We start from the raw sequence: 72,089 nt of genomic DNA on the forward strand, positions 1-72,089 counted from the left end.
ATTCCAAAAATATTGCAGCCACAGAAACTCAAAATATTTCCTTATGACGGTATGACTGTATGGCATTGATATTCTATCATCAAATATCCACTTGGCGATAACTAATTAATTGAAAAGGCTATTGACATTCATTTTAAGTTTAAAAGAATATCACATTGAAATGTTTAGAAATACAACTTTTAAAATAAGTAAGTTTTTTTAAACATTTTTTTTGTCATTGAACATATTACTTTCGATGAAAAAGTCATTAAACATTGTGCAGAAATAAGTCAAGCAAGTGAATTGCCCATATTTTCTCAGCTGACAATATTTACAGGCTTATGACAAAAAACAAAATACAATACAAATTAGTGAAATTGATGTATGCATTAAAATGAACGATCAATTCGATTGATTGACAAATATTACAATAAAATTTAAAAAATGACATGGTATTGCACACATAAGCCTAACAAACTTCAGTGACAAAATTATTTTAAATTTATTTAAAATTTTATAAATATTTTTTAGCATTGAAAATATTACTTTTGATGAAAAAGTCAACAAACATTGGGCAGAAATAAGTCATGCAAGTGAATTGCCCATACTCCCTCAGTTGACAATATTTACAGGCTTGATATATTAAAACAAATATAATACAAATGATTGAAATTAATGAATGAATTAAAATGAACGACCAATTCGATTGATTGACACATCTACTATGCGTTCATAGGCAAATGTAGAATGCCAGAAGACAATAAAATGACAAGGTATTGCACACATAAGCCTAACAAACTTCAGTGACAATCTTATTAAAATCAAAATGTTTGCAATAAAAATTAATTTTCTGAAATTTTCTGAATTTGTCAAATAAGGAACTTTTTCACGATAAATTAAAATTTGTCATTTGTGCATGCATGACAAATTTGTCAACTAAGACAGTATGTATGGCCATATTTTGTTTGTTAAATGATGAATTAATTATACTTCATGTGCTTGGTGTACAAATAAAGTAAACTAACAAATTTATATCAGTCAAAACAAGAAATTTAACAGAGAATGTAATTAAATATTAAAATGTAAATTTTAGACATTTTATAAATGCTTGATATGACTAAACATTGATAAAATTACCTATAGGGCAAAATAATTATTTATTGTTGTTGGGTTTTATTAAGTGGGAGCATGATAACAGAACAGAACAAGTTTTTGAAGAATCATTTTCTGAACGAGACATTTGTCTTACAAATAAGCAAATGAATAAAGAGTAAACTGACGAATCAAACGGAAAACATTACAAGAGCATAATTTATAACTGTTAGTATACATTTTAAATGAGAATCAAAATAAACCTTGAATGAATAAATTAACAATGTGAACTGCAAAAAGTTTATTCTTAATTAATATATCATTTTCTTTCTTTTGAAATGAGTGGTCACATATGCAATATCAATGGTACATTTTGGCACTGCTGGTTTAATTACATTGCAATTATGGTTGATTTCACACAAATGCAGAGATGTTTTTTGTTTGTTCAACATCATAGCTATTAAATGTGATCAAAATATCAAATAAAAATCAAATGATTAGGCCTAAATATTTTGCAATTCTCAATCATTTTGGATGTGGGCAGGAAACGGTAAACTCAAAATCTAGAAGGGCCCGAGGCTTTCCCCCTTCAAAACAGACCAGGGGAAAAATATTAGTTCCTATGATATGACAAAGTGGAGGGTGATAGTCATAGCAGGATACTGTCATGCTCTAATAGACTATAATGAAATATGCGGGGGCATGGTTGATGGTTCAAATAGCCTGTATAAACAGCTAGGGGTACTCAGTACAAAAGACCATTTGCCCATCTAATATATCAATGAATTTTCAGAAAAGGTAAGTTTCATGTCCATCTGCTTTGATAAGGCCCTTCACAATGGACTCTTTAGTTTCCTGCTTCATGGCTGAAAACAAGGGATGAGGCGACTTTTAATTATTAATTATCTATTATATTCTTTATTTTAAAATAAGCGGTCGCACTAATTATACATTAGTAATGGTACAGTTATGTTCTTTGTTTATTCATCATTATAGTTGATATGATCAAAGTCAGATAGTAGCAAATGGAAGTCATTAAAAGTTATTTTAAAAGAGAAAATCCAAAATAAAAATAAAATAATTAAATATTTTGCAATTCTCTACTTTGGACGTGGGTGGGAAACAGGAAACTAAGAATTAATTGTAAAGGGCCTAACGATCAAAGCTGAAAAAAAATCCCCTCATTTCAATATCTCCAATATCTTGAAATAATTAATTAAGAATGAGTTTTTTAATTCTCATCTTTCTGATATCAGAAAATGAGCATGTTGTGTGGAATTTTTAAGTGTTTATTTTTTCATATGGGCAAGTTCTTTGACATTTGAATTTGAGACATTGGCACGATACATATAGGAATCAGCCTAGAAATCAATTCAAAATAAGGGCCTATATTGTAGCCAAATTTAATTTGGCCATCAAAGTATGTTGTCCAACCTGCTTGGAATTTCACCTTTAGACACCAAAATGACACCTTAAAATTAATATGCCCTGGGTATAAAAATGCAGGCAATTTTGTTTGAAAATGTTTACGATTTTGAACTCTAGAAAGCGGAGAATAGAAATAAGCAACCAGGGCAATTATATTAATTAAATTATATTGTTATCTGTATGAAAATATCAATACAAAAAGTGAAGTGGTAATCAGTTTTGAGGTTATATAAAGACGCATTATACTTCAGTAAAAAAAGAAGACTTGTTATACTTGAACTTCAGTAAAAAGGGTTAATTCACATGTCAATATAAAACTTGAATTTGTTACGTGAAAATCTGTAACCAGGTAGAAAAAAACATGAAGCAAGGCCTATCCTGAGAAAAGCCCAGACTAAAGATCATAATCAAATTATGCTCCATACACTGCAGTCCACTGTGGTCCACAGCTTCTGTTCACAAACTTGTACTTGTAGTGGTTTTATAAAACTATTCCACTGGGCCAAGGACACCCATCCTAAAAATAGGTTTTAGAATGTTAATGGTTTAATTTATGTGGCATTATATTTTTGCAATTATCTGTTCTTAAAACAAAAACTTCACAATGCAGACAAAATAGATTTCTTGTCACTTGAGGTCTATTAAAGTTGGCTATATAGTCTATCTGGTATTTGAATGAATGAATGTATAGCAAAATAAAAATCTGAAGAAACTGTCAAGAATTCTATCTATAAAAAATCCTTTTTTACAACAACCAAAAATTCGTAAATTTGGACAACAAAATAAAATTCAGGCAAAAATTCTCATTAGGGGCTGTGCAATAATTATGAGCCAATGGGTTGGGGGGGATTTCCCCATGATGGTCCAACTCAAAATGTGTCGGTTATTGTTGGAAATTACAGCATGATAATATTTTAAGCAAACATGTTTTTTGCGTCTTAGAACAGTTTTTATTATTTCTAAATTTCCACCATACTCAGAAAACAAGCAAATCTTCCACAGGGAATTTCTCCCGGGGGGTCACTCCCATTGTGGCCTGTAAACCATCCGCGATAATGAAAATGCGTGAAAAGGGTAGTTTTTCGTGGGTATTTAGCACGATACGCGCGTAACGCGTTTAGGGTCAAAAACCCCGGTCAAAAACATGAAATATTGGAAAAAAGGGTAGCAAAATTGCAATTGCTAATACGTGGAAATGAAATTTAGGGTATGAAATTTGATGCAAGAAATAAAATCCCTGTTTGGGGTGTAAAAACACCTGTTTAGGATATTGTTTTAGCCAAGGGTTAAATCCTTGTTTAGGGTGCTTTTCAAAAGTTGATTATCGTGAATTGGTGTACAGGCCACAATGGGAGTGACCCCCCGGAATTTCTACCCTGTTTTAGACCTTCTCTGCTGGAATTCTAACAAAATGTAAATGTTTCCAACTGGAATTGAGGTAGAAGTGCAAATCTTCCACAGGGTATCCGACTGAAAGTTAAATTTTCCACCGATAATGTTTCCAACTGGAATTGAAGTCGACATGAAAATCTTCCACAGGGTATCTGACTGGAATGAAGTTTTTAGCTAGAATTCCACACAAAACATGTAAATGTTTCCAACTGGAATTGAGGTCAAAATGCAAATCTTCCATAGGGTATCCAGCTGGAATTGCGTTAAATTTGTAAATCTTCTATATGATTCAGCTGGAATTACAATGAAACGTGGGACTATTTCCAACCGGATTGTACATTTGGCCCAACTGGAATTTAGGTAGCATTGTAAATCTTCCACATGGGGGGTGTGGATTTCAAATGGAATAGCCCAATTCATTCGCACGGCTTCGGTTTTTAGTAAATAGTCGCCCTATCATTGTAACTTTCAGCTTCGAGGGCGCACTGCCATTTTAATGTGTTTACGGTTCAGTGCGTTAAGGGGCGCAACACTAAATAAGCGTCCCATAGGATAACGTGTGATTTTGGCCTACTTCGAGCGCCATTCCTGTCGTCCCTGCAATACTTGGAAAAATAAATTTGGTATCAAATTAAAGCTCTGTTTCTGTAGATTCTAAAACATTTGTCGGCATATATCGATGACCGTTGACTTTTTTCGCTATTTCGCGGTGCAAAAAATATGGCCTAAAATATACTAAATTCACCACTCACATTTCAAAATCGGAAGTTGTCTTCATCCGCCACAGAGAATTGCTTTTGAGATAAAAATGTCCGGTTTTTTCTGCATGTTATCATTGAAGACACTTGTCGAATTCATATGAGCTGATATTGAGTGATTTACAGTGAACATGTCGGTAGATATGGTCGCTACAATCTCATACTCACTATGGACTATATTAGCCGACTTTCGTTCTTACATAAAATGCGTAGTGATTTAGTGTTGCGCCCCTTATAAGGATTTAAAAGTTTTCAAAATCCACATTTGTCACTTATAAATTAAATTAGAGAAAATTTGTTGCTCAACACCGAAAATTTCATGTCTCTGCGACATTTCGTTCAAGAGAAATGTTGTTTTAAAGATCAGTGCCGAAACACGGAAAATCGCATATTTCGACTTTTCCTCCAATATGCGAGAGTTTGCACAAAACTCACTAAACTAGTGACAGACAACAATTTAAGCACGTCTTTGAACCAAGTTTAATTTCATTTCTAGATTATCTGTCTTGCCATTTTGTTTTGGAAAGCACTTGTTAATGAGTGTGAAGTATAAACACCCCCCTGTTTCAGTAGTAACAATTATGGTCTTTTTGTATAGGCCTACTGAATATGCAGCAAAACGGCTTCATGCAGATTAACAATGCCTATTAACTTTAAAACCCATTTTTGAGCCTTTTTGAAGATTTTTGGATACAATTTCTAGACTTTGCAGGCGCCTGCTCGGCCAATAAAGCATTTTTCCCAATAATAATTCATCAGGGTGACTTTTCGTAATCCTTGTTTATCATCATGATTGAAATAGAACACATTTCATGACGCGCATTTCTTATTTTACGCGAAGAATGTAAAAAGAACGCGTTCATAACGACGGCCGTTACAAGGGGGCGCAACACTAAATAAGCGTCCCATAGGATAACGTGTGATTTTGGCCTACTTCGAGCGCCATTCCTGGCGTCCCTGCAATACTTGGAAAAATAAATTTGGTATCAAATTAAAGCTCTGTTTCTGTAGATTCCAAAACATTTGTCGGCATATATCGATGACCGTTGACTTTTTTCGCTATTTCGCGGTGCAAAAATATGGCCTAAAAATATACTAAATTCACCACTCACATTTCAAAATCGGAAGTTGTCTTCATCCGCCACAGAGAATTGCTTTTGAGATAAAATGTCCGGTTTTTTCTGCATGTTATCATTGAAGACACTTGTCGAATTCATATGAGCTGATATTGAGTGATTTACAGTGAACATGTCGGTAGATATGGTCGCTACAATCTCATATTCACTATGGACTATATTAGCCGAATTTCGTTCTTACATAAAATGCGTAGTGATTTAGTGTTGCGCCCCTTAAAACAAGAAAAGTCTCAGGTCAACCTATGTTGAATTTTTGATCATTTGGCATCTAAATCATATAGTTTCACCTGATATTGGTGGCATTGAACTGTGAGAGTTCTGAATATGAGAAAATTCCACCCGAAATTATGCATTTTCCCATTGAAACACGTGTAATACATAATTAGTGGTATTTAACCTATAGTCCCAAATTAAACCAAAAGAAAATGTCGCAACATTTGAAATTTTAATTTGATTCTCAGTAGATATTACACCAGTAGGCCTAATTCGATTCGAAAATATATATCTCCCGCAGGGGACAATGAAAACATAGGCCTGCATTTTAGTATTTAGTAGGTAGAACAGTAGAAAAAACAACAACATGCAATTAAAATTATAAATCAAAACAAAATGTAGCAACATTTGAAATTTTAATTTGATCTTCAGAAGATAGCACACCAGTAACATGATTCTATAAAATATCGCTTTTAGGGTTCATATACCACTAAATCCGCCTGTGAAGCGGTTTCCGGTAAAAGTTTATTACGCCTATAGTCCCAAAAATTCTAGAAAATCGGTACACTATTAACAATTTTAGTGTTAAAAATCGTGTTTTACTAGAACTTGTGAATGTGATCTCTACAAATTTGAAAAGAAAATGCGAAAATTTGAGTGATATTTACGATTATGTGCTCATGAACAAACGAGGTCAGAACGCGGTTAGCAGTCGGATGTAAACACGGGAAAATGTGGCCTTTTTATATAGCACTAATTTTCTCAAAATTTAGTCCTAAAATGTGTAGTCATTTTCAGAAATGTTATGCAGAATTTTGTTCTAGTTAAGATGATATCAAATATATATTTCTAAGTTAGACGTAACTCGACTTATGGCCAAAACGCGACCCCTATTTAGCACGTAAAGTCTATGGAAAGCTTTTTGTGTTATGTACCCTTTTTCTCGTTCAGCAGACAAAAACGACAACCAACAGGCATTTAAATCTGAGCTATCTGCATTTGGTAGCAAAATCACACGAATCCGACAAACACAGAAATGACATAAAACAGATAGAGATGTGTAAAAGCTTTATTTCAAAGTTTGTTTCAGCGTCATACGGTATTCGGTTCTTGAGATATTTCAATTTTAATATTGCCCATGTAAATCAATGCAGGAGCTCTATAGACACCGGCACCAGAATCGAGCAAATTACGGCATGTCTCGCCACATTTTCTTTTAGTATAAAAATCGGCACTAGGCCGAATGCAAAGCTATAAAGAAATGTTAAAATGACAAAGCTGACCAAAATTGCTATATTCAGAAAATAGAAAGCAAAAAAAAAAATAATAGGCCCTAATAATATTTAAAACAAATAAAAAAAAAAAAAAACATTGCCTAGCACGAGTTGTAGATGATGATTCAGTACGGCGCGAAGCGGCAAAACTGCATTGAACGGGGTTTGCGCGCTCAGAGAAAAAAATGAGCATCAAGCCGAGCTGCAGAGCTATAAAAATATTTAAAAATGACGAAGCTGACCAAAATTTAAAACGGGACTTATAAAGCAGATATTATCATCTGTGTTTCTATATTTTTACCTCTCCCCGCTTTTTTTTAAATAGCGCGGCATAAAGGCCGAATGCCGATTTTTTAATTCGGGCAGAGTAACCGTGCGCGTTTTAGGATTTTTCGCTATATCTACTGAAGATAGCATTTAGAATCTCATCCCGATTCATTGCATCTTTCTACTCTAGAAGTAATGTTTTACATTATTTTCTCTAAATTTTACTTCATCATGTAGCGGCGAGATTTTTCCTTCTCATACATCAGTCCCGATCAGAAAGTTTAAAGCGATATTACAGACTCATCACTTTCCGCATCTGCCTGTTTCTCTATTTCTACCTCTAATAATACATCAGTCCCGATCAGAAAGTTTAAAGCGATATTACAGACTCATCACTTTCCGCATCTGCCTGTTTCTCTATTTCTACCTCTAATCATACATCAGTCCCGATCAGAAAGTTTAAAGCGATATTACAGACTCATCACTTTCCGCATCTGCCTGTTTCTCTATTTCTACCTCTAATAATACATCAGTCCCGATCAGAAAGTTTAAAGCGATATTACAGACTCATCACTTTCCGCATCTGCCTGTTTCTCTATTTTAACCTCTCCCCCTTTTTTTTTTTTTTTTTAATGCGCGGCATATAGGCCGAATGCCGATTTTATTTTATTCGCGCAGTGTAACCGTGGGCGTTTTAGGATTTTTTTCGCTATATCTACTGATAATAGGCCTAGCATTTAGAATCTCATATAGTCCCAAATTAACGCCTATAGTACCAAATTAAACCAAAACAAAATGTCGCAACATTTGACATTTTTTAAAATTCTCAGTACTCAGTAGATATTGCACCAGTAGGCCTAATTCGATTCGAAAATAGGGCCTATAGGCCTATATCTCCCGCAGGGGACAATGAAAACATAGGCCTGCATTGAGCTATATACTAGTATTCAGTAGGTAGAACAGTAGAACAAAAAAAACCACATGTAATTAAAATTATAAATCAAAACAAAATGTAGCCACATTTGAAATTTTAATTTGATCTTCAGAAGATAGCACACCAGTAACATGATTCTATGAAATATCGCTTTTAGGATTCATATACCACTAAATCCGCCTGCTGTGAAGCGGTTTCCGGTAAAAGTTTATCACGCCTATAGTCCCAAACTTTGCATAAAAATTCTAGAAAATCGGTACAATATTAACAATTTTAGTGTTGAAAATCGTGTTTTACTAGAACTTGTGAATGTGATCTCTACAAATTTGAAAAGAAAATGCGAAAATTTGAGTGATATTTACGATTATGTGCGCATGAACAAACGAGGTCAGAACGCGGTTAGCAGTCGGATGTAAACACGGGAAAATGTGGCCTTTTTTATATAGCACTAATTTTTTCAAAATTTAGTCCTAAAAAAATGTGTAGTCATTTTCAGAAATGTTATGCAGAATTTTGTTCTAGTTAAGATGATATCAAATATATATTTCAAAGTTGGACGTAACTCGACTTATGGCCAAAACGCGACCCCTATTTAGCACGTAAAGTCTATGGAAAGCTTTTTCGTGTTATGTAGTACCCTTTTTTGGGCAGGTGCGGCAGTGTTGAGAAAATATTCGTGCCGGTTATATCCCAAACACCCACAGAGGTGATAGTTTACGGCGAGTTTTGTAATTATTACTTGATTTTGATATGTAAGTAATACGATAAAGTCATCATAGGCAGTAATGTGTTTGTATTAAAAGAAATAACAAAAATAATTATTTTAGTAATAGAAATACTATTTGGAAATTGCAGCAAGATTTGTAGATGTTTTTATTTGAACAGTACCAGTTCACCAGTTTTGCTAGTTTTCCTAATCTTTGGGCTAAATTAATAGCATCGTGAAGGTCATATATATCATTTTATACTGATAGCTTCGGCATGTACTTAAATACAGCTTGTATGTGCATTGTGTTCAGTGTGTACATAGGCTATTTACTTTTCAAATATTGTGACAAATAGTGCTTGGTGATGCTTGTATAAGGTATTATAGACAAATTATTAGAATGCATGTGCACCAGTAGAAATGGCCCAGGTTGAATAAAATAAATAAACATATGAATGAATATTTTATTCCCTGGATTATTTTTGTTGGGACAAAATAATGATATAGTTTAACGCTTTGAAATACAGTTATGTTAATCATAATAAAGTTACAAAGTTAAAAAATAATATCGAAATATTGTAAAATCAAACTTTTCCCCTCATAAGTTGTATCAAAACAACATATTGAGGAAATTGATATGACAGATTTTTAAACTTTGATATGGAAAGATACCCCAGCCCTGTTGTCTCACCAGAGAAGATGAGCAGAAGTCTTTCTATCTGATGATAAAAAAAACTCTAGGTATGATTACGAAAATGTTTTAAATAACTATTATCTACAAAAGTTTTATAACAATGTTTTATATAAAATGTTAACGTAAAACGTCTTCTGTTATGATGTGAGGGTTAATATAAAAACAGGGAAAATCTGTTCCAACTGACCAGCAGAGAACAAAGGATAAGCAATAGATAAGATTAAAATCAAGGAAAATATGACAACCTCCAATGGGGGAATAACAAACGTATAAAGTTAAAAACTCTTTTAACTTTGTTTATACGTTTTGTGTTATTCCCCATTGGAAATCGATGTTGTGTCATATTTTCCCTGTTTTTAATTGTGAACTTGACTTACTCATTCTTTCATTTCTCTTGACAATTTTTCATTTGCCCGCCCTATTCCTTTTAAAGGAATTTTTATCTCATTCAGCAGACAAAAACGGCAAGTTCGGCAACCAACAGGCATTTAAATTTGAGCTATCTGCAGTTGATAGCAAAATCACACGAATCCGACAAACACAAAAATGACATAAAACAGATAGAGAAATGTAAAAGCTTTATTTCAAAGTTTGTTTCAGCGTCATACGGTATTCGGTTCTTGAGATATTTCAATTTTAATATTACCCATGTAAATCAGCCCCCATGTCACAAGGGAAAACGCGGTAAAATGAGCAAATCCGCCCAAAAAAGCTAAAATCGCCAAAGATCACCACAGTATCTGCTAAGTAAGCTTAAAATCTGCAAAATAGTGGAAAAAGAGGAGAGATTCTGCAAATAATGTGCAAATAATGTGCGGTTTACCGCGTTTTCCCTTGTGACATGGCGATAATGTGCGATGCGCGTTTTCCCTTGCGACATGGGGGCTCTTACTTGCCGATGATTTTACACGAAGAAACTCACACAGGTGATTAAACCATTGGGCTATTCCAGTTGAAATCCATACACCCCCTATGGAAGACATGCCCTTAATCTGCCACACAGTGAGTGTGAATTTCAAATGAAGTTACCTGAATAGGCGATTCCATTTGATATCCACACCCCTGTGTGCTCGATTGAGGTCACAAAAGCTACAAAAGAAGAAATGTTGGGCTATTCCATTTGAATTCCATGCTCCCCACCCGGCAAAGACATATTCCACACAGGGAGTGTGAATATCAAATGGAGTTGCCTGAATTTGATATCCACACTCCTCCGTGCAAGATTGACGTCATGAACTCCATCTAGAGGGTGTAAGGATTTTGCAAGCACATTGTGTACTTTGGAACTGTGGAGCAAATTTGATTTAAATTTCCGCTTTTTTTTTTTTAAGTCAATGTCCGCAAGTAATATGTGCGTTCTCGAATAGAAACTTTAATGTGCGATCAATTCTATTTTTTCGACGACAGATGAAAAAAGCGCTTGAAATTCCGGAAAAAAATCATTTAAAGTTTGAATTCTCCCATTGAACCCTGTGGTAAAGCCACATTTTGGAACTCAAATTGGGCAATATCCTATATATTGACTGCCTTCAAATGGCAGGGGTTGAAAGTATGGGCAATTTCAAACATTTTATTTTTTGGTCCCCCCCCCCCCCACCCCCCCCCACCCACCCACAATGCATTTGTTTGCCCTTCAAAAAATTTGGTGTAAGGCGGGTGATATAGCCCCCATGTCACAAGGGAAAACGCGGTAAAATGAGCAAATCCGCCCAAAAAAGCTAAAATCGCCAAAGATCACCACAGTATCTGCTAAGTAAGCTTAAAATCTGCAAAATAGTGGAAAAAGAGGAGAGATTCTGCAAATAATGTGCAAATAATGTGCGGTTTACCGCGTTTTCCCTTGTGACATGGCGATAATGTGCGATTTACCGCGTTTTCCCTTGCGACATGGGGGCTTAAATCAATGCAGGAGCTCTATAGACACCGGCACCAGAATCGAGCAAATTACGGCATGTCTCGGCACATTTTCTTTTAGGCCGAATGCAAAGCTATAAAGAAATGTTAAAATGACAAAGCTGACCAAAATTGCTATAGCAAGCAAAAGAAATAAAAAAATAATAGGCCTAATATTAAAAAAAACATTAAAAAAAACATTGCCTAGCACGCGTTGTAGATGACTAGCGGGACACCCGCGCTACGCGCGGGTCCCCGCTAGATGAGTAAATGGGAGCGTTCACTAAAACAGGAGGAATTACTGAACAGGTAGAATCATTGAAAAGGTAAATTTTATTTATCTCGACCATCTTTAAGCCTACGTTTCCATTTTAACTTCTTTCTTTCTTTTTAGTTTTTTCTACATGGGCCAATTTTGTTCCATTTAAAAAAAAAATCTGCTGCTAAGCTAATTCCGATTTTCCGTTACCATGTTTTTTTATTTATTCAACCCCGTTCCCGTTATTTTCTAAATCTGTCCTTTCTTACATTTCCATTTTAGCTTCTATTTTATTTGCTGCATAGCTTGTGATTTCCCAGCCTGCGCGTCACTGCAGCTGGCAGGCAGCGCGTCGGCGCGCGGGCGTAATGCGCACTACGCCAATGCACGCGTAAACGGCGCAGAGCCACGCGACTTGCGAGCCAGAGACCAGTGGACATGATAATACAGAAAGAAGGAAAAATAAATAAAAATTAAAGGACAAAAAGGTACATGGACGGGTCACGGGATTATGATAAAGATGAACACGTCCGCATACACGCTCTGAGAGGACGTATACGGGAAAAATATGTGTGTTGTATAAACAAAATGAAGCGGTAGACCTATACTATAAAGAAAAATGAAATTAAAATGACAAAAGAGGTACCGGTACGAGTAATTAGGCCAACCAACGGGAACGAAACAAAGAAGGAAAGAAACTAATCAGGAAATGTAAAAAAAAAAAGAAGCTATAATAATGATAACAGAATTAAATAAAAAACATGGAAACGGGAAATCACAAGCAGCAAATAAAAATGAAGCTAAAAGGAAATGTAACAAATAACAGATTTAGAAAAAAATGGGAACGGGTTTAAATAAATAAATAACATGGAAACGGAAAATCAAAATGTATCTTTTCGATGATTCTACCTGTTCAGTAATTCTTCCTGTTATAGTGAACGCTCCCATTTACTCATCTAGCGGGGACCCGCGCGAAGCGCGGGTATCCCGCTAGTCTTACTATAAATAGGGGAATGTTGTATGTATGTGTGTATGTGGTTTATGTAAAAGGCTCCGTCAGTTTCGATCCACATGTCGCCAAATTCATACGGGAGATCGAGGAATATACGGGAAATTGCCTCGACTTTATTTGGTTGAAATCGGTCAAGTTATTTAGTTAATTTAACCCGTTGGCCTAATTACTCGTACCTCTTTTGTCATTGGCCAAATTACTCGTACCTCTTTTGTCATATTAATTTCATTTTTCTTTATAGTAGGTCTACCGCTTCATTTTGTTTATACAACACACATATTTTTCCCCGTATACGTCCTCTCATAGCGTGTATGCGGACGTGTTCATCTTTATCATAATCCCGTGACCCGTCCATGTACCTTTTTGTCCTTTAATTTTTATTTATTTTTCCTTCTTTCTGTATTATCATGTCCACTGGTGTCTGGCTCGCAAGTCGCGTGGCTCTGCGCCGTTTACGCGCGCATTGGCGTAGTGCGCATTACGCTCGCGCGCCGACGCGCTGCCTGCCAGCTGCAGTGACGCGCAACTGATTTTCATAACAAAAACCCTGTTTTTACCCATATTTTCACTGTTTTTGCAGCCAATTCTTGACCGATTTCAACCAATTAAAGTCGAGGCAATTTCCCGTATATTCTTCGATCTCCCGTATGAATTTGGCGACATTTTGATCGAAACTGACGGAGCCTTTTACATAAACCACATAGATACATACACACATACAACATTTCCCTATTTATAGTAAGAGACTAGCGGGACACCCGCGCTACGCGCGGGTCCCCGCTAGGTGAGTAAATGGGAGCGTTCACTAAAACAGGAGGAATTACTGAACAGGTAGAATCATTGAAAAGGTCAATTTTATTCATCTGAGTCTGACCCTCGTTAAGCCTAAGTTTCCATTTTAGCTTCTTTCTTTCTTTTTAGTTTCTTCTACATGGGCCAATTTTGTTCCATTTTTTAAAAACTTTTTGCTGCTAAGCTTGCGAATTTCCGTTACCATGTTTTCTATTTACTCAATCCCGTTCCCGTTATTTTCTAAATCTGTCCTTTCTTACATTTCCCTGTTGGCTTCTTTTTTATTTACTGCTTAGCTTGTGATTTCCCGTTTTCATGTTATTTATTTAGTTCTGTCCTCAGTTTAATAGCTTTTTTATTTAAATTATCTAATTTTATTATAGCTTTTTTTTTCTTAGATTTCCTGATTAGTTTCTTTCTTTCCTTCTTTAGCCTATATTATTTCCGTTTTCATTTTCTTACTGTGACTAACTATAACCCACATACTCGTACCTGTTTGTCCTCATTTTGTTTTCTTTTTTAATTACATTAGGCCTACCTCTTCATGTTGTAACTTGTTTGTACTTTTTAACACACATCTTTTCCCCGTATTTATTACGCCTACGGTCGTTCACCCGTATTATCATTCATTACGTGACTCTGCGTCGTTTACGCGCGGCATGGCGTAGTGCTGCGTTACCCGCGCGGTATCGCTGCGCTACGCGAGCGGCTTGGCATTAGATACGCCCGTACGACTCGCATGGCTAGCTTAACAACTGACTCGTTTTTTTGTTTACCCAGCATAGCAACGGACCACATTTTCACTGATTTTGAGGCCAATTCTTGACCGATTTCAACCAAATAAAGTCGAGGCAATTTCCCGTATATTCCTCGATCTCCCGTATGAATTTGGCGACATTTGGATCGAAACTGACGGAGCCTTTTACATAAACCACATAGATACATACAACATTCCCCTATTTATAGTAAGACTAGCGGGACACCCGCGAGTCGCGTGGCTCTGCGCCGTTTACGCGCGCATTGGCGTAGTGCGCATTACGCTCGCGCGCCGACGCGCTGCCTGCCAGCTGCAGTGACGCGCAACTGATTTTCATAACAAAAACCCTGTTTTTACCCATATTTTCACTGTTTTTGCAGCCAATTCTTGACCGATTCTTGAGGCAATTTCCCGTATATTCCTCGATCTCCCGTATGAATTTGGCGACATGTGGATCGAAACTGACGGAGCCTTTTACATAAACCACATACATACATATACACACACACACACACAACATTAGCCTATTTATAGTAAGACTAGCGAGATACCCGCGCTTCGCGCGGGTCCCCGCTAGATGAGTAAATGGGAGCGTTCACTATAACAGGAAGAATTACTGGACAGGTAGAATCATCGAAAAGATACATTTTGATTTTTCGTTTCCATGTTATTTATTTATTTAAACCCGTTCCCATTTTTTTTTCTAAATCTGTTATTTGTTACATTTCCCTTTTGGCTTCATTTTTTATTTGCTGCTTGTGATTTCCCGTTTCCATGTTTTTTATTTAATTCTGTTATCATTATTATAGCTTCTTTTTTTTCTTACATTTCCTGATTAGTTTCTTTCCTTCTTTGTTTCGTTCCCGTTTCATTTAGTTAATTTAACCCGTTGGCCTAATTACTCGTACCTCTTTTGTCATTTTAATTTCATTTTTCTTTATAGTATAGGTCTACCGCTTCATTTTGTTTATACAACACACATATTTTTTCCCGTATACGTCCTCTCAGAGCGTGTATGCGGACGTGTTCATCTTTATCATAATCCCGTGACCCGTACTTTAATTTTTATTTATTTTTCCTTCTTTCTGTATTATCATGTCCACTGGTCTCTGGCTCGCAAGTCGCGTGGCTCTGCGCCGTTTACGCGCGCATTGGCGTAGTGCGCATTACGCTCGCGCGCCGACGCGCTGCCTGCCAGCTGCAGTGACGCGCAGGCTGGTAACTGATTTCCATAACAAAAACCCGTTTTTACCCATATTTTCACTGTTTTTGCAGCCAATTCTTGACCGATTTCAACCAAATAAAGTGCAGGCAATTTCCCGTATATTCCTCGATCTCCCGTATGAATTTGGCGACATTTGGATCGAAACTGACGGAGCCTTTTACATAAACCACATACATACATACACACACACACACAACATTAGCCTATTTATAGTAAGACTGGCGGGATACCCGCGCTTCGCGGGTCCCCGCTAGATGAGTAAATGGGAGCGTTCACTATAACAGGAAGAATTACTGGACAGGTAGAATCATCGAAAATATAGATACATTTTGATTTTTCGTTTCCATGTTATTTATTTATTTAAACCCGTTCCCATTTTTTTCTAAATCTGTTATTTGTTATTTCCCTTTTAGCTTCATTTTTTATTTGCTGCTTGTGATTTCCCGTTTCCATGTTTTTTATTTAATTCTGTTATCATTATTATAGCTTCATTTTTTTTTCTTACATTTCCTGATTAGCTTCTTTCCTTCGTTCCCGTTTCATTTAGTTAATTTAACCCGTTGGCCTAATTACTCGTACCTCTTTTGTCATTTTAATTTCATTTTTCTTTATAGTATAGGTCTACCGCTTCATTTTGTTTATACAACACACATATTTTTCCCGTATATACGTCCTCTCAGAGCGTGTATGCGGACGTGTTCATCTTTATCATAATCCCGTGACCCGTCCATGTACCTTTTTGTCCTTTAAATTTTTATTAATTTTTCCTTCTTTCTGTATTATCATGTCCACTGGTCTCTGGCTCGCAAGTCGCGTGGCTCTGCGCCGTTTACGCGCGCATTGGCGTAGTGCGAATTACGCTCGCGCGCCGACGCGCTGCCTGCCAGCTGCAGTGACGCGCAGGCTGGTAACTGATTTTCATAACAAAAACCCCGTTTTACCCATATTTTCACTGTTTTTGCAGCCAATTCTTGACCGATTTCAACCAAATAAAGTCGAGGCAATTTCCCGTATATTCCTCGATCTCCCGTATGAATTTGGCGACATGTGGATCGAAACTGACGGAGCCTTTTACATAAACCACATACATACATACACACACACAACATTAGCCTATTTATAGTAAGACTAGCGGGATACCCGCGCTTCGCGCGGCTCCCCGCTAGATGAGTAAATGGGAGCATTCACTATAACAGGAAGAATTACTGAACAGGAAGAATCATCTAAAAGATACATTTTCTTTATATAAATCTGTCTCTTCTTACATTTCCTTTCTTTTCAGTTTCTTCTACATGGGGTTATTTTTTTCCCAAAAAATATTTGCTGCTTAGCTTGTGATTTTCCGTTTTCATGTTATTTATTTATTTAAACCCGTTCCCATTTTTTTTCTAAATCTTTTATTTGTTACATTTCCCTTTTAGCTTCATTTTTTATTTGCTGCTTGTGATTTCCGTTTCCATGTTTTTTTTTATTTAATTCTGTTATCATTATTATAGCTTCTTTTTTTTCTTACATTTCCTGATTAGTTTCTTTCCTTTGTTTCGTTCCCGTTTCATTTAGTTAATTTAACCCGTTGGCCTAATTACTCGTACCTCTTTTGTCATTTTAATTTCATTTTTCTTTATAGTATAGGTCTACCGCTTCATTTTGTTTATACAACACACATATTTTTCCGTATACGTCCTCTCAGAGCGTGTATGCGGACGTGTTCATCTTTATCATAATCCCGTGACCCGTCCATGTACCTTTTTGTCCTTTAATTTTAATTTATTTTTCCTTCTTTCTGTATTATCATGTCCACTGGTCTCTGGCTCGCAAGTCGCGTGGCTCTGCGCCGTTTACGCGAGCATTGGCGTAGTTCGCATTACGCTCGCGCGCCGACGCGCTGCCTGCCAGCTGCAGTGACGCGCAGGCTGGTAACTGATTTTCATAACAAAAACCCCGTTTTTACCCATATTTTCACTGTTTTCTTGACCGATTTCAACCAAATAAAGTCGAGGCAATTTCCCGTGTATTCCTCGATCTCCCGTAGGAATTTGGCGACATTTGGATCGAAACTGACGGAGCCTTTTACATAAACCACATACATACATAGATACACACACACACAACATTAGCCTATTTATAGTAAGATGATTCAGTACGGCGCGAAAAGGCAAAACTGCATTAAGGGGTTGTTTGGAATGACAGGTGAGTCAGGGGTCAAAAACAAAATTTTTACCTTTTTGACCTCAGCACATGTGTATGTATGATCTGCCATACAAAAATTAAAAAACAATACCTCAAAGTATCATTTTTTAATGTTTTTGTCATAATCACGCTTTTCTACAAATTTCATCTGTTTGTACCGGGGCGTGTCTGTTGCCAGGTAGGCCTACATGACAGCATAGACACACGTTACAACCTTGAATAATAATACAGAATGACGTTATATTCTTCTTAACCTATCTTAGAACTGCCTATTATTTCAATTGTTATACTGTTCTGGTTGGTTTATTGCATATACTGTATAGAAATTATGCAATATGACGTCGAGCATGACAGAGTCATCTTCATTCAAATAAAATTCAGGTACCCGTAAGTTGTAAGGTACCACGGAGCAATTCGCACGATAATACAATAAAACAGATGAAAGGTATGAATGGTTGTGGAATCGAATTGCAGCCCTGTCCCTCTGTCACCTTAGAACTGCATCTCGTAGGCAATGGTAGGTAATAAACCAACCGGAACGATATAACAGCATGTCTTGGTCTCAATTCAAGATGTGCAATTTGGACACACCTACTCGTTGGCTGATTTATACTTCAACAGTTCCTCAAAGTGATATCATTGAAGTATGCGCACGCCGCGGGGCACTCGACTTTAGAATTGATGGGTATATGTGCCTACATTTTGTACAAGCGTCGCGAAGTAGGCGCATATCAGTACAAAACGTTGGGTTTTTTTTTTTTTATAAAAAAAGGGTCAATTATGTACAATCAAAATGAAAAAGGGGTCATTGGGTATAATATTTTGAAAACTGAAGGTGCCTGGTCATCGGGTATAGTCGGCTTCAAAAGAGGGGCATATATTGACAGGCACATACCGTCACCTCTAAAGTTGATGCCCCCAGGTGCTCGCATTATATTTTGTTCATGGCTCGGCTTTTAAAACTCCCACACATCACAATAAGGCTATTGAAAAGTGTATAGAATAGCTAATGATAGACTGGTCCCTGCGATTAGTCGCGGACCCGAGCGACAATATAGTAAACACATCGAGTTTATAACACAAGTGACAGTAGTCGTGAATTATGGAGGGGCATTGAACTTCTACCAGCAAAATATGAAATAATAATAACACAAGACACCAATCGAGATGATGATACCAGCCATAATGGAAGGCTTGTATTTGACCTTCTTATGAATCCAATTTCGTGGCGAGAAGTTAAAAAGGTAATGTATATTTCAAGAAATTTGGGTTCAAACATTCCGTATCAGCTCGTATCATCAATTCCGTAAATATGGCGTATAGAGGCACAACTTGACAATAAACTGAACTATTTAAACGTAAAGGACGCACTGGATACACATAAATTTGTGTTTCCTTGCTGGCGGAATAGTTGCAAAACTGTTTTTTGTCAAAAAAGTTGGACAATTTATGAATTATGATTGGCAAAATAGCGAAAGGAAATAGACTTTTCCAACCATGTAAAACTACACTGGGTTGTTGACATGGTCGACATACATTAAGACATACGCATGTTCCTAAAGTAGTAGGTAAGTACTATAATTAATTGTTTAAAGTGCTCAACATACCAGCAAAAAGTCATAGGGTCATCAGAGTACAGGGACTTTGTGAAATACTGGGTACAAAAATAAAGTGCGTGAGCCGATATGCAACATCAAATATAAAAGCCGATTTACATAATTTCCCATGACCTTACAGAAGTGATCGTGCTCAAATATAAAACTATAGAGTTTGGTCCTTGATATGCACCATCAATTGTGTACTTGTGATCAATATTGCTAGGCAAACAATCACAGCAAACATGCCAAAATCCTCCCATTTCTCCTCCATTTACACACATATAAACCCATCCCTTAACGGGGTTGCGCGCTCAGGGAAAAAAAATCGGCATTTAATAGGCCGACTGCAGAGCTATAAAGATATGTAAAAATGACGAAGCTGCCCTAAATTTCAAACTGATGCCACGGGAAAACGAAATGGAGTATGAAGCTCAAATTTTCAGGATTTTACATTCTCATCAATATCTACCACCACACAGAAAAAGAAAAAAATTTGAAGAGGTGCTGTGGTACACATCCCTGGAGTTGACATGGAATGCCTCAGCTGAACTTTCAGGTTTAATTTGTCTGCAGAGTGGCTAGCTCGAGATACTCTAGCTAAAATACAGGTTTACATTTACTATCTTACATTATCTTGCTGTATTTCAGCTAGAGCTCCAAACGACAAGCTTCCGGGTTTTTTGGAGAACAATACTGTTACGTAAGATGAAGAAGAAACCCGCCTCGGAGCCCGCCCTACTCATTATTTCATTGTACTTATTGCAATTTGCCTCCACACATTACGTAATCAACACAAAGCTTTTGTGAGAATTAGTGAGTTGATAAGAAATTGACAGCGGAGGATACGAAGGACACGCCGATTGCTAGTTGTCAATCATGAATTGCCGCAACGTTTTAATATTTTACTGCATGGCATTCCGCAAGCACCAAGACCAATTATGCCGTATTTTTCCAAAGATCATCTCATATGAAGTAAGCTGAATGCGACCTGTACTTTTGTAACATTCCGATCGCTTTTGATCACCTATTATCGGCGAATTTGCTTGAAAAGACGTGAGTTCATGTTGTGTAAACATAATTAGCATAGACACAAATGAAATTACGATGCAATACAATGCAATTTGAATGCGCAGCAGATCTATAGAAATAAGGCTGCCCGGTTTTATGCAGAATTAGACCCCGTCTGAGAGTGGCCGAATAAAATAGTATATTTGGTTAATTTATTATAATTACTAGCGGGTACCCGCGCTTCGCGCGGGCCCCCGCTAGATGAGTAAATGGGAGCGGTTAGTAAACGGGAGCGGTTAGTATAAACGATGGAAGTGGTAATCATGGCAATTGGTATCGCTTTTAACAGCCCAATTATTACGCGGTTAGTGATGTGGTAGGCCTACCATTTGTTGCCTCTACTTTGCAAACGACTTCCTTAACATAAAATCTTTTGCGTAATTTTTGTACCAAACACCCTGTTGACTTATTTTTTCTTTGTCTTTCCCTTTTTTCTTTCAGTTTCTTCTCTCTCTCTCTCTTTCCTGCGTTCCATTTCTCTTTCTTTTTTCTTGCTTGTTCACTCTCTCTCTTCTTTCTTTCTTTTTTTCTATTTTTTCTTTTTCTTTCCCTGTCTTTCTTTTCGTTTATCTCTCCTTTCTCTCTCTTGCTTTCCATCCGTTGTTTTCTTTCTTTCTTTCTTTCTTTCTTTCTTTCTTTCTTTCTTTCTTTCTTTCTTTCTTTCTTTCTTTCTTTCTTTCTTTCTTTCTTTCTTTCTTTCTTTCTTTCTTTCTTTCTTTCTTTCTTTCTTTCTTTCTTTCTTTCTTTCTTTCTTTCTTTCCCTCTTTCTTTCCCTCTTTCCTTCCCTTTTTACTTATTTTTCTGTCTTTCCCTTTTTTTTTCTTTCAGTTTCTCTCTCTCTCTTTCCTGCGTTCCATTTCTCTCTTTCTTTTTCTTGCTTGTTCACTTTCTTTCTTTCTCTCTCTCTTCTTTCTTTTTTTCTGTCTGTCAATTTTTTTCTATGTTTTTCCCTTTCTTTCTTTTCGTTTCTCTCTCCCTTTCTCTTTCTTGCTTTCCCATTGTTTTTCTTTCTTTCTTTCTTTCTTTCTTTCTTTCTTTCTTTCGTTCTTTTCCTCTTTCTGTCCCTCTTTCTTTCCCTCTTTCCTCCCCTCTTTCCTTCCCTCCTTCCTTCCTTCCCACTTCCTTCCTTTTTTCCTTCCTTCCTTCTTCTTTCTTTACATGGGCATAAATCTCGGGGTGAGTACCAATAATAAATTCCTCAATATTTTGATAAGGGGCATGGTCTACTGAATCACCTCCATGTTGACGCATGTACATGTGCCAGGGTTTCTTTCTTTCTTTGGTTCGTTCTTTCTTATAAATTTGTTTCTGTTTCATCAAGTAGGCCTATAGCAACATTGGGTTTCAAGAAGGTTGAGTTACATGCCGGTGGTATGGGGTGGGGATACCCTCCCCCATATAAGGTCAATGGTCCATACAATCACCCCCGTTCCGGGATACATATTGGAGCTTATTGTACATGTGGGTTTCTGGCTCATATTTGGCCAAACTATAAAAGTGCCATTTTTTGCGGCCTTCGTGCGAATTTGTTCCACTTTTGCACGCATGTATTGTGGCCGTTTCTTTCTTTCTTTCGTTCGTTCTTTCTTTTAAATTTGTTTCTGTTTCATAGGCCTAGGCCTATAGCAACATTGGGTTTCAAGATGGTTGAGTTACATAGGCGTAAATTCCCGGTGGTGGGGGTTTGATAAGCCTAGGGCAATGGTCCATATACAATCACCCCCAAGTTGACACCTGTATACATGTAGGGGCCTACATGTGGGTTTCTGACAAAATTAACCCCATATTTGGCTAAAAAAGTCACAGTGCCAATTGTTGCGGTCTTCGTCGTGCGAATTTGTTCCACTTTTGCACCATATAATTCACCATTTTAGCTTCATTATGGCCATAAATTAATCTGTCGCCAAAAGGTGCTGGATTCACTATAGGCCTATTTCAAGAAATTGATTTAAACGGATCCCATCCCCATGTCAAAAGAAACCTACGCCATCGTTAATGTCACAAAAAAGGTGCCAGATTCACTATTAATATGCCTACTTCTAAGAAATGCTTTTCATCCCTATCCCCCCAATGTCAAAAAGAAATCTACTGCGCCATTGTTGAGATATATCATATCATGCTAATCAAGCCTAGGCCTACCTTAAAATCTTCGGAAAGTCATCACAAAAGAAGTTTCCGAAAATCATCGTCATAAACGAATGCAGTTGATTTATTATACGGTTGCGATTTATACCGTACCGTGCTGGAAGTTTTGTTACCATTAGCGCGTCGGGAAGTTGCCACGACCTGTGCGTAATCCGCGTATAGCAACGCAGCAACGGACCGTAAATATAAGCGGGCCACCATTGGTTGATCTACCGAATAAATCCAAATAATTATTTGTATTTATTAATTTATCTATCTATCTATGCATTTACCATTCATCTGGAAATGCTAAAACTTATTTATTTATCTATTTATTAATTTATTTTTCATCTATAATCTCTGAGATGATACCGGTACCGATGAATCGATCCCAAGAAGTATCGATTATCGGCAAGTTCCTCTTCAAAGTATCGATCAGTATCGATTATCGGCAAGTTCCTCTTTAATAGTATAGAAATTATTCAATGATAGATTTTTTAATTTTCTTTTCTTTAACGAAGTCAGGAAAGATAGGCATTCAACATGTGATATTTAAATTAACGCTGCTTCTTCAAGCAAGCGTCCAAATAAACCTTCAAAATCTCGAAATGTGCCAATTTTACCATTAGGGGCCTACAGCCATTTGTGGCAGGATTTCATTCCATCCACGAGCATCTTTAAATTGACACTACATCACAATACATTGACCGATTTCAATTCTGTTTTTTTGATTTTTGATGCTTTAGTAAAGCTCAATAATGTAGAAACATTAAATACCGTATAATGGGGTACCTAACTTTGGTCAGCGGGGTAACTTTGGTCGGTCAAATATATATTTTTAAATGGTCATATTTTAGTACAGCAATATTGTTTTTAGTCATATTTGGTTTGGTATCAATTTGTTAAGAAATATATTTGGAAGAAATAATAGTCACTTATGTCCAATTTCCTTGAAATTTACGAAAAAATCGGTATTTTTGACCAAAAATGAGCGTTTTTTTTACATTTTTTCAGAAAATTAAAAATCGATATTTGTGAGCAAGGATGTGTGCTTGATTAATTTTGCAAGGGGTCAAATGTCACAAAAAATAACAACTTGCCCATATAGGCTACTACAGCGAAGATCAATTTTTTGATTTTTTTTCTTTATGGAATGTAATACTCTGACCAAAGTTACCCCAAATGCGGGGTAACTTTGGCCAGGCTATTTTTAATCCCTAGGGCACCCTTACAAAATTATTAAAAAATCTGTTTCAACTTCAAGGTGTAGAAGGGAACCCTAATGTAATAAAAAAGAGATAATCAGAAATGTAATGGGTTTTGTTTGGAAGTAGTGGTTTAAAAACTCTGAAAAGTGCCCAAAGTTACCCCATTTTACGGTAACATGTTTCTGCTGCGCTTATTTTTGAGGTGATATGCCTAATAATAAATGCCTTGTCCACTCCCTTTTATAAAGTCATTCCCCTTTCGATTTGCCAAAAACTCTTTACCCCATTTTCGGCATTTTTTGCCCCTCCCCCTTTTTTGTATGCCTACAGTAGGCTAGACTATGCCATAGTCGAATTTTATTAAAAATATGATATTATTAGAATTATACTGATGTGGCATTAAAATTAAAGTATTCAATAGTAAAATGGCCATAAAGAGTTAAAAATATCAGATGATTAGTGACAATAAAAGTAATTGAATGCAACATTATCTTGCATAATTATAATGGCTCACTTTAATACTAAACAATTCTGATTTTGGAATCTACCAGTTTATTGATAGCGAACCCCGAAAATCCCACTTGGGAAGCTAACAAACAAAGGGAGTGCGGTGACTGAAAAGATCAGATAGGCCTACAGATGTGAAAATCTATCAGTTGCACACAAATCAATATAAATCAGAGTAAGCAAGCAAGCAAGCAAGCAAGTATAAGTAAGAAATAGTTAGTAGGAATAAATAAATAAATAAATAAATAAATAAATAAATAAATAAATAAATAAATAAATAAATAAATAAATAAATAAATAAATAAATAAATAAATAAATAAATAAATAAATAAATAAATAAATAAATAAATAGGGCCTAAATAAATAAATAAATAAATAAATAAATAAATAAATAAATAAATAAATAAATAAATAAATAAATAAATAAATAAATAAATAAATAAATAAATAAATAAATAAATAAATAAATAAATAAATAAATGAATAAATAAATAAATAAATTGCACACCCTTGTATGCATTATAACAGCATCCTCCTCCTCTCTGCTCCCCCTCCCTCCCTCCTTCCTGTCAATCTTGTATTCGAAACAATAAATCACCAACTGTACGGGATAAAGTAATGATTAAAATAAGCAATGCGACATTACACAGGGAAAATAGAGAGGATAATTCGGCCGTGTACTTGGTGTTTATTTATCATAACGTGATCTCAGGCTAGCGACACTCCGGCACTTATTGGAAGACACGAAGTACAGCAGACAGTTACATGTACAATGTGATTTTCCTATATCATTAATAAATTATCGTGCAAGGTAAAGTACACGAAATATCGGACTTTTCAATTCAGCGAATAAATCACATATCGAAATGTATTGACATGGTTGATAAAACAATATTATTTCATTGGTTTAATTATACATGATGTTGTAAATTTTGTGTCCAAGATAATTTTATGTGGATTTACATGTGTTTAGATTTAAACTGGTGTGAACGTGGAGCTACTCGGAAATGACGTCATGGAAAAAATATGCAAATACTGCTTATTAATATTAATACTACTCTTTGTTTTGTGAGCGGTACAAAATGTGATTCTCCTGATAAATTATAGGTCAAGGTAGGTCATTCGACCGTCTCTTCCTCAGACCTCTATGTAGGACTCTATGGTATCTTCTCATTACACGTTCGTAGTAAGACTTGGCCGGCGACGACGCCTGTCTTCAACCGCTGTATAGCACGGTATAGGCAGTTTGCAGAGAGTGTCGCTTCTCTATCTTTAATTTCTCTGGTGATCTATTCATTGCACTGCATTACTGCAACAATCGCTGGATCAAATAATTTGGATTTCAGAATGTCTGCAAGTGAGAATGCTGAGCAGGTACTGATACTGGTATTATATTGCTGTGTTATTTTACCTTTTAAAGCACCCCTAGAGCAGAGTATAATCTGCACTTTTATGAGAAACATATTAAAAATAAGCTTACTTTATACTCAAAAAGAAAACTGTCAAGGTTGTTGAATTCGGCAGCCTTTCAGTTTTAAAGGTTTATAAATAGCACATTATAACTGCATGAGCACTTGCTTCATTTTGAGCTATAGTAGGCACATATTCAGAGGAGCATAAACAAACACCAAATGAAATTGGTGTCGGTATGACCTTTTTTTTGACATGCATTCTTTCAATTCAAATGTCGAGTGTCCTTGGCCTTGCTTGACCTTGCCGGCAGACTTGACTATGCTTCAGTGATCATGAAAGGATTCAATAGATAACCTCTGGCCCACTAATCCCTACATGGATCGAATCCATGGGTTCCTACAGTATTTGAGTTGTCTGATGATGGTCATGGTATTAGAACTGTCATGGTCATGGATGTATTTAAACATTACACAAAATGTCAACAAAACATGCTACTGCAGAACTCTATGCCTGTATGTGTGTGTCTGAGGGCCGATCTGAGGGCTGATGACACACATTCGATGGGTGTAACTAATCCCAAGCTATTGTCTGAAATTGCTCCTCGGAAGTTGTATCATAAGAACTCAGTCCTCAAATGATAGTCATATTTAACGACCAAAAGGCAAAAGATATTAAAATGACTGACTATCATTGAGGACTGAGTTCCGCAGTCTAGTCAGCAGCAGTTGTAGTAACTACAAATTTCGAACGGTTGAGGACTTTCTCAAGTTGTAGAAGGTGCCATAGGGTGTCTTCAGTGTTAATTATTTTCATTATAAATGTCGCAAAATATTAATATTGACAATAATTAACAACCTGTTTGACCTCTCCATATATTCATACATTGCTCACCTGTGTTTTCATATCATATTTTGTGGTGAAAAGTGATTACAAATGTGTAATTTGCAATCATTTATCCGGGGGGGGCACTCAAATATGAGTGTACGCATGCGCGACCAAATTTTTCTCGAACACCCTCTAAACAATTTTTACTCTGTGAGCAAAATGACCCCTAAGCAAGTTTTTTAGCGTGCTTTCCCCCAAAATTTGACCCCCTAAACAAGTTTTTGTCTAATTTTGACCCCCTGAACAAGTTTGAGTAGTATAAATTTGACACACATTACAAGTATTGATGGATTTTGACAACTTGAGAACAATTTTATGGACTAACATGTCATTGAACAGGCCCCTCTTGGATATGGCCCATACCGTACCATATACCACTTTAAGGTTATACAGGATTTTGAACTCTTGTGTAGGCAAATTGGCTGCACGTAGCCACCTAAAATATTTTGTTTTTCAAAAAATAAACATGGCAGGCCTAAAAATCATACTTCATCTTAAAGTTGACACTCTAATGATTATTATTGTAATACTTTTAACGTCATAGCTCATACACAAATGTACTTTGTAAGTGTTTCAATTTGTGTTCAATTTCATGAGCATGAGATTTTTTGGGAAAGAGGCCAGGAAAATATGGGGAGAGGGTCCGATTTCATTGCGATTTCGCATATGTGTTACAAACAAACCAATGAAATAATGTACCTATTTATTCTTTCGATAGGTCCTCCTGATTTAAAACAGTAAGCTTACATGTTCACAGAATGTCAATGAAAATGATGGGGTAAATGTCGTCTTTTTTGCAACAACAATATTAATTTAGTGTGCCAATATATTGACACAATTATTCCCTACATTATTTCTTTGAAGTATCAGCTAACACATGCATATCAAAATTTTATGAATCAGCTACGGGAAACATTAAAAATAATTTATTTCACCTCAGCATATCAGGCCAAATGGTCCAAAATGGAGTTCTGAGATATCCACACATTTAGTTTCAAGTACTCACATTTTCTGCTATTTCACAGTATCAATTCACAATCCCATAATATTCCAGGTGCAGTGCTCCTGTATTACTACTGATAATCCTTACTGCATGGGAAGTATCAATTGATTTTCACAAAACTTGCAGAAATTGACAAATTTCTGCCAAAACTTCCACACTATCTATTATCATGTTCAAACCATGTGCTAACTTGTTTACAATGCTAGTTAGTGTTGCCAGGGCCAAGGTGATAGTACTTATTTTATTGATTTTGTCTAGTATAGTGCTGGTTGAATACTCATGCTCCACTGTGCATATGCTTCAGTGATTTTAGCAATCAAATGAAAATGATAGGGTTGCCAGTTCATGCACTGGAATAATAATCACTATAAGGGGGCACATCACTAAATAAATGTCCCATTGAAATACATGTGAAAATACAATAAAGTAACTACCCAGCAAACACAAAACGTTTCCAAAACGTTTTGAATTGGTTTTTATTTGGTTTTGGTTTTTAAACGTTAAATACACGTTTCCAAAACGTTTTGATAAACATCGAAGTTATCTGATGGCAGAATAGTTCGACCAAAACGTTATAAAAACGTTCTAATAACGTAGACCCATTGTAGACAAAATACTCACGAAAAAAGCAATTCAAATCACAATGTTCATAGATCGTTCCATTCGACTGAGGTTCCACTATATAACCAATTAGCTGGATATTAAATAATTATTTAATATTTATTATAATAAGTAGGCTATCGAATCAACAAGAGACTTGCATTTTATTTTTCTGTAATTTATTTAGGCCTACTGTACGTTATTTGCATGAATGATGACAGATATGAATAAAAAACGTAAGCAAATTAAATTAAAGTAAAAAGTACCGGTAAATTTACATTGCTTTATTTTATATATCAACTTTCAAAAGATGTAACCATGGTAACGCACGGTCTCGATTTCGTAAAATAATGAACGGCGGAAGTTAGTCTCGAGTCCCAGGACGGCTTGTGCTCCTCGTTACTCAAGGAGCACAAGCCGGTTGGGACTAAGACTACCCACCGTTAGTGCGGTTTGTGTGTTTCAAATACTAGTAACAAATTGTAACCGCTTTTGACCATGCATCAACGGATATATCAGTGATTCTCAATTGCTGACTGTTTACGGTGGAATTTAATAGGCCTAGCTAACCTTTAATCATGTTTATAGATCAAAAGATAAACGTGTATAGGCCTTTGATTTTGTAGACAAGTTGCAGCTATGTTTTGGGCGAAACATTTGCTTTTTAATGGAATTACTGACATATGATTTTAGTCTGCACTGATGGCGAGCAATGGTGACTACTACACAGTACTATAGTACTAGTATCCTTGATCTCAGTGACCTTATACTTGACTAGCCTATACGTGGTTACTGCTCAACTACTATATATTAGCTGTTCAAATTTGATTCTGGTGTGGAGAAAGCGATACAATTCTACATGTATTTTTGTTGTATTTAATGATAAGTGTGACGGCTCCAAGAGTAAAGTATAACAGCATTAGGTCTACTCATTTAGGTAAGTTTTCATTTTCAGTTTTAATTAAGGCCCTTTTATTTCTTAATTCTGTAAATTTTAATAGCATGACATGGTATAAATGTGCCATTTGTTTCTGATTATAATCATATATAATATTCACGCTATAGTTGCCCATTGCAAGTCTCTTGTTGGTTTATATACTGCGCCAAAAAGTATCCTTACACTTGGAAGAAAAATAGATAGCGCATCTATTAAATAAATAAATTTACCCAAATATGGTTTAGTTTTAATTCACATGTTCAGTTCAGTTCAGTGAGTTGTAGAATTGATTTTTTCCAAGTGTAAGGATACTTTTATAATTTTAGCGCAGAATACATTTACATTAATGTATTTTAATATCACATTTAATATCCTAGCTAAGGTTGGCTTTCAGATTTTGGTTATCCGAATCATGCTTCCAGCTGCCGGCAAGAATAATCGATGCAACAGGACTGGACTGGGACACTGAACATGTCTTGATGTCGAAGACATTGGGGACATGGAGTTATACATTATCTCATGGTGTACATCTTTTACTTTCATGGTTAATGTATTTCTTCATGGTTTCATGTCTTATATACTACACAAGAGATCGAAGTGTTAACGTCATAACCATGATAACTTGGACTACCAAAGTGATGCGGTTTATTAGCATTTGGAAAACGGTCTGATAACGCTTTTCAAAGCGTGTCATGCAAACGTTATTGAAACGTATTTAGAACTACGTTTTAAAAACGCAATATTGAAACGGTTTTTAAACAAAAGTGAAACGTAATATTAACGTGAAAAAACGTAATCAAACGTTTTATGCAAAGCGTTATTGAAACGTATTCAAAACTCCACACATTTACGTTTTAAAACGCAATATTGAAACGTTTCTTAAACCAAAGTGAAACGATTTTTTAACGTTTTAAAAACGTATTTTGGCTAGCTGGGTAGGTGCATAATAATTATGAGTCCTGGGGAGGGTAGAATGGGGGAGGGGGGAGCGTTTTTGGCAAACATTTACAGTGCATCTTTATAAGGCTTAGGAAACACTACAGAAACATTCAAATCTGCATCATAATATCTAGGCCATTTAAAGTTTCCACATTGGCAAAGTTAGGCTGGCCGAGAGCAGGGCCGGGGGAGGATGACAGGAAATGTTGGCATACCTTTTAAAATCTAACCCACGGGCCCCCATGTATATTTGGGATTCCCCTTCCAAAAGAAAATGATAGCCCTCACACCTTCTCTTTCTTCCATGAGTTACACCAAATGCGGAAGGATTTAGTGTAGTGTCCCCTTAAAACAAGAACTGTCTTTAAAAAAGAATTAGTGCTGTGGGATATCTAGAGCAAATATTGATACACAAAAATAATTTAAAAAATACTTTGTTGATACAATTTTTTCAATCTACATCTCTAAGATGTTTAATATATAGATATACTTCATAAATAAAAATTAAAAAACAAAAGACAAGTTGAGTGGAATTTTCACCCTCCGTAACCTTAATAGGGCCTACATAGCCTAAATAATGACACGATGAATTCAGAGTGTGTATAAGGCCTTCAGATTCGTAGCTTGTTACGTGAATCTGCTGGATTCTCGTATAAAGTAGTTTTGTGAGAATATAAAAATAAAATACCAATATGCAGTGTAATTTATACAGAAGCAACGTTTAAATACCCAGTATTCACGTTGTATTTGATTCCGAATTCGGCACCTAAAGTAAGTAAAGTTGATTATCGTGTCCCGGTATCGTGTGCCCTTTCAATGCTTTCTACCGCAAATTTTCATTAAGTAATCCAGAGAAGGTTTACATTTTTCAGTGGAGAAAACACACAAATCTACTAGTAGCAGTAGTAATAAATAATGCATGAGGAATCTATATAAAAAAGTCCTGAATAATTTTTTGAAATTCGGATGATGTCGGCGAGTAGGCCAACACACGATATTTTCGTCGATCCGTCTGTCCACTGAACTATATACCCATCAAATTTTATATGACGTCATTAATGAATATGCATGTTTTTTATTCTAAACGGTATTTTACATAGAAGTACGAGACCATGATTAAATCACACGTAACACGTCATGAAATATTTGCATAACACCGTGAGACTTTAGATTTACATTTCTACAAACGGGGAATTCCAGCGAGTGAATAAACTTTCCGAGATCGGAGTGTCAGCAGATTTGAAAATCGGGTTAAAATGGTACCCTAAATGCGTTACAAACGATTTTAAAACTACCCTTTTCATGAAAATCAGCGTTTTTTACCCCTTAACGCGTCACGCTTGCCATGTAATATGCTCAACCAAGAAAAACACCCCTTTTCACGTGTTTTTTTGGTCACGCATGCTTACATCATTATATTTGAGTGGCCCCCGGGTCATTTATGGAGCAACAATGTTTTTGAAAAAAAAACTGGGGGGAATTAGATCGAGTTAGAAACAGTTCCTAAGCTTAATACAAGGTCAAGTCAAAAGGTTAAACTTCATCATCGTGTTAAGTCCACAAACTCATGTATCTGATTTCCCTGTGCAATAGTTATTATAGTTTCTGTTCGATGAAATATTACAAAGCAAACGCATCTCATTAGTAACAATACTGTGTTGGCTTTGTTTCCGAAATGAGAACAGTAGTCATAGTCTGCATATTGTTATGGTAAATAATAGTACAACTCAGTGTTGCTAATGTCATACTTGTCACACAAGTAAATGAGATCATGATATAGTGTTCGCTTCATTTACCTATGTCATAGCTACAATCAAGGAATTTAATAGTTGGTACACCTTGACAATATGTTGGAACTCTTCATTGCCGCTCTGAGAGTTAAGTGAATTAGTATAACTATGTTTGATGAGAAGTACATACCTTCTCCTTTCCTCTTCCCTCCCCCATTCCCCCTCAATCAATGTTGGGAGACTGGAGAGCCCAATGGAAAAAGTGCTTTCATCAACATTGAACTGGGGGAGAGGGGTGGCGATTTACATTTAGTATGCCCGAGTGTACCAACATTAATTTCTTTGATTGTCCGAGGCGAATGTAAAATATTTCTCTCATAACTCAAAAACGGAATGTCGCATGAGCTTCATATTTCACACAATTTGGGAGTGGATTATAGGCCTTTGAATTATAATAAATTTGTAAATAAAGAAATTGGTTTATTTAGGGAGTGGTCATTGAAATCCTCCCCTATGCTAAATTAAACACATTTTGTGATGGGTGCAAACTGCATCTAAAATTGGTTTTTGGTCCATATCTTTAAAACAAAAGCACGTATTACAACCAAATTTTGCACATTTTGTTATGATGATATGTTTCCACTTCTATCAAATGTAGGGGAGATTGGGGTTAGTTGAAACATTTTTCACAAAATCGTCTTTTTAACGCAAACCGATTACTTTCAAGAAACACTAACCATATCAGTATAAACATATACATACATGCTACAAATACAGCCTTAAACTTTATTGGACCTGCTTATGATTATTCATATAATCCAATTTGAAAATCTGAAAAAAAGTGTTTCAACTAACCCCACCCCTGGGGTAAGTTGAAACATAGGTGAATTAGTTGAAACACGGCTTGTAAAAATTTCAAAATAATTATTATTGTGTTGTTAGGGTTATACTTCCCTTGAAGGCACCCTTTAACATACAATCAGTGTGAAAAAAATGAATAAATAAATATGTGGAGTGCGGGTCAATACTTTGGACACAAGGTGATGAGTGTCACCATGGATCAAAATATGAGAAGCCTAAAATATTATAAAATGTACTTTCTGTGTGCACCTTTTGCTTGTATTATTGCTTTTTAACCATATTAAAGCAATATTGAAGAAATGGTAAACATGTTACAAATGTTTAAAAGTCAAATTTTAACCATATTTTTCTATCACGATTTTCATGTATCAACTAACCCCACCTCAAAAGTTTCAACGAACCCCGATGCCTATTTTTACATTTCAAAGTTCATTACACAAAATAAGAAATACAATAAAACTTTTATTTAACATTATTCTGGGACTTACTTCTAGTACTTATGATACTCAAAAAATAATCCCCTGAATCTTCAAACAACATGGAGATAAAGCATCTTTTCTGAGGGGTATAAAAATTAGTCAGTAAGTCAAAAAACAGATATTCCGTTCTCAAGCTAACACTGGTGGGGCACCAGTGCTGTTGCTAATTTGGTGGATGACCCTTACTAATACCTATTACTAGGTGCCAGTATTTTACCAAATTAATTTTTTGTGTCAGAAAAAAATACAATGTTTCAACTTACCCCGCGTTCCAACTAACCCCAATCTCCCCTACAGTACGATATTCACTCAATTACGAGAAACACAATGCAAATATGTAGCACACCATGTAAAGCTATGTGAAAACCGACGAAGGCCAAATAAGCTGCATAATGGTGAAATTATGCATTTTAGCTCAAAACAAGAGTTTGACAACACAGAAAAAATGACTATACGAACAAAATACTAAGGTTTTGTTAATGGTATTAATCATTGAGAGAATAGCGTTGAACTCTATCAAGAAGAGATAAAAAAAAATTGCCGGGGTTCGAACCCTGGTACCTCCAGATCATGGGCCACATCCCACACGATTGGACTATTACGTACAACTCTGATAAAGCCTTGAATCATTGTACTAATACGTTAAAGATGTTAAACCATGACGCGTATTGAATACTTTTTTCTGTAACTATTGTGTAAACTGAATAAATTATGCATTAAGTTTGCATGAAGTTTTGCAAATTGACTCGGTAATCCACGATATATATTCATATTGTGTACAGAAACAGCTCAAAATATAATGACGTTGCTCAGTAACTGACGATATGCCTCGATAATCCATCAAAAAAAAACTTGTCTATTCTTTTTTCTAATGATATAATCATAATGGATTACCGTGCAATTGCTATTGAATTCAATAGCGTTTGTTTTGGTATACCGTTTGCTTGAATGACCCTGCAACTTTATGATGACAATCATTATGACTTAAAATGAAAGACCATTTTCACATCGATCCGTGTAGCTTAATGGTAGCAGAGGTCGCTTCGTAATCGAGAGGTCCACGGTTCAAACCTTGGCGCAATTTGTTTTTGTTTCCCACTCAAAAGGTTACTTGTATTGGAATTGTTAATTTTAATTTGGCCAAACTTATCTGAATGACAATGTTGTTATTTTTTTTCTTTGTTTTAATATATTTGTCTTTTTGATTTATTTATATTTCCAGTTTTTCCTTATTTATAACTTAAATTACCGGTTCATCATGTTTGAAATGGATGGAAACTGTACCTTTTATTCTTTCATCAATACAGTTATAATATATATATATTTTTAAAGATAAAATGGTGAATGATATTAACAATCATTTATGGAAATAAATGAAGAAAGAACAAAACAAGATGAGGTCAACGTATAATGCACATTTAACAGGTCAAGTTCTTATTACGCGGTTACGTATACGCATTGAATCATGCTGTCTACTGAAGATAACTAATGATACATAATTATGTAATGAATGATTTATGACCAATTCCTGACTTTGTTATATTATTTGTTTTCAACAATAATTAGGCGTTGAATTAGGACAACCAAATATTCGTATACAGCAATTCGTGCTAAAATAATTATGATAATTAAGAAGAAATATGCAACAGCGTGTTAATATACGCGTATTGTTAGAAAAACGTGTTTATTTGGCCTATATAAAACTCAGCATTGTGGATGTTTTCAATAACCACTCCCTAAACAAACAAATTTCTTTGCCGTCAAAATTTTTTGTAACACATTTCAATAGGAGAGTATCTACCAAAAACTTGTGAGTGACAACAGTTTGATATGACTTCCGTTTTTAAGATATAGCACAAAAACTAACTTGCTTGCGCGACAGCTTAGAGAACTAATCATGAAATTCGTGTAGGTTAGGGTATGGGTTGTTTCACTGACCGCTCCCTAAAAAAAGCCAATTTCTTTATCAACAATTTTATTAAGATTCCAAAGCATATGGTATAGTCCCATATCATGTGCAATATGAAGTTCATATGACATTCCGTTGTAGAATTATGAGTTCAAAACGAAATTTAGATGCATATTTTGCCGTTTAGAGCCTAATACTGAAATATGACGTAATTTAGCATAGGAGATGCTTTCAGTGACCACTTCCTAAATAAACCAATTTATTTATCAACAATTTTATACTCATTCTAAAGCACATGGTCCACTCCTACATCGTGTGCAATATGAAGTTCATACGATATTCTGTTGTTGAGTTATGAGACAAAAACGAATTTTAGATGTCATGTTTTGCGTTCGCCTCGGACAATCAAGGAATTTAATAGTTGGTACACCTTGACAATATGTTGGAACTCTTCATTGCCGCTCTGAGAGTTAAGTGAATTAGTATAACTATGTTTGATGAGAAGTACATACCTTCTCCTTTCCTCTTCCCTCCCCCATTCCCCCCTCAATCAATGTTGGGGAGACTGGAGAGCCCAATGGAAAAAGTGCTTTCATCAACATTGAACTGGGGGAGAGGGGTGGCGATTTACATTTAGTATGCCCGAGTGTACCAACATTAATTTCTTTGATTGTAGCTTATATTGTTATTTCACTCCAGAAAATGGATTTCAATTCTATTCAAATTCAATTCTTTCTACACCTGCAATCTTGCTATTCGATTCCAATTCAATCCACCTTGCTTTAGAATTAATTCAATTTGATTCCAATTCAATTTTTCAATTTCAAAATCATTTCATTTCAATTCCAATTCAATGCAGTGAAATTAATAGCTAATCAATTTCAATTCAATTATGAGCATTCATTTCAATTCCAATTCAATTCAATTCCAATACAGTTGCAGTTTGTGTTAATTGACCAAAGGTTGTGTCTAGAGATTGAACACTTTTTTGTCCTCGATTTGTAAACACATGTAAAATCTAAACACAAATTGTTAAACATCAAATTACTAAACATGTTTAGCATTCAGATATGTTTACAAATCGAGGACCATGGCTAGAATGGTGTTTAATATAGACACTGTTTTTGCAGTGCATGTTTTAAATTTTACTACCAATTTTATAACACTTGTTGCAACACAAAGTCAAAATCAAGTACACTACTTGTCACAAAAGCATTTCAACAGAAGATTCTTTATTGTTATGTTAACTCACTTTTCACATTCAAACAATGCAAGTGATCCTTGACCTGGGTCCTATTTTAAGAAACTTTGGAACTTCCTAGTTAGGTGACTGTCTTCCTAATATTTGTCTTAACTTCTTGTCCACCATGCACATTATTTTCTAAACTTAAAGGAGGATTTCGTGATCCTAGCATCCTCTTTTTATTACAGGATATCCACGAAAAAGCTTATTCCCAAAATGTGAGTTGATTCCGATTTTGCGTTTGCGAGTTATTCATGTGTGTATTACACTGCTCCATATAGGCCACTGTTGTAATTTCGTTCTGGTATACCAGAACTAAATTCAAATTTGACGATATTTTTGCTAAACGAATTAATCTGCAAGAAATTTTTGGTACCTAAACATTATGTAGCCAGAGGTTTCCAGTGGTATAAAATCTCAACTTTTTTTGAAAAAAGTGGGGGAATGAGGCTGTGGATCACAAAATGCCCTTTTAAGGTGTGTGGTACTATCGATAATGGGTCCCTGTCCCCACACTTACCTCAAAGATGTCCAAAATCAAGGTTTTGATACTATTAGATAGCCCTACTTGCTCCTCCTAAGATTTTCACCCAAAATCCTTTTGAAAAAGTGTGAAAAAAGCTGTCAAAGATATAAGCATTTTTTTAATGGTTTTCTCACAATTTGTTCAAATGTACAATGACTTTTGAGCATAAAAATTAGTGGTTTGAGAAAAAAAGGGGCGTTGTGATTAGTACCAAATTTTTGAATGCGTGTCTCTTGTGATTAAACCTGGAAGTGTATCAGAATTCAGAATGGGGAAGGCCACTTTTTACAGGTGGAATGATCTGGAATCACAGACACTGCTTGTGAATTGAAATGCTGAATTGAAATCAAAGCTGAATAACCCCCCTGAATTTCATTTCAATTCCACTTCATTCTTCATCACTCAACATGATTTCAATTCCAACCCAATTCAATTCTTCAATGCTTACGATGATTTCAATTCCAATCCAATTCAATTCATGCCCAAGCCCACTCATTTCGATTCCAATTCAATTCCAATGCATTGAAATGAAAATCGCTCAAAATTCATTTCAATTCAATTAGATTTCAATGCATTGAATTAACGTTAGTCATAGCCCGCTGTCTTGAAAATTAATTTCGCTTCAAACGGGGGAAGAACACGTACGAGCCCGAATTTTACCCACACAATTTCTCTTTTTTCAGGAGAAATATGCATAAAAAATTGCAACAAGTGTCATCTTGTTTACAATGTAATAATTATTCTCTTCGAAATCGAATAGAGATAAACTTGTTTTTTGCAATAGACCTGACCTTTAACACTTTAACCTTTAACACTATTTAAAAGCAGACTTGGTAGGCAATCCCTTGATGTTTGATGGGAGTTCATTCCAGTCCAAAATGGCTATGTAGTAGAATGTGTTTGAAGCAATACCTTTTACCCTAGGAACAATGAAATCAGATTCACTTGATCTGATCCCATAAGAGTGAGCATTTGATGTTTTAGTGAAATACTGATTAAGATAAAGTGCACCTTGACAATGGTAGATGTTAAAAAGACATGAATAAGCCTCAGCTGTTTAACTCTGTCACAAAATTTCAACAGATTCACAAGGTTTAGAATAGATCATGTTGCCCAATGTGATCTCTGGGAGAAAGATGTAACAAGCAACTTTATTTTGAGTAATTTGCAGGGTAACAACGTCCACTTTACAGGTCATATTATTGTTATTTACCAGGGTGAAGTTATTGATGAGATTGATGTGGTATCCATGGAGGATGGAAAGCCGTCATCTTTAGAAGAGAATATACCAGTCACATCAGACACAACACCAGAGAAGAAAACAGATGGACCTAAGGGCACAGGACAGGTATGTAATTGTTATTTCCTCTTTTATCAAGAGTAATATTTACGTATACCGGTATTCTGAGATTTGAGACCCATTTTGTGAGACCCAACTTTTTTGTCTACATGTATTGTGGGCAATACACCAAGAACACAAACAAATTAAGTCGTTTTTGAGGAGAATCAGATAGCCTAGGCTAGAGTCCAAAGTTTACCGTTTTCTAAAATCCATTTTCTGTGTTGTAATCCGTGTTGTAAAATTTGAAAATCCGTGTCATGAATAAATCTCAAAATGTATAAACAATGATATTAATGTCTCAATAAAGTGTTCAATATTGCGATCAATATGCTCTGATTGGAATATTCTCACAATAATAGACCGACTATTACGATGTTTGGAGGGATAAAGGGGGTTTATGCCTTGGTAATATACCTTTATCATGTTTATTTCGGTATTTTTAAACATTATTTTTATATAAAAATTGACATACTGTAATTTTTGTCACATTATACAATTTAAGTGTCATTTTCCGTGATGTACCTCCGAGTCCGTGATTTTCTTCCATCTTCCGTAAAACGGAAAACTTCGGACTCTAGCCTAAGCAATATGGCGTAGCAAAATATCACATTTTATTGTTTTGATCACTTTCATCAATTCTCTCTACTATTGCATCAATAATGAGATACAGTAGATACGGACATAATTAATGTGCAACATGTCAACACAGTTTGCTATGTGTCAAAGCAAAATAAAAGGCCAAGAAATCTTTGACTAAAATTATCTCTTCTTACCTATTTGTTTTTTCTCAGGATGGTGATGAATCCAAGGCAGAATCTCAGCAGCAACAGCCACAACCGGCATCAGCAGAAAACAGCCTACAAAGTTCACCCACAAGCGAAGCCGACGTGAATGCACCCCAGTGTTACTGCCAGAAACCGAAATCTGGTATATCCATGTTAACTTGTGACTCATGCAAGAAATACTTCCACCCAGGTAAGTTGCATGGTTAATGCTATGCATGCTAGCTATATGCTTCAACATAAAAAGTCCCAAGTTTTGAAATATTTTCTCAAAATATCAAGAGCTATCTTAAGAACCACTCAACAATACTAGGCTTGTTTGCACTCATTTTTATGCATTTTTCATGCTGATTCCAAATATGGTCATGAAAATTCACAATTCTGAAATATTTGAATTAAAAAAAATAATTTGAAACTTGTCATTTGCAGTCGACACCTATATTTCCACCCAGGTAAGTTGCATGGTTAATGCCCTGCATGCTAGCTATTAGGTTTCAACATAAAAAGTCCAAGTTTGAAGATATTTTCTCAAAATATCAAGAGCTATCTTAAGAACCACTCAACCAATACTAGGCTTGTTTGTACTCATTTTTATGCATTTTTCATGCTGGTCATCAAAATTCATAATTTTGAAATTTTTTAATTAAAAAAAAAATTGAAACTTGTCATCTTCAGTCGACAGCTGTATGTAGAGAGTTAAGTCCGTTTCAGACTCCAAGTCGCAGCACGATGCTATGCAATGAAAACTGAAATCTAAGCCAGGTTTTTACGATTACGGCAGTGAACTTTGTTCAACTTTCTTCGCATCGCAGCCGTGCACGCTTGTGATTGGTTGTTGGAAAATCAAGGTAGACAAAATGACCATAAAAGGAGATGCAGACCCCACCAAGCCTTGAAATAAGCAGACAGGAACCAGGAGCAATTTGTTTCGAACATTGCTCCTGGTTCACTGGGATTTTACAAGAACCAGGAGCAATTTCTGAAGAAACAGGAGCAATTTTCAAATATTAAATTCTTTTCTGCATATATACAATACAGCATACCAGCACGACTGCATCAAGTGCAAAACTGTAACCAGGAGCAATTTATTTTAGAAAATTGCTCCTGGTTCATGAGAATTTTACAAGGACCAGGAGCAATTGGTGGCTTACGAGAGCAAATTTGCTCCCCGCGCCTGCTTATTTCAAGGCTTGGACCCCACATGCTTTTAAAACATTGCAGCATCGTGTGATGAAATTGAAATGTACATTTTAATTTCATTGTGGAGTCTGAATCGAACTTTAAAAAAGAACTAGATTTTGGGGACTACCAGCAGCACCCAGAGAGGATATTTTACCCTTCCCAGAATCCTATATGCAGCATGATACTTCAGTTCATCAAATAACAGTACTTCCATTACTTTGTACAAGTTCCATTTGTTTTCAAGTTGAGAATAAACTGGCGAAACATGGGTCAATAGTCATGAAAAAAACATAATTTGCAAGATGTGGATGTGCTCTGTTCATTTGTTTCCATCTCTACTTAGTACTTGCTCATGATTTGGTGAAATTCTGGTGATATTGGTGTTAACATTACTGATTGCACTTTACCAGAGAACTACAAATGTAATACACTTGCAGTCCTTTATTTCGTAAATTGCATTTTAATCATATTACTTGATGCTGATCAAAATATTTGCCCAATGTTCTTTTTGTTCATTGTAGCATGCGTGAAGAATGGAAACCCCACCACATTAGAGGGAGATATTTTCTTCAAATTTGAATGTGAAAACTGCAGCAGTTCTAATAAGGAGACAGTGGAAAGAATGAAATTAACATGGTAAGCATCAAGTCTTGTTGTCATCTCCTAGACGTTGATCTTCATGCCATGATTAAGAGAGATTCATACACTCTTAGATAAGAACCACCAATCAGAGCAAACGTAAGAAAATGCCAGGAGTGTATTGATTTTGCCTAATGCACGGGTGCGCACTATGGGTACCCCCGGGGGGTACTCAAGTTTGGTTTTTGTAGGGACGTGCCGATGAGATTTTGGAAGTAGACCCATAAATATACCAATTTTTCAAGAAATTTGGACCCATTGATATACCAAAAGTCAAAATTTTCGGCCGAATTTATCCAAAATTGTCTTAGTTTTTACAAATTTTGGGAAAATTTTGAAAATTTTGGCTAGATTAAGGAAAAATTGGGCTGTTTTCGAAAAAATTGAGAAAATTTTGAAAAAGGACCCATTCATATACCAAAATAAGCTTTGAAAAAGGGGTCATTGATATACCAGAAGGCTGAAAATGCTACCCATGTTTGCGGCACGTCCCCATATGGTAATTTGTACTGAGTTCCCCCCCCGGGTGGGTACTACGCTTTTATGCATTTATGATGACACATTTATATTTGCAGGGATTTCCAACATTTTTAAGGATAATTTTGATTTAAAATGCAAAAATCACAGGATTTTGTGGCATAAAAACCCCTTGGAAAACAGCAGTATTGACAAATACTTCAAATATTCAAATACATTTCTCATTTGTCTATAATACCTGGCATTCGACTTAATGATTAACAGGCTATATTAGCACATCTATGACCCTAACAAAGGTGCATAAATCAGAATTTTGATTATTTTTATGATCCTCCGGATGAGCAAATCACTGGTGTAGCTATCAAATTTAACTAGTTGCCATACATAAATGATATAGCTATAAGATTTATATTGTTGTGGCTATGTGAATCATAATTCTTTATTCTTCTTTTTTAATTGTTTGTTTTTGTTTACTATTTGCAGGCAGCAAGTAGTAATCCTTGCCCTGTATAACTTAAGTTTACACAAGAGTGGGACGTAAGGGATATTTCAGGTGGAAAGAAGACATCTGTGAATTCATCTCCAATCATTGGGCACTTATATTTGGGCAAAAGTAAGTATTGGTTGATGATTACAAATCTACATAAACAAAATACTCAATAATGTTGCAAAAAGCATAAATCTATTGAGATAGGTATGATGGATTTGGGTGAAAATGCACATAAAAAAAGGAATTACTTAATGTTACTTAATAATGTGATCTGAAATAGCTGATTTGAAGCTTTCAGTGCTAGTTATGTTGAGAATATTTGAAGGGAGGTTGTTCCAGTCCAGTATTGTGCGAGGATGAAAAAAACTGTATTTGTACATTGTTTATGTCGCTGTCGGGTTTCATCACTCTAATTTAGGCAGGATGGTATTGCCTTGCTGTTTTGATTGCTTGACGATTAGGCCAAAAAAAAAAATTGTTTGTTTGTCCAAAACCGACCGACCGTGTACTCTGGTCCCGACCGTGTCTTTTTTTTTTTTTTTTTTAATTTGCGTTGAATGTGCTAGTAAAATAGTGGTTAGTATAAATTTAAAGAAAGAAGATGTAAAGAAAATGAACAGTATAACATGCAGAACCATCTCTAGAGTTAAACCAGTAAAGTGCTGTGTGTTTTGACTTATTTACCAGTCTTCAAATTGTCAGTTTCAAGTGCAATATCTGTAAAAAAAAAAAAAATAAAAAAAATCCGACCTACCGACCCAACTGTTTCATAAGCCTCTATGGACAAACAAACAATTTTTTTTTTGGCCTTAGAGTAGTCTGGTGTGGGTATGGCAATGCTTTCATTTTGTATCTTGACTAATGGTTAAACAAGATTGCTTTCTACATTAATTGTTCCAGTGTTGGCCATTGTAATTGTTGGAGAAATTGTGCCATGGACCCTTTAGTTCTTGGTGACAAACTGACTATGAACTAGCAAATCAATTTACTTCAAAAATATTGATTTAAATTTAAGAAACATAAAAACATTTCGAGAGCTGTTCAAGGACCAACCACAGTGGAATATTCCATTTGAAATCCATACACCCCTAATGGATTGAAGACATTGCCTTAATGTAGAGTCCAAAGTTTTACGGAAAACGGAAAAAAAATCACGGAATCGGAGGTACAACACGGAAAATGACATTTTTGTATGATGTGTCAAAATTGTTGAAAGATAAGACAAATAAATGTTGAAAACAACCATGAGTTGTGTGTGTCAATTTGTATGATACAAATATTGTGAAATAATACCGAAATAAAGGTATATTACCAAGGCATGAACCCCCTATATCCCCCAAGCATCGTAACAGTCGGCCTATTAATTAGTATCATCGCATGAATATTCCAATCAGAGCATATTGATCGCGATATTGAACACTTTAATGTGACATTAGTATCATTGTTTACATTTTAAGCTTTATTCATGACACGGATTTACAAATTTTACAACACGGATTACAACACGGAAAATGGATTTTAGAAAACGGTAAACTTCGGACTCTACCTTAATGTTCCACACAGGTAGTGTTACCTAAATGGGTGACTCCTTTTAAAATCTACACCCCCTGTGTGGGAGATTAAAGTCATGTCTTCCATAAGGGGTGTATGGATTTCAAATGGAATAGCCCAATTGGTCGCACAATGGAATATTCCATTTGAAATCCATACACCCCCTAATGGGTTGAAGACATGATCTGTGTGGGAAATTAAGGTCATGTCTGCCATAGGGTGTGTATGGATTTCAAATAGAATCGCCCAATTGGTCGATGGATGGCCTAATGGGTTGAAGACATGATCTGTGTGGGAAATTAAGGTCATGTCTGCCATAGGGTGTGTATGGATTTCAAATAGAATCGCCCAATTGGTCGATGGATGGCCTGCAGGTCGCCTATTGAGAACACCTGAGATAGGGATTTCTTAGTCTTACATATATAATATTATTGCATGTTTTTGTCTCCTCTGTGCAGCAAATCCAAGACACAAACATGGCATGGTACTGTCGCCGGTGTTCTCTCTGTTGGCAACAAAGCTTTATTCCGTTCTGGGGCACAAGAATTTGGAGAGTCTGGTTGGTGGTGCCTTATTGAGAACAAACCTCCAACATCAAAACAAGAATTAACAGGTAAGGAAAGGTAGTAGCATAGGCAAGCTTGTCCGGGGTGGGGAGGCAACTTAAGGGGGGGGAGGTAGTGCCCTGCTGTGCAAGATTTTCTCACCCCAATCCTGGCATTCCCAGAATGATTCCAACCCGCCATACCATTATAACATGGATTTTACCTCATTGGCAAGTTTTAGGTAAAGATCTTTAAAAAGAAGAAGAAAAGACAATGGATAACAACCAACTCCTAACTTGTCCATTTAACCTATAGGGCTAGCAGCATCCAGAGCTAACTTGGCACGCAAACCCAAGATACCATTTGAGCCAACCATCAAACTTGAAGGGTTACGGAACAGGAAGAGAGGATCATCAGTGGAGTCGGCGATTGAGCTGAAAGAAAAACGCTCCAGAACACAGGTAAGTACCTACTGTTACTGTTTTTAATTCTCGGACAAAAGTGTATGTGCTGAGCGTTGTGTCAAATGTGTGCGTAAACTTTGCAGAAGCTTTGACCTTGGGGACGTGCTGCTCAGTAACAACATTGCAAAGTGTGATCGGTTTTTTTAGTTTGCAGCGTGGATGTGCGTGGAATGCTTGTGGATGCACTCTTTGCTTTCAAATTGTACATTTCATGTCTATGAATGGAATATAGCAATAGTGGCCCAAAGAACACCACAAGAAAAATTGCAGAACCATAGATTAAAGAGGTGTATAGATAGGGCACCAACAGCCAAAGTTCCTGTGATTTGTATACACTGAGAATTCTCGCATATTCATGAGGGTCCATTGTTCTATTGCCAGTGTCTAACAAATTGTGCATGGTATTGAGTACCTATATGCATTTATGCATGTCAAGACTGGCAAAATGTGATGCGATCAAGCAAAATGACTCTGATGTCGATCAAAATCAAAATTTAGTTTTCAGTCTTATTATATGAGCCATTCTCAGAGCTTTATTTTGCTGAAAACCCCATCATAATTAGATTTATGGTTCAAGAAATATGACCATTTCAGTGCTGCTCAGAACAATAAAATACAAAAGAAGTTGAATGCTATTATTGGTTGTATCTCAAAATCAATACTCCCGACATCCGACTCATTTTGCTTGATCACATCACAAATATGCAGTAATAGGCACATAGCACATATCTGTGATCAGAGGTACTCATTCATTTCATGCTTTGAATCTTGTATTTCAGGAAGCGAAAGAAATCCGCAAAGCTAAACTTCAGAGTGAGGAACAAAGCAAGAGGAAGGCCCAGAAAGATATCATTGGTGATATTGATGAAAGTAGCTTGGACAGCTATGCTGGCAGTGAGGTGAGATAAAAAGGACAATCAGTGAGCAGGGTGTTAGCTAGCAACCCGTCCCACGACTTCTCTCTAGTCAGAAGGGTCGCTAGTCCAAAGGTTCTCTAGTTCGAAGGGTCACTAGTCTGAAAACCAAATTAAGTTTGCTAATCCGAAGGTTCTCTAGTCCGAATATAGAATAAGGGGTAGTGTTAGGGTTAGGGTTAGGGTTAGCGAGCTTTATTCTATATTCGGACTAGAGAACCTTATTTATTATTCGGACTAGCGAACCCTCAGACTAGAGAACACCATATTCGGACAAGCGAACCTTTTTCAGAATTCGGACTAGCAAATGGAAAATTATGTGTTCAGACTAGTGAACCTTCGGACTAAGGAGCCTTTAGACTAGGTAACCTTCGGACTAGGGAGTTGTCGCCACCCGTCCACCCATCATTTTAGACAGGCAGATTGCTCCTGGGACAGGCAACATTAATGCTTGTGACATATGCTAAATTCTAAAAGTAAAGTTCTGTGAACTCAAAACAAGACCAGACTAATAAATCAAGGCTCTAGCAATAGCAATATGAGTTGACTGAACATCCAGAGGGCAGAGGTCTGGTTTATATTTTAAGGTCAAATTTGTGACAAGCAGTTATAGTGAAAATGGCGGGCACTTGTAGAATCGTAGCTTAGACCATGTTAGTGAGTTGCTATAATAAAAAGAAAGAAATAAACAAAGCTAGTTCGTGTCTGACGATTCTGTCAATCAAACTTCAGCACAGACTGCGATTGGTTAGTATCAATGGAGGCCACGTAGTTCCTGAAATCAGACACTTCCATTTAGGGAACACCATTTGCCATTAATGTATACAGCTGAAACTAATGGGGAGCAAATGCCTCCCAGTCAGAACGTTTGCCTTCCCCAGATGCCTTCCCAGTAAAACCACAAAAATGAAATTCCACCTTTTGCACCAATTTTACACCCTTTCCAGAAATTCCCCCCCCCCCCCGCAAAAAAAACCACCCCACAATTTTCTGGTGCCAGCACTGTGTATGGATTACAACTGGAATAGCCTAATCAAACTCTTTGAGCCAAAGTCCATATGGGAATACCACCAGGAATTTCTTTGTAACATAGATTCTGTGTGTTCGTTTTCTATCCCCATGCAGTGTTTAGGATTACCTCCATCTGTTCCAGACTCACCATCAGTTTTGAGCCTCCTTGGAGGAGACAACAGCTCTGATTCACTACTAACAAGTCTGCTCAATGAAAGTGATCTTACTCCTGCTGGTAAGTGCCCTGTCTGTCAGAGTGTCTGTCTGTCTGTCTGTCAGTTTTGAGCCTCCTTGGAGGAGACAACAGCTTTGATTCACTACTAACAAGTCTGCTCAATGAAAGTGATCTTACTCCTGCTGGTAAGTGCCCTGTCTGTCAGAGTGTCTGTCTGTCTGTCTGTCTGTCAGTTTTGAGCCTCCTTGGAGGAGACAACAGCTTTGATTCACTACTAACAAGTCTGCTCAATGAAAGTGATCTTACTCCTGCTGGTAAGTGCCCTGTCTGTCAGAGTGTCTGTCTGTCTGTCAGTTTTGAGCCTCCTTGGAGGAGACAACATTTGATTCACTACTAACAAGCCTGCTCAATGAAAGTGATCTTACTCCTGCTGGTAAGTGCCCTGTCTGTCAGAGTGTCTGTCTGTCTGTCTGTCAGTTTTGAGCCTCCTCGGAGGAGACAACAGCTTTGATTCACTACTAACAAGTCTGCTCAATGAAAGTGATCTTACTCCTGCTGGTAAGTGCCCTGTCTGTCAGAGTGTCTGTCTGTCTGTCTGTCTGTCAGTTTTGAGCCTCCTTGGAGGAGACAACAGCTCTGATTCACTACTAACAAGTCTGCTCAATGAAAGTGATCTTACTCCTGCTGGTAAGTGCCCTGTCTGTCAGAGTGCCTGTCTGTCTGTCTGTCAGTTTTGAGCCTCCTTGGAGGAGACAACAGCTTTGATTCACTACTAACAAGTCTGCTCAATGAAAGTGATCTTACTCCTGCTGGTAAGTGCCCTGTCTGTCAGAGTGTCTGTCTGTCTGTCAGTTTTGAGCCTCCTTGGAGGAGACAACAGCTTTGATTCACTACTAACAAGTCTGCTCAATGAAAGTGATCTTACTCCTGCTGGTAAGTGCCCTGTCTGTCAGAGTGTCTGTCTGTCTGTCTGTCTGTCTGTCTGTCTGTCAGTTTTGAGCCTCCTTGGAGGAGACAACAGCTCTGATTCACTACTAACAAGTCTGCTCAATGAGAGTGATCTTACTCCTGCTGGTAAGTGCCCTATCTCTTGTCAGTCTGTCATGGTGGGTGTGAGGGTGTCTGTCTGTCTGTCTGTCTGTCTGACAGTCTTGCTATTTTTCTCCCTCTCTATCTCTGCCTGTTGTTTTGTTCACTTCTCCCTACCCACTGCCTCTCATTCTATCATCTCTCTATATGTGTATGCCTATATATATGCCAATGCATCTATGTCTAAATTTCTCTCCTCCCCATTTATTTTTCCCAAAATTCTGTTTACAATAACTGGATGACTAAGAACATTCACTCATTTTTCCATTACATTTGGTAAAGGTATTGATCACTTTAATTAATATTTGTGGACATGTCTGTCATTTAATAACAGAAACAGTACCCAGTGCTCTAATGGCAGGTGATGAGGAGGAGATTCTACCGCCATCTAAAGGCGTCTCTCTCATCCGAACACCGACCCCTCAACTCAGCAGCAGTCAAAGCAGCGACAGCTCACAGAATAGCCTGGAAAAAGATGGCTTTGCCGATGCTGAAGTTGCCATGGTTATACCCATGGAAGAGGGGAGTCCGGAGGTCATTACCAAGGTGACAAAGGTGAAGAAGTCAAAGGTTGCAGAGGTTGTTTCAGAGGTTATGGGATCTAAAGGACCAAAGTAAGTGAGGATAATGGTGAATCAAGTATTTAAAAGATTTGTGGATGTTAAGTTGTTGTTGTTATTTTGCAGCCTTTCTTTGATCAATTGGAATTGATGAGAATCCTTATTGCAGATATGTCAATCACTAGCATGCCCTAGCTTTAAAGGGGTGTGATGGCTTTAATCCCCATTTTTCTTCATCAAAATTGAGAATTTGGTATCAGGAGAATGCTCATATTTTTATCATTACTCCAGTAAAATTTAACGCCAGAGATGTGTTTCCTATAGATGGTGTGAACAAATATGTGGTGATTTGTAGTAATCACACCGGAAGTGTATGTACCATCCCATGGGGCATTGTTATACATATTTTTGGTTCTCATATCAAAATGCTAGAGCAATACAACTTAAACATATTTTGTAATGGTAGGCCTCAATGTAAGATAGAAAACAGAACATCAAATGACTGAACCACACCCATTTCCTTAAAACCTAAGTCCACGATAATAAACTTATAATATGTACATTAATTTTTTCTGTAGGTACCTGCCAATGAGTGTATATGAAGAAAGGCAGTTACTTCGCATTCTTGAGTCATGCCCTCAAGCTGTGGAATGCGACCCAGCCTCAAAGAGATTCAGAAGAAAACTTCTAGTGAGACAGGAGAAACGTGAGCGTGGACTTCCTATGTTTGATTTAGACTCAAGCTTGCAACAGTCCCTGCAATGTCGCGCCAACATCATGCCGTCGTTTGCGGCTAATCTGTTGATGACTCAGAGCCCTCTCAGACAGCCGTACATGTCAACAACAGATATGATTGGAAAACCAAGCAGAGGAGAGTACAGGATACTGGATAGATTTCAGGTACGTTCAAGGAATTATAGAGGAGAATGTGGAATTCCACCATGTTTGTTTATCATCCACTGATAGGGGAACGTTTTAGCCATACCTTTAAACCTAATAAAGACGCAGAAAAAAATTGCTTTTTTTTAAAGATTGTTTGGTAATGTCAACTCGCATAACATTTTTGTGGCTTTTCATTCAGCACTGATGATACTGAAGACTGGATGACGTCAGAAAATACATCTACCCTTCCCGGAATCCTTTGCAACATGACACATCACCTCAATACAATGACACTCCTATTACTTTGTACAGGTTCCCTTTGTTTTTATGTTGAGAGAAGATTGGCTTAACATGATAGTCCAAGAAATAAACATATTTTGCAAGATCTGGATGTGCTCTATTCATTGAGGTACTTTTTGTCACTATCGACCCATGTTGCACTAGATAGCACATCATTTTGAAATGGAACAAATTCATTGTGGGAAGTGTAAGATATCTTCTCTGGGATGACGTATTACCACTAATGGGATCACAAGAGATCTGGGCGATTAGCCCAAGACACTTGACCAAATTTACTTTTTTTTAGTGGCAAAAAGCCCTTCAATTCATGGGGTACATTGTTCCATTGCCGGCTCCTATTGATTCTTTCAAATCATGAATATTCTTGATTTTATGAATATTTATTAGTAGTAAATTTTGACACCAACTTGATGGCACTACCATTTATGATGACCAAATCATTTTACAAACATTTTTTCTTTTATCCAGATGCCACAGTTTTCAGTCCGTACTCATCAACGGATCCCTACAACATTCCGAGCACGCTTGGTTGGCTGCAGTGAGGAAATGATGATGCAAAGTATAATTAGTCCTTATACAGCAAGGTAAGCAATGAATTTAGCAATTGATCAATCAATTAATCAATCAATCCATTAATCACATGTGGAAAATGAAATAATTACTCATTTGCATCCCACAAATATCCAGAGATGCAAGTTTTCCAGAGTTCCAGAAATTTAGCTCTCAGTGTTTTTCAAAATTCAGCTTTTACACGATTGTAATGTACTTAAATAAACTAACATACTCTGCAAAAATCAAGTTTAGGCGCTTAATTTGTGACACAATCTGAGATTTTGAATAAAACAATGTGTCCCACCGTTTTATTCATATGATCAAAATATTTGTGCATGCGTGAAGTTCATAGCACTATACATGGGGTATGGGATGGTCATAACACAAAAACAGGACTGACCTTGGTCATAATCGACGGAGTGACACAAATTGGCGACATAGGCGGCGGAATTAAATAGCGATTTTCTTTGAATTGCCTCATTTGTTAGGCTGAAATTTAAAAAGAGACATTTCTGAGAGCGAAAACTAACATTTTGTGGGAAAAAATACAAATCTTATGGAAATCCACAATATGGCTCTAATAGTACAATTTTCATTTTATTTTCAGAGTTTTAAAGCCTTTTATCAGAAGAGACACAGAAACCAAACCGCTGAAGCTGAAACTGATGCAGGAAATCATAACACACCCAAAAAGACTTGATCCGACCTTTGAACCTCCTCCTCTGGCTCCGATTGACTACTGCTACGTGAGACCACAACACATCCCATCAGTCAATGCGTTGTGTAGAGAATTCTTCTGGCCTGGGATAGATTGTAAGTAACAAGGTTTAACATTTGGTATGTTTTGAGAATTGCATTGTGGGTGACCTGTAAAATGCCATATCTGGCTCTGATTGACTACTGCTCTGTGAGACCACAACACATCCCATCAGTCAATGCGTCCACAGTATATGAATGTCCCCAGTACCTAGATATCTGTATGGTGGTCCTGTTACGTAAAGTTCAGTGGACTATTAGTTTTGTAACTGTACAATCAATAAAGCAATCAAACCAATTGTCACCAATATATCAATTATTATTTCTCTGTCTGTCCACAGTATCAGAATGTCTGCAGTACCCAGATTTCAGCGTGGTGGTGCTCTACCGTAAAGTGGTTATCGGTTTTGGCTTCATGGTGCCAGACGTGAAATACAATGAAGCATATATCTCATTTCTGTTTGTACATCCCGAGTGGAGGAATGCAGGCATTGCAAAATTCATGGTTTACCATCTTATACAGGTGAGTGAACAGAGAAGGATATAGTGTAGCATGAGTCGTCTTATTGGGGGGGGGCAACCATGATGGGGGACACCAGGCCTGCTTGGGGGGGGGGAGGGCACAAGCCGTTTTTCAAATCATGCCCGGTGACGCTACGCCACTATTTTCTTTTAAGGTAATTGTGTGCCCGGGTACCCTTTGTAATTTACTGTCTGGTACCCGTATGCGACTTATCAATTTGAAGTGGATCGTGACAAAATCTCCAAACAGTTGCATCTGAGTAAGCAATGATATTTTATGAAAATATATAGCTGCAAAATATTTAATGTAAACAACAGCTTAGAAACATATTGTTTGTCATGGTTTGATCTTATTGTTTAGTTAATCCCAGGAATTGAACTCTGACCTCTTGTACTTGAATTCAGACCACCTCATTGGTGCCGTTGAACTTTCTATGTGCTATGATTTTTTTCAAGGAAGGTAACCTGATATATTTGGACAATCAAATTCTTTAAAACTTATATATAGCATAAAATGTCATCCCTTTCAAGCATTCATGCAAAAAGAATACATAAATGTTCTTTGTTAATATGACTAATTCCGTTTGAAATTACAGACATTTATACAGCGTGATACTGGTAGTCTACAATGGTGTTACTAATGATAACCATTATGATCCTGTAATAAACTGATATCAAATGAAGAATCATATTTTTCTTATTAACATATTGAAATTATGAGTTTCAAATTGGTGTATTTCCGAAGATATCATCGAAAAACTGTTGAATTAGTCTAAAACGTGGTATACCACAATTGAGACTAATTTGGCAGTTTTTTGAGAATTTCTTCGGAAAATACCGATTTGGAGCGCCTAATTTCAATATGTTAATGAGAAAAATATGAGCTTTCACCTGATACCAAAATCTGCATTTTGATGGGGTAAAGTGGGGGATGAGGCTGTCAATCAGGTTACATACCTTTAAGGGGGTACTACACCCCTGCCCAATTTTATGCCTATTTTTGCATTTTTCTCAAAAATTATAGTGCATTGGTGACAAGTAAAATATGTATATTATAGGGGCAAGGACTACAACTACTGCACTGGAAATTTTATTTCTGCATGGACAACAGTTTGGTACAGTCAAAATGAGGGAAAACCAATATTTGATCAATAAATCAATAACTACTTGTCTTGAGTTGCTGAATTTTCAGTGCAGTAGTTGTAGTCCTTGCCCCTATAATATACATATCTTACTTGTATCAAATGCGCTATAATTTTTGAGAAAAATGCAAAAATAGGCACCAATTGGCCAGGGGTGTACATTGTAGTACCCCCTTAAGTGAAAAACCAAGGGATTATTTCTTTTTTTGTTTGTTTTTGGCCCACTTTTTGTGCTTTTTTTCTTAAAAACACAAAAGGCATAATGCATATGGCGGGCTATATCTTATTTCATGGCAAATACCCTTTAAAGCCCGCACACACATGTGCTTGTGTTGTCTGTTGTATTTCACACATCTCAATCTCAATATAAAATTTCTTCTTTCATTGCCTTTCAGACATGTATGGGGAAGGACGTCACCTTACACGTGGACGCTACAAACTCGGCCATGCTGCTTTATCAGAAGTTTGGCTTCAAACCGGAGGAATTTATGTTGGACTTTTACGACAAGTACTATCCTGAGGACAGTAAACATTGCACACATGCTTTCTTGTTAAGACTTAGAAGGTGATGAGAATATACTCTCATTCTAGCGGCACAGGTCATTGACCTTCATTCAACAATCAGAGGTCAAAGTTTGACCTCTAGTAATGGAGTATGAGTTTGTGTACCCAATAATTGCAAAGGTCATTCTATGAATGTACAAGCATGTTGGGTTGAAAGGACTTTGTCTTGACAGATGAGTTTGTGTGAGATCCTAGTGCTAAAACAGGGTTTTCCGACTTTTCCGCGAAGCCAGCTCAAGCAATACCCCTGTCCTTCCATTCGTAACAAATGTTTCGTAACAAACGCTTTGTAAAACATCGGGTGTGTTTTGTGTATGCTTTACGTAATGGTTGTGGATGCACTGGTTTGTGTGCGTATTAACGTATCTCGATGGACACAGTTGCATATTGCCTGCACCGGTAAATGTGTAAGTCCTAGTTAAATTGAGCAAAGAAAGCCGCTAAAACATAAACACTGGACTAAATTGCATGGAAGATAGAAAGAAAATGAGAAAATATGGAGAGATATAAACGAAGAAAGAAAATGGAGATAGTTAGGGCGATGGATATAAACAAATGTACTCTGGTCACATCAGACATTCATGACCCCACTTGTAAAGAAAATAACAGTCATCAGATCGCAGTGCGATCCTGTCACAATGGCGCGGTAGGAGATGGGTGCATCGTAAGCCGTATCTACAGTCATTAGTGCAATCAATCTTGTGTTCCATTGTGACCTGTGTATGTGATATTAAGTAGGTGTGGGTCATAGAAATAGAATGAGAATTTGGACTGCCAGTACTTCCCTGTAGCAGATTTCCAGTATATATTGGGACCCATCATGATATGAGTATGGGTCCCAGGTCATGGGTATAGGTTCCAGTCCATGAGTTCAAGCACAAAGCCAAAACAGGGCTTGGGTATGGGTACAGTCCTGTGAGTACGGGTACAGGTCTGGAACCGTTGGTACGGGTACAAGTACAGAAATTGGGACTTGAGTGTGGGTACAGGTATGGGTACTACGATATGCTAAATTTGAACGTCGCCATTGGATTAACAAGGTTGCGTATTCATGAAATGGTCACAAACAATTCCAAATGTGTTATGTGTTGTCAAAGCAAAATTACTAAAACCGTTGGAGCTTGACTATGAACTCCACTATGAACTCCTGAAAGTATGTTCTTCAATATGCAAAATGATAACCGTCTATTTTGAACGGGCTTTCAGCCTTGTACATCATGTGATGCATGCCCTGTACGGTCTGAGAAATTTCAGGATCTGTATTTAAAGTCATTCATAACCTCATAATATATGCGATGTGTTTAATCCAATCACAGATAATTAATAACCTTTTAATACCCGGACGCAAATGCAGGTTATTGAAAAATTGTAATGGCCGCATCCCGTGATGTAGCTAAAAATATGCTTTACAATGACGGTGCCGCGTGACGTGTTATGCATTCGAACAATTTACGCAAACGCTGGCCGCTGTATTTGGACATCGCATGATTGCCCGCTAGTGTGATTAGTCGCAAGCGGTATTTCCTTCATAGGCTATTCAGTTTTTTGAAAACAAAAGAAACAGTTAAAATTGTGTTCCGTTTTCAAATTTAAAAGATGAATACCATCACGTGGGTAGTGGCCAGAAAATTGAATTAAAAAGGTGAAAACTGATGGTTATAAATAAGGTTAATGACTTTACATCAGTTACATGTGTGAGACAAACTGTTGCGGTAGATTGCAATCATGCTTTTGTTGAATGCATGCATTTGAGTAGTCCGCTATATTTACAGTATGATACGTCATATGAACAACCTCTATTGCACGCTGGCCACTACCTACGTGGTGCAGTGTCACGCAACACTGATCAAAATGTTTTGAGTGGGTATGGAGGAATGCTGAACTAGATGTGAATCATGTGATGTCTGAGAAAAAGGTCTATAACTCAAGTAGATCTCCTCAAAATATGGTTATTAAGGCCAGAGTAATGGGAGAGAATATGGACCTTTTCGAGCGTCATTATTTCTGAATTGTATGTCCAAAGTATATAAAACTATACATATTTGGAAAGGAAATGGGTCAAGGAATCCAATGTTGACGTCAGATTGTTTTTAGACTTGAAAAAAATCACAAAAAGTCACTTTTTTACCCCAATTTTTTTGTGACCACATAAAAAAATTTGGTTCGGAGTAAGAAAATACATAAATCTGTTATGTTTTCATGAAGAAGAGATAAGTCTTTCGTGTTAGGCCAAAAAAAAGAGTTTTTGTCTCAGTACCCGAGTGCATAGGTATGTGACGCGATCGCCTTTTTTAAGAACAATTTTTAGTTGTCTTGTTTTTTAATTGACAATTGAGCAAAAAATAAAGAAATCCTGGGAAATGTATCTGAGACAAACTTTTTTTTTTGCCTTATCTATAATGTAACTCATAATGTAATTGTGTACACATTGTAAAGAAGTTAACTTATTTTAGGCATAACATGCTTGTTTTAGTATGAGAACTGGTTAAATAAACTATTTAATCATGTATGTGTCTTTCTTTTGTCACTTATATTTGAGAGCAGCTTCAAAAACTTCATGGATGTCATGAATAACATAATACAATATCCTAAGTTATATATTAGAGGGCATGTCGACTGCTCAGTGCTAGAAGTGGATACTGGGTAAGTGAAATAGCTGCCCTGTGAACATTTGACAATTTACACATGGCAGCTATTGCACTTACCCACTTCTGGCACTGAGCAGTCAATGTATACTGAAATCAGGCCCATAGCCAAGGGGGGTGCACCCCCAAATTTGCAAAAGTATACAAAAAGTCAAAAAATTTAACAATTTTGTATTGTATCAAGCCAAAAAATTGGATTTTTAAAGCTTTTTGGTCAAAAAAGATCCAAATTTGGGGAAGAAAGTCCACTTTTCACAAAATTGCCCCACCCCCTTGGAAAAAAGTCCACTTTTTCAAAATTGGCACCCCTCCCACAAAAAATCCTGGCTACGGGCCTGACTGAAATGTAATGTACTTCTATGTGGCTATGTTGCCATTGTGTGGAACTTTCCGTGCTATCTTCTGAAGATAACCCAATATTTGATTGCGTTAAATCCTGCTATCTTCTGAAGATAATCCAATATTAAATTGCGTTAAATCCTGCTATCTTCTGAAGATAACACAATATTAAATTGTGTTAAATCCGCATGCTATCTTCTGAAGATAACCCAGTATTAAATTGTGTTAAATCCTGCTATCTTCTGAAGATAACCCAGTATTAAATTGTGTTAAATCTTGCCACCTTCTGAAAATAACCCAGTATTTGATCATGTTAAATTCTGCTATCTTCTGAAGATAACCCAGTATTTGATGGTGTTAATCCTGATATCTTCTCAAGATAACCCAATAATTATTAGGTCGTGTGAATCCTACTAGATCGTGTTAATATGTTTATCCTGCTATCGTACAAAGATAACCCAACATAGATTGTGTGAATCCTGCTATCTTCTCAAGATAATCCAATAATATATTGTGTGAAGCCCAGGTGGGGCACTCACTAAAATGGGTGACAGGGATGTACTGCCACATTGACCCCCATTTTTCAAATGCCCCTCCCCTGGTGACCCTCTCGTTTGTTTTACTAAACTCTCTGTCTCCCCTTATGTCCCTTTTTTTATTTTGCTGTCACCGAAAGAAAAAGACTGACGAGATGAACGAAATATTAGTAAGTAAAAACTTACTGGTTTTGGCAAGCAAAATTACTAATTTGATTTGATGTACAAACCTGATGAATCTATTCACAGAAAAAGATCCCCCCCCTTTTTTTAAAAGAATTTTTGACAAATTTCTGATCATGATCTCTTACCAAATTACCGTTTTCACAAAACATTTTGATGACTTTTTGAAAATGCTACATCAAAAATGTGTTTATATTTTGACCCAAAAGTTCTGTCTAAAGGAAAGTCCCCCTTTTTTTGGCAATATTTCCCCAGTCTCGCATCCATTTTTGGAGGTCTTCTCACTGAATGCCCACCCCTTTTTTGTGGTGTCAAAGCTCTCACAAAATTAAAGACCTGTCCGCACTTGCCCGTCACTTCCCAAAGTCAAGTGCCCCTGGGTTCTGAAGATGTCAAATTCTATTGATGTTTCTATCTACTGAAGATAACACTCCCAGCCGGCACCTGGAGGCAATCTTGTCAGTGGTCATTTTAAACCAAACCAATAAGGTAAAATAAAATAATCTCACTACAATCTTTGCTGCTCGACTGTGTTGTTCTATGGGAAAGTCGTATACAACTTTACTGTGTTGTCCTAAGAACAATGTATTGGCCGAATCCAGTCAAGTCCAAGTTGGGACATGTGTAAACATTACAAATATCAGGTTTGGAAAAATAGGACAGAAAATTGATAAATGGGGACGAAAATTTCGCTTTACCGCTCATACTAAAAGGCTGGCTATGTTGCTGGCTTTAATTCAGTCTCTGGCTCCGATTACAGGTAGTCCTGAAAATACTGTGAAGATGGTGATCTTTTTTAAGCATGGACAAGCATGGTTTGGCAGTTGAAAGTTTCCCCAAGGCTTAGGATCATAATACTGTGCCCAGAAAGTATCCACACACTTTGAAAAACCCCCTTTTTTTAATAGATGCACTCTCATCCTACACATTGTGACGTTGTATTGAATCCAATGCGACCTCTAGAAGCAAAGTTACAAGCATTAATTTTGAATGGACGTCGGTCCAATTTTAAAAGCGACACTTAAAAATTCTGATTTTTTTCCCCAAGGGTTCAGATACTTTCTGGGTGCAGTTTATTATAAAAACATGGGACTTGTCATTTTTGCTACACCTTAAAAAGTAAACTAATTGTGTTGGACTTCCATTGGAACATTTAATTATCAGAGGGATCAAAATACACTACCATTGACGTACACTAACACAAATGACAACAGGCAAACAATTGTGCTTTCTGCGTATAGAATTTTTTATTGAAATATATATTTACAACAAACTTTGCACCCCTATAATACACTGATTTTAAATGCAAGTTCATTTTATGTGCAATCAAAGACCCCGTCTACACAAATACTGAAGTCGACTTAAGTCAAATTTGAACTCAACTTTGTGTGTTTAACAGGGTCATTGCATTTTAAACTTGGAGCAACTTTTGTCGACTTCAAACTAGACTTTTGCAGTATAACTGAACATGTGATTTGAAGTCAAGTTCATAATGGCTATTTGAACCAACAGCAAGTGATGCCGTAAAGTCAAATTCATAATTTGTTTTGAAGTCATCTCCCGGAGTCATCTATTGTTTGGAAGTTGCAAACGGGGTCAAAGATTCTGTGTATGTGGATGGTGTGTGACTAAGAAAAGATCAGACCCTACTTGCCCGACTGGTCAATGTCTAGTGCATTTTCTGTAGCCGTTATCAAATTATTAAATTTCATAGCCCTTTTGCAACACCAGGTGATAAAATCACTTAGTTGAAATGGATTCAATTATTAAATTGATCAAAAATGTTAGACCAGTTACACAACAGTTTCTTGAAAATGCAAAATGAAGATGTTATAGTAAATTTTGGCTGTTCTTTCAATACCTCGTAACTCCAAAAGCTGCTGTGTTATTGTACAATACTCCAATAGCTGCTATGTGTTAAACATGTACAATTGTATTGTACATTTTTAACACAGCAGCTATAATTGGAGTTACGAGGTTTTGACAGAACAGCAACAAAATAATTGTTGCCAGACTTGGGAACAAAATGAACACTTGAAAATTGGCATATCGGATGGGACTAATCCTTCAAAATAGAGATGGAAAACAACTGTGCCTTTGTTATCAAAAGGTTCCTTGATTTATTGTGTCTCGTCTCAAGATGAGAGTAACGCCTTGTTGAATTTCGCAGTAGCAGATTCGAATCGGTACGTTTACATGTATGGTTGCGTTGCCAGCATATGGACAAATCGCCCTTCCACATGTCAGGGGTGTGAGAAGCCACAGACCAAAAACAAGGAAAATCACTAAAAACAGCGTAAAATCAGGGTAAAAACGCCAAATATGGGCTGAAAATAAAAGAAAAACACGTAAATTTTGGCAACAAAAAAAGAGGAAATCAGCTGAAAAGAGGAACTCTCACATCCCTGACATGTACGCATGTTTATTAGGTTAGCGTGCACGATTCAAATCTGCCACTGCGAAAATCCAACATGTTACCCTCAACTTGAATCTCGTCAGCCTATAGATAATAATGGCCACATAAAGTAATCATTACACTTCTGAACTATTCGCTGCCATTGTGCACGTTAGTAACCATTGGTTACTGGTTCAAGCCTGGCCTCATACACCTGTTCCGAATTATGATATGCCATAGGCTTTGTGTTGTGATCCTTTCAATCAGTGGTTCGTAACAAAGCTTTCAATCAGTGGTTTGTTACAAAGAAAGCATGAGTCAGTTGACCTAACAACGGTCATATTCCCAATGGTCATATTCCAGCGTGCACTATGCCTGCGAATTAGGAAATTTCTTTAAAAAATTTAGTTTTGTTCCAAACACAATGCCTATAACTTTATACTTTGTAAATTCCAAAAAACAATTTTTTTTCTTTCAAAAATGCAAAAATCTGACATAGCTCAATCTGTGGTTTACAAAATCTTATTCTGGTAATGTATCCATATTTGCACCTTTGTGGAATGACCTTGTCCACACCCCACCTATAGTCTGTGTACCTTCCTCGAGTCAGTAAAGTAAAATCAAATTGTGAGATTTTCTTAAAAACTGATAATTTCAGGCATCATTTCCTTTCTAAAATTGTATACTTTTCATCATTACAATAAGAGATACAATAAAAAACAATATCTAATTTACTGACTCGAGGAAGGTATACAGACTATATAAAGTTTCATACTTGCTTTAGTAGCAGGAAGGCAGATTCATGCAAACGGCAGTAGCGTAGCCAGGGTTTTACTTTGAGGGGAAAAGCCAATATGTCATTTGTCAATTTTTAATCATTTTATCCCTGAAAAATCCCACCACGGCTCCGCCACTGGCAAACGGTCAATAGAGCCTGATAAGAGGACTGTGTGAAAAATTTATTCGATAGGGTCCATTTTTGAAAGGTCCTTGTAACAATATTTGTGAGAATCAAAGTCAAATCTCATACATTTATTCCTGCCAGAATCAAAATTGATTCTCGTACATTGAGTTGGAATTCTAGCAATGCCTGGACTAAAAGCTGTACAGCCTTTTTCGAAGGAAAAATCACAAAATTCTCTTTTTTTAGGGGTGGGGGAATGTTGATATTAACCATTTTTTGAAGGAAAATTCATTAAGGTCCACTTTTTTTTAGGTCCCAGCAACCCTTTAAAATCAATCCTGGCTACGCCCCTGCCTGGACTCCAATACATATTCATTACAGAAAAAAAAATCTTGTGACTAGATGGTTTTTGCATTTTGAATTTGGTACAAAGTTCTCAATTTCACTGAAAATGCGGAATGGGTCAATTGACAGCATATATATCCAAGAAAGGTGCAAACCATATCCAACTTAAATTACACCCAGTGTTTAAAAAAAAGGGCATGTTCTTTGAAATTATACAATGTCAGTTATGGAATTTTCCATTACCCAAAAGATAGTAATTAAAAAAAATATTAAAAGGGGCATAAAGGTCCCAATCACTGTAAGGCAATGAACCCAAATTGTTTCGATATTTTGATCGACCATCGATGCTTGATTGATCTTTATTATTCATGAAATATCAATTACTTGGCTATCATTAATTGTTATTACATTTAATCTTTGTATCCTATAAAATTATACCATAAATTCTGATTAATTAGTAGCGAGGTCTAAATAACAAGCATCAAAACAGCATCGATGATTGATCCAACGATCGAACAAATATGCCGTATATCCTTGAATAGGCATCCATTCAATTTAACGACCCACCATTTTTTACAACCAAGATGTTTAAAAAATGCTGGTATTTCCATGCTATCTTGTGTAGTAAGCTAACCAAGGTGCACTATCGTTCCAAAGTTCATCATTTCAGCATGAGTTTTAAGCTAACCCAGAAAATGATTTTAACTGGAATTATCGTTCTGAAAATGACCTACACTGTAATAAACGAAAACCCCGCAACGCCTGCATAGACGACTATTCAAGGATATACGGTGGTTGAGGTGCCCAAGTCAAATCTCAACAGTTTCATGCATTTCTTTTAGTTTTTTACCCATTTCAATGCAGTTGCCGACCGACCCCAGGCTCAAATGTAGGTTGACTAATGACTTTCTATACTTCTTTTTGCCTGTTGCAGTCCAACCATGCTCCATTTAATCTATTTAAAAATGGTTAATCTGCTTACAAATTTTTTTGGTAAACTTTCTAGTAAGCGGGGCAGCGGGACAACTTAGCAAATATTTCAGAGCTGATGCAAATAAAAAGGGAGGGTGCAAATAATTTTGGATACAATACAATAAAAGATGATCACCACAGTGTGACACAATCTAATCCAAATCTCACCAAAGTCAGAAAAGTTGAGTTGACAAATATTAACTTGCTCAGTACCCAGAGGATGTTTAAAGACATTCCCATGGCCCAATGGGGTTTCTGACCTTGGTATGTCTGGTTTTTGTACACATGTGGCAAGTTGACCATACTTTGCATTGGGATTGTGTGCAAATATCTGATGTTTTCATCCTATTATTTAACATTGAAAACATTGAGACTTAGGAATAAAATTAATGCAGTGGGACAATATGAATGTTTCCTGTAAGAAAATCAAATATCAGTCCTAAGTCTCAACTATTAGCTCGTTGGCTGCAGTTTTAAAATGACCATTTTGTGTGTGTGGCAATGGGGACTTTGCCTCTAAAATTAGGTTATATTGGTCAAATTTCCCAATCATAGTGCATTGTAGGAATGCCTTTAAGCCTCCTCTGCTCAGTACCTAAAGCTTTACTTGAGTCCCCACATACCATATGCATTTAAGCAAGCAGATAGCAACATTTGCACAGTATTTTTTGTGGGACATGAGCACATCAGAAATATCAAACTGCATTCTGAATATGAAGAATTATCAAATCATTTTGATTTTCTGAAACTGGCGACATATACAAATTTGATGGCAAATTATTAAAAATTGATTTAATTTGAGTCTGAACTTGAAGACGATGACAAACTTGTGCTGGTAGACGAGGTCCTCGAAGATGACGCTGAACTAGATGAACTAGTCTCAGAAGAACTACTCTTGTCTCTTCTTGCCCTCTTGCTGCTACTGCTGCTGCTCTTGCCATTCTTGGACTTACTCCCCCCTTTGGATTTCTTTTGCTTATGCTTACTACTACTAGTACGTTCAGAGTCGTAGTCATCGCTCGAGTGTTTACTGTGGCGTTTCTTGCTTTTATGCCTACTACTGCCAGTCCGTTCAGAATCGCTTGAATCGTCGCTACGATGTTTACTGTGTCGCTTACTGCTACTGCTAGTATGGTTACTGCTAGTTTTTGAGCTTTTGTGTTTATCTTGCGCATGTGACGATGATTTTGATGATTTCCCGTTACTGTATTTATCTCTAGTACTTGATTCGTATTTTGATGAGTCTTTAGATTTCGAAGTGTCTTTAGAAGACTTGCTTTTTGAATTCGTCTTTGAGCTACTCTTTGATACAGGTTCTTTTCCTTTTCTACTACTACTGTAATTGTTTGACGAGGTATGCCTCTTTGGCGACTTTGATTTGGACTTACGACGACCTTTTGACCTCGACCTATGGCGATCTCTCGATCTTGACCTATGGCGATCTTTTGATCTTGACCTATGACGTTCTCTTGATCTCGATCTCTCACGATTTTTAGATCTTGATGAAGAAGAAACACTGGTATGAGATCTGTATGATGAGTGCCCTCTATCTTTAGATCGAGACCTTTCTCTCGAATGCAAATTTGTGTATGTATCTCTATGACGGACAGGGCTGTTGTGTCGGTTTTGGTATGACGATGAAGATCGTTGCGACGATACTTCTTGATGTCTATGGTCTCTTGTTCGACTTCTGGAACGCGACTTATTCCGTGTTTCCTGACGTCTCTGGTCAGATCGACTTCTTGAGGTAACCTCGAAACGATGTGAGGATCTGGAGTGTGGCGATCCCCACGGTGACGGAGATCTGTGTCTGGACTGCGATTGTCGATCTCTAGACTGACGACGTTCTCTTGACGAGCTATAAACTCTCGCAAATGACGGGGACGGTGATCTGCGATCTCTGCTGACGGAGCGACGTCTTCGCGACCTATCTTCATCCTCTAACCCTGCTCTTGCCAAAATCATATCCAGACGACTTGGCTCCCTGCGCGAATCTCTGCTTCTACTTCTACGTCGGGCGCCTCTATCTCTACTCCTGCTGCGACTTCTACTCCATGACCTCATACTCCTAGAGCTTTCTCCTCTGCTATTTGATTGATTTGTTTGACCTTTTTTCTTGGCCACTTTCTTAGGCACTGGTTCTGCTTCCGGGTCGGAGGATAAATCTATGAATCCTTCGGGAGTTCTTTCGTGGAGCGGTTTTACATAACCGATGATCGACACCGCACTACTGTCACTCTCGCTATCACTATCATCGCTGTCACTGCTACTGCTGCTACTCCCACTGCTGCTACTGCTATTTCCGGATCTTGTGGCCGTTCCATTGGTAACTACACTTGGGGAACGTTTTTCTTGTTTGATTTTGATCCCAATTCGTGAAGGTCCTGGCTGATCGAAACCGGCTGGTGGTTCTGGATTGTGCGTTTCCGATGTGTCATTTCCCCTGGGTGTACTTGGCTGGTCCCTCGAAGGAGTAGTCAGATCAATTTCTGGTGGTGGGGGAGGGGGAGGTGGTGGAGGATGCGAGGGTGGCGTTGGTAGCGGTATCACATCGTCTTCATCGCCACTGGATATGCTTATTACCGAGTCATTATCATCATCATTGAACATGCGATTTCTCAAACGATTTCTCATACTAGTAGGTGACGGTATATGCAGAGGACGGCGATTGCGAGTGAGCGAACGAAAGACGGGATTGGCGTAGTGCACTATTTGATCGTCACGCAATCATATCGCACGGAGATCGCGCATAAAACTGATTAGCTCATGGACAAAATGCTCTGTACGACTGTAAAAAAATGGGCGAAGGCGTTCGAGGAAATCATCACTGTCCATCTCAATGTTTGGTATAAGGGAGAGAATGTACTGCGTCATGAAGGTCACATGGTCTTCTTCATTATTGAATAAGACATTCAGGTCTCGATGGAGCCATGGTACAAGTCTATGCATCACTGCCGGATTATCGTTGAAGAAATCGGCTGAAATGTCACGGTGACGACTCAGTCCACTGTATCCCAACCGCCGTGCCCACATACCGGCTGCGTATATCAAACGCCGCCTATCGATAGCCAATTCTTCACGCCGTCTTCTCTGCGCTCTTCTGACGCTACGGTTGAAAAATCGACTTCTCCGTCTCTCCCACTCTTCACGTCTATCGTCAGTCACTGTTGTACGATATCTAAACCTATGTCCGTTTTCCCCGCTTGTGGACGCAGAAGACTCCGACGGACGTAGATGATACTGGTCATAGTCTTCATTAGACCGCACGTTGTGGATGACAGATTTGAAAGCGGTTTTACAGAGTGGACAGGTAGCTTTGACTTTTGACCACTCTAACAGGCACACAAAACAGAATGTGTGGAAACAGTCATCGGTAAAGGCCTTATTCTGCAGTTTGCTCAGACATATCGAACAGTTAGAATCTGGCGAACCCGGCTCTGATGAACTGTCGGATACAGCGGTCACCACTGGTTCTGCTACTTTAATTCGTGGAGTCCTACTTGTGCTTGGCTGGTCTGAAACTATACCACTGTCATCAAAAAGACTTGGTAAGATGCTGATATCGTCATCATCATCTGAATCCCACCGGCTAGCTGCTGTTGCCATGGTGTTGAGTTGATGTGTATTTAGTAGATAAGGTTCTGTAGTAAATAAAATCACAAAACAAAAATGACAGTAAAGTTTACAGGTACAATGCATATTGTAAATGTTTAATGTAATTAAGGGGTCGGTCACCCACCTTCACACAGTGTTTGTTGTGGGGCCTGAGAGCACATCAGATATATCGTTCTGAATACGAAGAACGTCCTTCTGATATTAAATAATTTAAATCATATAATTTGTATTATGTCGCCAACTTCAAAAAATCAAAATCATTTGATATCAGGCCTGGACATTCCTTGTATTCAGAATGCAATTTGATATGTCTGATGCACTTGCAGGTCCCACATAAAATACTGTGCAAACGTTGCTATTTGAGTCGTTAAGGTACAAATTGAGATAGATCCTAATGTTTTTTTTTTAAATTTTAATACTTTTCATTTGTTTTTCTCCATAAAATTAAAAGTACATGGTAAATTATGCGCATTCTGGTACTTTTCGCATAAATTATGCAAATGAGGGATCCAATATTCATTTTGGAAAATGTTGATGCGCTCTCCTGACCAAAGTATACCACCTATCAACATGAAACTTGGTATTTAGGATTTTTAGACAATTATGCATGCACTGATGTTTTTTGTTTGTTTATATGCAAATTATACGAAATTTGCGGCTCATTAATAATGCATAATGATAAATTACAGAAATAGGAGCACGCTATCAACAAAACAAAATCGTCAGTGCATGCAGAATATACGAATGAACAACTGTGGCAAGTAGCTTTTTAATTAGAAAAACAGAACTGGAGATATTGTGCATCAAAAATTACACTACATGTATTGTCCAAAATAGAAATTGCAAAAAACGTCAAAATAACATTTAATAATTATTACTTTGTGTGAATTGTCATCAAAAATATAAAATATACATCAAAATGGATTAAAAAACACTTCAAGGTATACAATATTTACCAAAAGTAATAATAATACACTTTTAATTAACTAAATTAGCTTAAAGCTGCTGAAATTTATTTTAAAAGTTGATTTTTTTTAAAATCACAGTTTGAAAAACAATAAAATACAAAAGAAAAACATTACATATGTAAAAGTATACAAATTTCATAAAATTCTCAGATTTTGCCGAATCCCTTGCCACATTTATAATTTCAACTTTTGAACGGAATATTGTATTTGAATGAGGTCAAAAGCAAAGGAAAGCTAAGAAATGTAGTTTTCTGTTAAGGAAAATATCACAAATTGTCAAAAAATGGCATTGCATAAGGGTCTTTCTACCTTTAAGGCTTCTGGCAAAATTAAAACCCCTTGCAAAATTAAAGGGGGGTAACCCTATTGGTTTTGGATATGGATTGTCTTTTTAGAAATTACATATAATATCAAATATTGTCCCCTTTATGCAGCTTTGTGAAAAAAACGAGAGCATTTTCTGCGTAAATGTGAATAAATAGCAAAATTTGCAACCCAATACTTGGCATGCGTGAATTGCATTCTGGGAAGGTAAGCAATAACATGTGCCGTAATTCCCGTTCGTCATGTGCCATGCGTGCGTGGTTGCACTGACATTAACCAAGCTCCACTGTACCTAGTCTAGGTACACATTCCAATACTACGGTGACATTTCCCCACAACCAGTCTTTTCGTGTTCGTCTGTATATCGTTCATGATGATTTTTGTATATAAATTATGGCATATGGCAATAGAGCTCAATAACAAAGCAAAACAGAAATGCCCCGACGACAATGCATGAATGCTGGAAATGCCCGTATTGAACGGAAAATTTAGATTTGTAAAAACTCTTTTTGTACCAATTCTGAAAAAAAAGAAACCAAATATATTTCCCCTTGCAATATGTACATTTCAAATGAATGTAAATAATTTTGGGTTTAAAAATGGAGCAGAAAAAAACCCTTTCCTACCGGGATTTGAACCGGGGACCTCTGGTACCAAAATACGACGCTCTAACCAACTGCGCCACACGAGCAGCTTCTGATTTCGGAAGGAATTTTAAAGCTTTATAGTAACTGAAGTCTCTTCAGCAGTTATTGCGGTTCGCTCCTTTCATACAATGTGAATGACGCAAAACCAAACTAGCTGTTGAGGAGACTATAATTATCTACGATAAGCCTGTCCAGAATTCCAGAAATTGGTAGCCACCAAGGGAGGTGTATTGGCATGAATTCTGATTTCTCCAGAAATACATTGACTTGGAGCGTCACATTTCAGAATAGGAATAAGAAAAATACGATCTATTTTGTGATACCAAAAACTCATTTACAATGACAAAAATCAGGGGGGGAATGATATATTGTCGATCAGGTTACGGACCTTTAAGTGGTTTTGATTTGCAAAAAATGATCAGTTGTGACTATGCAAGTGGAGGGGAAGCTGACTTTTTAGTTGCATCACCCTCCCTTACGATCCGTAGGTATATCCTATGGCAGGAGAGGCTTCAAAAAATGTATGAATTTAACATTCATACATTGTACATCATGTTCATGTGTTCATGCACAGATTTATCTACACAGAATGGGCCAAATCCCATGAACAGTTTATAAATTCTATGGTGTTTAGAATCTGTAGGGCATCCAGTTCTTAAATGGTGCATTTATAGAGCGATTTCCGTGTCGACCACTTAAATGCCGTTGGTGGCGTTTGGCTCTACTAACTCCAGTTTAGCGGAGCAGAAACACTAAGCGAGGTCAAAGATCAAATTACATACTCCCAATTATGCAAAGTTAATTTGCTAAGTAACTATAAGGACTATCTAGCTGAAACTTGGTACATAATGTAGTATAAGTAGCAAAATAAAGTATAATATACGTTTAGCATTGTTTGCTACATTTGTAATCTAGTAATTAATTAGATAGTTCATTTTATTTTTTTACTTAGCAAATTAATTTGCATAATTGGGAGTATGTAATTTGATCTTTGGCCTACGCTTTCAGTGTTTCTGTTCCGCTTAAACTGGAGTTAGTAGAGCTAAACGTTACCAACGCATGCATTTAAGTGGTCAATTACGGAAATCGTCTATACAAGCATGAGAATTTGCACACATGAAGTACAAGGTCTAGGTCTAATGTTAATTTTAAGATGTGGAGTCATTTTGGATTTGAGCACTGGTGACCTCTCTGGGCTCTGGTGACCATGTCATGCCCTCATGCTATGCTAGGAACAGGCACATCTGAGCGAGGGCGCTACTTATTTACTTGATAATAAAAAGGCCCTAAATCTGTGCCACTGAAAACACCATTTTTGGAGAAAACGATGAATAAAACCAAAATTAATCTTCTTCAGATGCTCTAGTTTGCATAGCATTGCATTGACAACAGATTCAATGCTTGAACACTTTTTAGTATTTTTTTCCGTAAGATATGCCTTGGCAAAAATCATCATTTTGGTCAAAATATGGGTCAAAAAGGGGCATTTTAAAAAAAAAAAAGTCAATTTTGACCCAAAATTCATCCAGGGACTGCCTTTTGAGGGAAGCGAGAGCAATCGCTCTCTACTGTTCCCCTTAAATGCCTATTAATATGTTAAATCTGATATAGGAGAGTGATTTTTAGCTCTCCTTACAAATAGTTGACCATTATCTCCTTTAATTACATTCTATTGTAAATAGTCTAAACAGCTCTCCTTGAAGGCTCCAGAAGAGATATATAATGCTCTCCTACAAATTCCAAAAGACAGTCCCTGTTCATCTTCTGACAAAAGGGAGACATGGTTTGACAAAAACTTTCACCCTTTTCACATAACAGTTCCAGTTTACTTATTTCCTGGGATAATGCACTTTTTTGTTATCATTGGTAAATATTATCGTTTTGGGCTAAAAATGCAAAAAATGATCAGTTGTGACTGTGCAAGTGGAGGGGAAGCTGTCTTGCTGTCTTTTTAGTTGCATCACCCTCCCTTACGATCCGTAGGTATATCCTATGGCAGGAGAGGCTTCAAAAACTTATGAATTTAACATTCATACATCATGTCATGTTCATGCACAGATGCAGCTGGTCAGAATGGGCCAAATCCCATGAACAGTTTATAAATTCTATGGTGTTTAGAATCTGTAGGGCATCCAGGTAACAAATCGTGCATTCCTCCTAGTCATGCTATTGCTACATGTAGTAGAAGCGTGAGAATTTGCACACATGAAGTACAAGGTCTAGGTCCAAAAACTCCAATGTTCATTTTAAGATGTGGACTCATTTTAGATTTGAGCTCTGGTGACCTCTGGACTTTGGTGACCCCGTCATGCGAATGCGCTCATGCTATGCGAAAGCTGTGGAGCTGGTCATCAACGGTTTTGCATCAAGCAGTCAAGCTTACTAGTAGTATTACGTCAAAAATAGCTATAATAAATTTTAATATAAATGTGTATTTTGGAACAAAATGTTCAATGGAATAATAAAAAGGTATGTTTGTACAGTTGAAAACAAGTTTAACCTTGTTGAGAAAGTTTAATTTGATAAATTACATGTAGCTATTTCCTGATTTAGACTTTAGTCCTTTAATATATAGCGAGGGTGGTCTTATCGCAAGGGTGGTCTTGAGTTGACCTAGATCTTCTCTTTGACAATTTCTATGCAAATAAAATATTGTGTTTGAACCTGTGTTTGAGCCAATTTAGCTGACTAGCAACTGTGTTAACCTAGGTTTTCATACCTATAATTGTTTTTTGAGACACAAACTTCCTAGTTAGTATAGAATGCACCTTGAATAGCCATTTTAACTGGTTTAATCATACATGTATGTGTTCAAAAAGTTGTTTTCACCTTGTTTTACGGTAATTTACCCCATAATTTCCCCTATTTTACAGAAGCCCTTAAAACCCCTTATTTTTCACCGATTTTGAGAAAAATTCATTTTTTGGTCCAATTTTGGCCGAAAATGGCCGTTTTGGGGTGACAAAAATTTTGACTTGCTGATTTCCTGTGAGTGTATGAACATGAAAACTATTGAGTAGTGCCTAATATTTTATGCTAATTATGTGACAAAGGTACATTTGTGATATTCAAATCATTAAATAGAATGAATCTGTTTCTTTATTTCTGTAACAGGGTTAGAAAGTTGGGGGTCAGGGTGACAATTGATTTGGGAAAAAATGCAATTTTCGCCTAATTTTGAGCTTGAAAAAGCCATAACTCCTCAATGATACGAGCTATTGAGATGCTTTTTGTGTATTTATGTTCAGTATTTAACTAGCTAAATAGTGGTATAAAACTTGACTCAGTTAAATGTACTGACAAAAATTATAGTAATATGTTACCCCTACCCCTAACATTTCGGCGAGTGTGAAAAAAATAAAGGCCTTCGAAAAAAAAATAAGTCCTTCAAAACTGTGAGGTTTAAGGCTAAACAAATATAAACTTGCTATAGCCAAGACCTCCCTCTAGAGCAAGTTTATATTTGTTTAGCCCTGAGAGTCCCAGTTTTGAAGGACTTATTTTTTTTGCGCCAATTTTCGCTCAAATTTGAGGACTTCGGGCAGAAATATGCCTGTACAGAGCTATGGGGAAAATTTTCAAGTTGACAATTATGCATTTTTTATGTCAGATTCAGTTTCTACACAAAATTTCACCCCAGAAAATGTTCCTTTAAGTAGGATATCTTTCACTTTAAGTTCCCACCATTCTGTCCGCCAAACGTAAGTCAAAGCTTGAACGCTGTCCTAACCTCTAACCAAATCAACGTTGTTTACTTTTAATTTGGATTTTTTTTATTCCACCCTGTATAACTTCAAGGTCACCCTGTACAATGAGTTGAAATGTGTATATTTAAATTGCTTTTTACCTTCAGCTTTCCAAAAATGTATACTTTTGCTAGTTTAGGGTTGATAGTTGTCGAGATATTCGAATTTGAAACTTGATTGGTGTAAAAATTCACAATATTTGTGATGTAACGCTAAGGGTGGCGAGTTCAAAACACATGGCCATATATATTTTGGGGACAACCAAAATGTTTTGAGGACAAACATAATTCATGCTTTAGTTGTCCTCAGGACAACCTCCATATTTTTATGGGAAGCTGTCTTTTTAGTTGCATCACCCTCCCTTACGATCCGTAGGTATATCCTATGGGAGGAGAGGCTTCAAAAAATGTATGAATTTAACATTCATACATCATGTCATCATTCATGCACAGGTGCAGCTGGTCAGAATGGGCCAAATCCCATGAACAGTTTATAAATTCTATGGTGTTTAGAATCTGTAGGGCATCCAGGTAACAAATCGTGCGTTCCTCCTAGTCATGCTACATGTAGTAGAAGCATGAGAATTTACACACATGAAGTACAAGGTCTAGGTCCAAAAACTCCAATGTTAATTTTAAGATGTCGAGTTATTTGAGATTTGAGCTCTGGGTGACCTCTGGACTTTGGTGACCCCGTCATGCGAATATAAATGTGAATTTTGGAACAAAATGTTCAATGGAATAATAAAAAGGTATGTTTGTACAGTTGAAAACAAGTTTAACCTTGTCGAGAAAGTTTAAATTTGATAAATTTATACATGTAGCTATTTCCTGATTTAGACTTTAGTCCTTTAATATATAGCGAGGGTGGTCTTGAGTTGACCTCTTCTCTTTGACAATTTCTATATTATGGCGCATAATAAATAAAATATTGTGTTTGAACCTGTGTTTGAGCCAATTTAGCTGACTATAGCCAAAATATTAAATTCTCGATCATGAGAGCGGACTTGGGTACGCACAGTTATTTGCGCCGAGCGTACTACGCAAATACCAGCGCTTAATACGGCGCAAACACAGGCTCACAGCTTTTGAGAATTGACCTTTTCGGTAAATCCCATAAGCCTTTGCGAGTACTCTAAGAACTCGTCATTCTGCGTCACGCCGCTCCGCGCCGATGCGCACATTGTTTATCGAACATCGTTACTGTGCATTGCAAGCCGGCGTGACGTCAAATGACAAGTTCTCAGGTGTACTCGCAAAGGGTTATGGGATTTACCGAAAAGGTCAATTAACCAATCACACGGTCATTGCTAGGCAAGGTCAAGGTTCGGTCATGCAGGTCGCGAGATCGTGTTATTCTATGAAAAGTACGCTGACGCAGAAGGTACATCCTCTCCAGCATGCCAGTGGCAGTGCCGTACTATTACGCTGACTTTCGTATTCGGCGAGGAGGACGATTTCGACCTCCTCGTTTGTTTACAAACAGAGAGGTAGACAAAG

General features: G+C 36.9%; 3 protein-coding genes across 3 annotated transcripts in view; 1 reads left to right on the forward strand and 2 right to left on the reverse strand.

Annotated features, from left to right (window-relative positions):
• Nucleotides 1-20,791: 20,791 nt before the first annotated feature.
• LOC140140629 (uncharacterized) lies at nt 20,792-21,908 on the reverse strand. Its single transcript, XM_072162389.1, has 3 exons — nt 21,903-21,908; nt 21,371-21,442; nt 20,792-21,130 (listed from the first exon to the last, which is right to left on the reverse strand). Exons 1-3 carry the CDS (start codon nt 21,906-21,908, stop codon nt 21,074-21,076), a joined length of 135 nt encoding a protein of 44 aa, XP_072018490.1. The 3' UTR covers nt 20,792-21,073.
• Nucleotides 21,909-25,803: 3,895 nt separating this feature from the next.
• Nucleotides 25,804-55,737, forward strand: LOC140146204 (cysteine-rich protein 2-binding protein-like). Its single transcript, XM_072167986.1, is given in 16 exon segments — nt 25,804-25,893; nt 38,249-38,380; nt 39,166-39,349; nt 40,860-40,974; nt 41,938-41,986; nt 41,988-42,067; nt 43,954-44,108; nt 44,356-44,501; nt 45,284-45,403; nt 46,544-46,664; nt 48,028-48,307; nt 48,832-49,153; nt 49,904-50,019; nt 50,595-50,800; nt 51,085-51,266; nt 52,803-55,737. Coding segments are annotated over 16 exon segments (2,421 nt in total). The 5' UTR covers nt 25,804-25,854; the 3' UTR covers nt 52,977-55,737.
• A 6,143-nt stretch (nt 55,738-61,880) lies between these two features.
• LOC140146205 (uncharacterized) overlaps nt 61,881-72,089 on the reverse strand; it is a 10,884-nt gene continuing 675 nt past the window's right edge. Inside the window, 1 exon segment of the mRNA XM_072167987.1 lies at nt 61,881-64,931. Coding sequence (XP_072024088.1) covers nt 62,083-64,896 — 2,814 coding nt within the window. The 5' untranslated portion in view covers nt 64,897-64,931 and the 3' untranslated portion in view covers nt 61,881-62,082.

This window comes from Amphiura filiformis, chromosome 2 (genome assembly GCF_039555335.1).
Source record: "Amphiura filiformis chromosome 2, Afil_fr2py, whole genome shotgun sequence".
Classification (NCBI taxonomy): Eukaryota; Metazoa; Echinodermata; class Ophiuroidea; order Amphilepidida; family Amphiuridae; genus Amphiura; species Amphiura filiformis.

Coding starts and splice junctions, on each gene's coding strand:
- LOC140140629 (XM_072162389.1), bottom strand. Junction 21,131..21,370: donor AAAGAAAGAAAGAAAGAAAG/AAAGAAAGAAAG, acceptor ATGGAACGCAGG/AAAGAGAGAGAGAGAGAAGA.